This window comes from Anopheles merus, chromosome 2R (assembly GCF_017562075.2).
Source record: "Anopheles merus strain MAF chromosome 2R, AmerM5.1, whole genome shotgun sequence".
Taxonomy (NCBI): domain Eukaryota; kingdom Metazoa; phylum Arthropoda; class Insecta; order Diptera; family Culicidae; genus Anopheles; species Anopheles merus.
The window spans coordinates 59374084-59446172 of record NC_054082.1 but is presented as its reverse complement, the minus strand read 5'-3'; the positions used below and the strand labels follow the sequence as shown (position 1 = coordinate 59446172).

At 34.8% G+C, this 72089-nt stretch overlaps 1 protein-coding gene across 11 annotated transcripts; it reads left to right on the top strand.

The window, feature by feature from the left end:
• The first annotated feature begins 20128 nt into the window (after window positions 1-20128).
• On the top strand, window positions 20129-53047 carry LOC121588840 (homeobox protein abdominal-B-like). Of its 11 annotated transcripts, none has more exons than XM_041907255.1 (9): window positions 20129-20219; window positions 20966-21164; window positions 36365-36417; window positions 38421-38472; window positions 41729-42154; window positions 42604-42791; window positions 42897-43056; window positions 51712-51923; window positions 51991-53047. In XM_041907255.1, exons 2-9 carry the CDS (start codon window positions 21149-21151, stop codon window positions 52183-52185), a joined length of 1302 nt encoding a protein of 433 aa, XP_041763189.1. In that variant the 5' UTR covers window positions 20129-20219; window positions 20966-21148; the 3' UTR covers window positions 52186-53047. The 11 variants fall into 11 exon arrangements, with proteins under 11 accessions (XP_041763189.1, XP_041763191.1, XP_041763188.1 ...); XM_041907257.1 differs by having other exon boundaries at window positions 20134-20261; window positions 21057-21164; XM_041907254.1 differs by having other exon boundaries at window positions 20134-20261.
• The last annotated feature ends 19042 nt before the right edge of the window (window positions 53048-72089 follow it).

Below are 72089 nucleotides of genomic sequence, written 5' to 3'. Positions count from 1 at the left end.
ATCACGTTAGTGTGCGATGGAATAAAATTAGTTTTTGAAATAGATTGTGATGCGTGTGCGAGTGTGATCTCGCAAAAGACATATACGGATGTATTTAGCCAAGTAGAGGTGATGCCGACCACCATGTCTTTTATATCGGCGTCGGGTCAATCGTTAAAACCCATCGGTAAAATTGAAGTGAAGGTTAGGATGCCGAAGGCGGAAAAAGAAGAAAAGTTAGAGTTGGTGATTATACCTACGGAAAGGGAAGTAAGCCCTTTATTAGGACGAGATGGGTTGGATTTATTATTTCCAAACTGGAGAAAAGTGTTTGAGATAAAAGCTATAGAAACGGATCTAGTTATGGAAATAACAAAGAAATTTTCGAAAGTTATAAAATCAGGAGAAAACGAAACAATTAAAGGTTTTAAGGCGGATTTAGTATTAAAGGTAGGTTGTGGTCCTGTATTTCATAAAGCGTACCCAGTGCCATACTCAATGCAGACGAAAGTAGAAGAAGCTTTAGACAAGCTTGTAGCAGAAGGTGTTTTACGGCCAACACGATTTTCAAAATGGGCAAGTCCAATTCCAGTAATAGTGAAGAAGCAAGATGGAAGTATACGTTTGTGTTTGGACGGTAAAGTGGTATTGAATAGGCAATTATCAGTGGAACATTACCTGTTACGACGGCGAACGGATCTGTGGGCCACGCGAAGGATGCGGCCTTGTAAATCAAACCCGCACGGGTAACAGCGATCTTCTCAACCGTTCGACACCAATAATCAACCTTCCCGCTAGTTGCTCTCTCAAGTAATTTGAGGAGCCTATGCCGAAGAAGGGGGTGAAGAGGGATGAGAGATTTCTTTCTGATCCGAATATGCAAAATTAAAAAAGAGGTTTCTTAGAGTTGCAAAATCCGAATGGTTTGTTTATTAAAAGTTCGGTCCCTTTTATACCCCCGGAAGCCCATACATTTTTAGGGTGTTAGTGTATCCTTTCCGAGGATAATTAGCACATAAGTGTATGTACGCGTGAGTGCCGCATGTTAGTATATGTATGTGTCGCATATTTATTCCGCTTTTACACGCAGCGTACCCGGTTTCTAGATTAAGGTGATCGCGCACCACGCGAACTTAAAGTTTGACACGTCCGTTACGAATTTAATAATCGCGAACGTAACATTACCCGTTACCGAAAGTGGAAGATATTTTTGCTAAAATAGCAACATGGAAGGTATTTTGCAAGATAGATTTGTCGGGTGCGTACTTGCAAGTGTTATTATCGGAAACGTCTCGTGAAATATGTACGGTAAATACGCATAAGGGATTATTTCAATATACTCGTATGCCTTTTGGCATACATTCAGCACCGGCAATATTTCAATCGTTGATAGATCAAGTATTGCAAGATACAGAAGGAATCGCGTATATCGATGATATTTTGGTAGGAGGTACCGATATGCAGCAATGTAAAGAGCGTTTATACAAATTTTTGTGGAAATTGAATACGCATAATGTAAAAATCAATGTGGCCAAATCAGCCTTGTTCAAAAGCAGTATTGAGTATTTCTTCTTCTTCTTCTTTGGCTCAACAACCGATGCCGGTCAAGGCCTGCCAACCCACTTGTGGGGTTGGCTTTCAATGACTTATTGATTTCCCCCCATAGTAGGATAGTCAGTCCTACGTATGGCGGCACGGTCTATTTGGGGCTTGAACCCATGACGGGCATGTTGTTAAGTCGTACGAGTTGACGACTGTACCATGAGACCGGCTGTAGTATTGTAGTAGTATTGAGTATTTAAGATATATAATATCAGACAAGGGTATTCATCCTAACGAGTCTAAAGTGAGAGCGATTGTTAACGCACCCGTTCCAAAGAATGTAACGCAACTGCAAGCTTATTTAGGGTTGGTGAACTATTATCATCGCTTCATACCCAATTTAGTAAATTTATTACATCCTTTGTATAACCTTTTGAGGAAACAAACTAAGTTCGAATGGACGGAGCAGTGTCAAATAGCGTTCGATAAGTCGAAAAATCAGTTAGTAGATCATCAAGTGTTAATACCTTATGATGAGAGCAAACCGTTGGTATTGCAAGTGTATGCCAGCCCTTATGGTGTAGGAGCAATTTTATCCCATATAATCGATGGTGAGGAAAAACCAATAGGGTTTGCATTATCCACGTCCACTGCAGCGCAAATGAATTATGCACAAGTCCCAAATAGCCAGCTCGTACTTTATAGCTGATTTAGGGCTGTTTAACGAAAAATCGTTCCGATGTCGTACTTTGTGGCTGATTAAGAGATAGACGGTACTTTGCGGAACTATGGAGCTTTTTAACAGGCACATGGTACTCTTTGGAACTTTGCGGCTGATTAGCACTATGTGTAGGGTTCATGATAGAACTTTAAGGCTTGTTAAGAGTGTGTATCGAACTTGGTGGAACTTTATAGCTTTTTAATGCATGGCATCGGTACAAGGTGGATCTTGTCAAAGTGTCAAAGAGAGACGCCGTCAATCATCTCATTGCTGCTGTACAAGTTAGATAAGTTAATTAAAGAAGGAATATTGAGTGAAGTGATTGTGAATTATCAGTAAATTGTGTAAAATTTTGTGTAATTCATCAATACAAAAGTTTTAAAAATATACATATGTGTTTAAACGAAACAAATCTTGTTGTTTATTTCATCGATGACGCTTGCTTGAAAATAAAACACACAGAAAAATAATCCCTGGAATCGTGGCATAAGGAAGCTGCTTAGGCGCTGTTTTAAAGACCCACATAGAACTTTGATGCTGTTTATCTACTGCAAAAGGCGAATTAGAGCAGCGATCTTTAGCGTGCCAAAATGAGCTGCTTAAGCAATTCTGGCTATTTGGGGTGCATAGGGAGGTATTAGCGGTAATATTCGGCATAAAAAAATTTCACAAATATGTGTATGGAAGGGCATTTAAACTAATTACGGATAACAGTGGCGTCAAGGAAATATTCAATCCGTCGAAAGGAACTTCTGCAATTACAGCAGCATGGTTGCAACGTTGGTCTTTATTTTTAGCGAATTATAATTATTCGATTGAACATAAGGCAGGGAGGTTAATGTCAAATGTAGATGCCATGTCCAGATTACCGTTGCCTGAAGAAAATGAACTAGAAAATGTGAATTTGGGAGTAAATGTGCTAAAAGAAAATTCACAAATTGAAATCGAGGTGATAAAAAAACACCAATTACAAGATGGTGAAATCAGGAATGTTTATAATTTGGTGAAATATGGATGGAAAAATAATTTAGAGCCAGGGTTGAAAATTTATAAAAATGTGAAAAATCGTTTAGGAATAGAAAACGGAATATTATTTTTCGATGATAGAATAGTGATTCCAAAAATGTTAAGAAATGATATACTCAACAAATTTCACGCAAATCACGATGGTATCGTAAAGATGAAAATTAGTGCGAGGAAGTTTGTTTGGTGGTTAAGAATGGATAAGCATATTTCGGATTTTGTAACAGAATGTTCGATTTGTTAAGCTTGTTAACCAGTTAGCAAAGAGATAGTAGAAAGAAAATTTCCTTCATGTGGAATTTCGTTTGAAAGGATTCATATAGATTTATTTTATTTTGAATCTAGAACATTATTAATAATAGTAGATGCGTATTCGAAGTTTATAGATGTGCGTTTGTTAAATATGGCCAAAGCTAACGACATCATAGAGCAGATAGAATCATTTTTTGGTTATTTTGGGATTGCTCAGGAAGTGGTTACTGATAACGGTCCGCCGTTCAATTCTGAATCATTTGTAAATTTTTTGAGAGAGTATGGTGTAAAAGTAACTAAATCACCACCGTATCACCCTCAATCAAATGGGTTAGCAGAAAGAGGAGTGAGGACAGTAAAAGAAGTATTAAAAAAGTTTTTGTTAGATTCTAAATATAAATTTTTGCCTTTGAGCCGCAAAATAAGCAAATTTCTGTAGCACTATAGGAATACGCCCACTACGGTTACTAAAGAAACGCCGTCACAGAGAATTTTCGCTTACATTCCACTAACTGTTTTAAATAAATTAAATGCAAAGCAAGTAGAAAACAATAAGGATAATGAAGATAATTGTAAAGCGGTCCGTATTCATAACATAAGAAGGGAAAATAAGTATATCGATTTTAAAAGCGGAGAAAAGGTAGTGTATAAAAACCATTTTAAGGAATTAGTGCGATGGATTTCAGCCACTATTATAAAGAAAGTTAGTTATACTACTTACACTGCTAATATAAATGGAAATATCAGATTAGTACACAAAAACCAATTAAGGAAGCTGAAACGCAAGTTGAATTATAGTTATATTACTGAAAAGAATTGGTCCCAAAATGATACATTGTTGAATACAGAGAATAATTATAAACGCAAACGTAGCGAATCACAATCTCCACCCATTAGGAGATCAGATAGATTGAAAGGTCAACCGCGATTGAAATATTGTAAATAGTTAATCGTAAGTTTGCGTTTAGTGGGGAGACTGTAGTATATATACATATGCGAAATTATAGCATGTAACTAGGTGTTAGTGAGATCGGTGTTATGGTTCAGGTTAGTGTAAGATTATATGGTCAGTTCAATAAAAGCACTCATGGTTGAACCACGTAATAAAATTTATTTAAAAAAAATGCAATTAATGCTGCATTGGATAGTTCTTGAAGTAAATTATATTGATTTGACGTTTGATCAGTCAAATTTAGAAAACCGCGTATCTCCGAATCCGCGTAAGTCGAGAACCGCGTAACTCGGGAACAGACTGTACCGCGACAAATTTTCTGCGAGCTCTTTGTTCTAAAACAACTTTTCAGTTTTAGAACAAAATCAGAGGCAACCGTGATTGTCGCGGGTTTGTGAATTTTTCATAGAAACGCAACGCTCGCGTTTCGCGACATTACGATCAAAGTAAGCCATATATTCGTGCCAAAACAAGGATGGTTTGACAGATAGAAAGTGTTGCCAAAAATTGTCGCGGAAGATTTTTTGGGTCGTCTAGAAGCAGTGTTAGGTTCACGAATGGAAGTAATTATTAGACAGCAAATTTCAAAACCACCAGCAGAAAAAAGTAGGGTTCTAAACGCCATCACATTTGAAGAACTTTTTTCGTGTTTATTCCAGATCATTGTTGTGTGTGTAGTAGCCGCGTTTCGAAGTCAGTCCAGTGATGATGAAAACTCGTACAGCTGCAGTGAGGGATAAAGATAATTATTCACATTGGAACGATAAAAACAGATAAAATGCTTCAGGTTTATGATTGTGATAATTGTGATACAAATGTTTATACATACAATTTTTTTGTGACGTGAAGGCTCATTGAATATGCCATTTACAATCAGAACTGCTATTGTTTTCTTAAACAATATTCATGTGTTGATGTGTGTTTAGCACAGTCTTTGAATACTTGGCTTAATATTAAGCTTCTTTCTTAAATGTTACCCTTCATCATATTAGACAATTTCATCCATGTAGATGGACAATCTGTCTGACAAAATTGCTTAAAGACTGAATTTAGACACTTGTTGGGATATATCATCTAATAACAACTATTCCAACGTCACTTGCCAGGTGAGGTAGGATGGAAAACTCTCAGGACCTTTTGCTACCACCAAAGGTCTGCTCCAGGGGGACGGGCTTGCTTGTCTCCTATTCAACCTGGCGCTAGAGAGGGCCATCCGTGACTCGAGCGTATAGACTACGGGAACCATCTTCTATAAGTCAACCCAGATCGTGGCATACGCTGATGATATAGACATCATTGGTCTGCGGCTCTCCTATGTAGCAGAAGCCTACCAAGGGATCGAGCAGACGGCAGGAAACCTCGGTTTGCAGATAAACGAGGCAAAGACCAAACTGATGGTGGCAACATCAGCGAGCCTACCAATAAATAATCAGAATCTACGTAGGCGTGACGTGCAGATAGGTGAACACACTTTTGAAGTTGTCCCACAATTCACCTATCTTGGGTCAAAGGTCAGCAACGACAATAGCATGGAAGCTGAGTTGCGCGCAAGGATGCTGGCTGCCAACCGGTCATTCTAAAGCCTGAAAAATCAGTTCACCTCAAAGAAACTGTCACGACGGACGAAGCTGGGACTATATAGTACCTATATACAGGGCGTTCGAGATAAATTTGACAGTTTCTGAGGGAATAGGAAAGAAATTTTTATCAAATTTATGTTAAATATTAAAAAAAAAATTTTTTCTACAAAGTTTAGCTTACCATGTTTGCCGCATTTTTTATTCGAAGTACCCCTCCTCCGCGTCGATGGCCGCCTGCACCCGCTTCCGGAACCGCGCGCAAGCCCGAACAACCATGTCTATGGGGATGGCCGCAAACACGGCCTTTATTCTGGCCACCAGCTCCGCTTTGGTATTGCAGGACGCCCTGTGGGTGTCCCGCTCAACTGTGCCCCACACAAAATAATCCATAGGATTAAGGTCAGGGGAGCTGGGTGGCCTAACGTCGGTGCTGGTGTACCGGTCGAAATTGGAATTGAGCCATCGGCGTGTTTTTACGGCCGTATGGCATGGTGCAGAATTCTGCTGCCAAACGTACGGCCGCCCATTGGCCACCGTATTGTTTTTACGGTGTTCAGCGAACACATCGCCGCCTTCCGAATTTCGGCATTCGTATGGCCGGCACGAACCATCATAACACACGTTACGCGCTTGTACAGTTCGGACGGGTTCCACATATTTACGGAGCTAGACATTTTTTTCACTTGTTCGCACAACTTTTAGCAATCGAATGGCATATCAATCATTTCGATACGTCAACTCAACCCTGAGATATAAACCCAAAGGCCAGGTGTCAAATTTATCTCAAACACCCTGTAGTTCCGGTACTCACATACACCACTGAGACATGGACACTGTCCAAATCTGACGAAACCCTCTTAGCCACGTTCGAGAGGAAGATGCTCAGAAGGATACTTGGTCCCGTTTGTGTGGAAGGACAATGGAGGAGCCGTTATAATGACGAGCTATACGAGCTGTACGGCGACCTCACTGTCGTGCAGCGTATCTAGCTCGCCAGGCTCCGGTGGGCTGGCCATGTTGTACGCATGGAAACGGACGACCCAGCCCGTAAAGTATTTTTAGGCCGTCCACAAGGACAGAGGAATCGTGGTAGGCCCAAACTGAAGTGGCAAGATGGCGTGGAGGCGTCCGCCATTAAGGCCGGGATAACGGACTGGCAGACGAAGGCGCGAGACCGTGAGCGGTTTCGGACACTCCTGAGGCAGGCCAAGACCGCAAAGCGGTTGTAGCGCCGATAAGTAAGAAAGTAAGTAACAACTATTAGACAATTATGAGACAGGTTTACGACAGTAAGTCTAATAAGGCGTATTAGACACACTTTAGACGATTATCAGACAATAGGTCTAATAAATCTTATTAGACACCAAAAAGACAACAATTCGACGAGTCGTTTAATTACACATGAGCTGTCAATTAATAGACAGTTATTGGGATCCGTTGTCTTTTTATTTCGATTTTGGCTGGTAGGGTGGTCGTCTAGAAGCAGTGTCCCAAGCTCCCGACCACGCTGGTTTTCGCTGGTCTTTTCGGGGATAATTCGTTAACGAATTATCCCCGAAAAGACCAACGAAATACAGATCATTTTCGGGGATAGTGAACACACGTGAAAGATGAACCCATGCAAAAAAGAGCTAAAAATAGAAATGAACATTCGGATTCACTCCCTCCACTCATGATCATGCTTCATCCTTGATGCTACCAACCACATCGCTAGTACTACTTCGAATCACTTTGCCAGTTGCGCCACCATATTATTATTCATTATCGTGCTATTTACTGGTTTGTTTGTATGAAGGGGTACTGATACTAAAAGAATTACAAGAAATAAATAAAACAATAAAAATAACAGATTAACTATTAAACACGCATTTCTAACAATGAGTAAATGGGTTTGAAGTTATTGGAGCTGGATGTTTTAAAAATTAAATAAAACTTTAAATCATAAAAAAAAACAAAAAAATGGAATTGAACGCAGGTCGACCATGGTACAAACATTACACCATTAACATTTGACCATAACTAGTTCATGAACATGAATTGTTATCTATCACTTTTAAACCCTTCAAATATAGTACAATGAACAAAGAGATGTGTAAAAGTTCATCGATGCGTGTGAGAGAGTAGGGCTGATGAATAGAAAGAGATGGCATGAGTTTGTGTTCATTATCCCCGAAAAATTTCGCTTGGGGTTACGCGGAAATTCGAGATACGCGTTATTTTGCAGCCGTTGTTGGTTCCCATTGGAGCCGGTCTCGTAGTACAGTCGTCAACTCGTACGACTTAGCAACATGCCCGTCATGGGTTCAATCCCCAAATAGACCGCGCCGCCATACGTAGGACTGACTATCCTGCTATGGGGGGGGATCAATTAGTCATTGAAAGCCAACCCCACAAGTGGGTACAGGCAGGCCTTGACCTACATCGGTTGTTGAGCCAAAGAAGAAGAAGAGAAGTTGATTCCCATTAACCGTGTTTCTCGGGGACCTCCTGTATACTGCCGAAAACTGGTACAGTTACTCTATATATTCTGTCCAATTCAAGATACGGTTAGCGCGTGATTCGCAGTAAGAAAAAGAACCAGATTGCTCGAATCGATTTAGAATGATTTAGTTTAGTTAAATAACCAGTTTTAGATCAATTTAAACAAAACCAGCCCAACAACAAAGAAACCAACTTTAAACAGTAAACAACAGAAAATCAACATAAAAAATAAAAAACAAAAAAAAGAAGGCGAGCACAAACAGGTTCACAACTACAAAGAGATAAAGGAGGAAAAACCAAAAATTAGGAAATATGGCCTAAGTTGCCGGTCCTATACTAATTGGTTCGAAGATCACATTCCATACGCGGAGTTGTATGGTGAAGGCCCAGGAAGCTGGATTCCCATACCGAACCGTGTAACAACCACCCACAACATTGAAGAAGAAGAAGTAAATAATCATTTTGCCTATGTCTAGACTGTGCCACTAGACCGCCTGGGCCGCATTGCTCCGTAAAAAAGTCGATGGTCATTTTGATGTTACTTTTAGCTAATGGGTGATCGTTTAAATCTATTTTTGATAAGAAATTCCTAAAATTTCATCAAAATACTAAAGGCTGGGGTACATTGTCCCTACTCGCTTGTGTAATTTTTGTTAAAGCGTACGCCATCTCGCGGTGACGGGTGGAAGCTAAATGCTGGTAAAATTTGTCTGTCAAAATACATTTTGGATCGAGGAGGCTATACTTTTACCCCATGATGGATAGAGGTTGCAAGATGGGGATAAATATTGCCCAGCGCTTTGTATAAATGACGTTTTGTGCAACAACACTCGACGCCCTGATGTGTAGCATTTTATGGACGTTGATCAACATTGCAACGGGAAATAGATAGCCTGGTAAAATTTTGACACATAAATATACCGACCTCTAGCTTGCGCTGGTCGCCGTCAGATACGCTAGTGAAATTAAAAATTACACTTGCGATTACGAACAATGTCCCCCGGCCTTACAGGATTTTTCTAGTCACTTTCGAATATGCACATTATTATTCACCGTGTTTTCACCGTGTGTTCACATCATTATTCCAAGAGGTTTTTCAAACCTTATAAAGTTATCTATTATTCATGCTTGTTTTACGCCTCTAAGGCCGGGGTACATTGTCCGTACTCGTTAGTGTAATTTATATTTATACTTTATCATTATTATACTTTATCATTATCAAGAAATTCAATACGCTCTATTGAAGGATAGATTCCAAAATCAAATGACAATGTTTTCCTCCGTCTAATAAGGCCTTAAGGTTCCAACGATTGTCACCCTTCAAATAGATATAGAGCGACAACGTCTCGCGCGCAAAAAGTAGCTATTTTTTTGGTTTTCGATGGAAAGTTCCACTCCTCAAAGTAGCTCATTTTACCCAGTCAGGCCCGTAGCAGCGCTCATCCGATGCGATTTTATCGGATGAGATTTATATGGGATTGGACAGATAACGTCGGACGTGCGATTTCGTCGTAAAAAAAATTTGATTCCGTCGGATCGTCGCATCCGATTTTATCTGTCAATGTAATCATGCAGTTTATGTAGGAACAATATGAAATTATTTTTTTTATAATGGCTAAACCATTCAAATCATTAAAATTTTCGCAATATGAGCCGAAATAGCGTTTGACAAAAGCGTCCGATAAAATCGCATCGGATGAGCGTTGCCACCGCCCTCAACCAACTTGTCATTTTATTTTAAAAATTCAAAAAAATAAGTTAAACTTTGTTAATAATTATGTTTTGCGTTTGGCATTAGTCTGGCTCGTAAACAAACGTCAAAATGTGAGCTTTTGTCACTTTTTTAAGCTTTTGTCAAGATTTTGTAACCTGGAGCAGCCGGGAAAAAAAGTTGACAGAAGTTGACAACAAGTGACAAAATTTGACGTTCGCGAAAAAGCGTAAACAAACAGCTATTTGGCGCAGTTGTGACTCACTGCTACGATAATAGTGCTAAATTGCATGTTTCTAATTGAGTTATTAACCTATTTAGTACTTCTTAAACAACATATCGATAATATTCAGATGTGGGAGCTTTTTGTCGTTCTTGTGTATATTTTTGGTGCGGCCACGAGAAAAGCTCTTTTTTTGCAGTTGACAAGCAATTTTGACAAAGTTGAAAAAAATTTCAACATTTTTTCACCTCCGTGGCCACGCGCTATTACGCGAGACAAGTAGCTCTGTTTGTAAAATTGAGCTACTTTTTGTCGCACGAGACGTTGTCGCTCTATGTCTATTTGAACGGTCAGATGAGGCGATGTTTTTGTGGGGACAAAAACAGAATAAAAGGGCAAATGCGCCAGGAATGGCCATTATTTTGGCACAAATACATACGTGATTTGTCCAACAACAACATCTAACGGCCTGATTTGTAGCAATTTATGGACGTTGATCAACATTTCAAATGGTATATAGATGCCTGGTCGAAACACCATACCGAATACCGATCTCTAGCTTGAGCTGGTCGCCACCAGATGCGCTAGTGAAATTAAAAATTACACTAGCGAGTGCGGAAATGTCCCCTGGCCTTTCAACATTGTTTTGAAATGAAATATCAGAATGAAGTGGAATAACATTTTGTACGCGGCGAAGAACAATTTTTAAATTTGAAAGTGACTTGGGAGACCCTGTAAGAATAGAATAATCATTTTAATGATCAGAATCTTTTTCTTTGAAACAAATGCTCGTTAGTTAGTGTTTTGTCTGGACATTTATTTAGACGATATGGAACAAAATGTCTTCCATCAACTTACGTAAGAGTAGCCAAAACGAGGAAGGGGAAGTAAAGGGATGTGTGTGTGTGTGTGTGTGTGTGTGTGTGTGTGTGTGTGTGTGTGTGTGTGTGTGTATGTATGTGTGTGTGTGTGTTCATCCCCATCCCATTAGCGGTTGATGTTACTGCTACAGAAAGAATGTGGAAAGTATTCCAAAATGCAGGAAAGAAAAAAGAAGAATGGAAAAAAGTCCACAAGATCGGTGGGAATTCGTTTAACGTAGGTAGATAGGAAAATTAATGGCTTTGCTTTGGGTTCGTATTTTCAGTATTTGTAAGATTCAAGTTTGAAGGAAGAATTTGCATCCACCGTATAGCGTGAAACGGAACGAAGAATCAGAATTTGATATTGTTTTTTTGGATGAAAGAGATCCGCCGTCTAAGCCTCGATTGTACAATGTTCATCCTATCTTGAAAGCCATCGCCATCACGGGACTGCTAGCAATGTGGGTTTATTTTTTCTTCACACATATCATGGGTTCTACTGGACAAGGGCTTCACCTGGGGCCCAAGGAGGTGGTTTGCTGGGTAAGAACCCACGTCAACACCATACGATGTCTAAGAAGATTCCCCCTCTATGTAAAAAAAACGTACACATATACAGACCAAATGGTTTTCTACTTATGCCTCAAGGATCAACGCATCCGTAATCAACGACATCGGTAAATCAAATAAATCAAAGAGTAAAGAAACGTTATAGCTATCTCTATGTCACTATTTTACGATCATGGTGGTTAAAGCCCTTCCCAAAATATTGAAAACAAAATTTTTCTGTTCTATGTGGGTTTAGTTTGGCTTTTATTTTATTTATATTTTTGTCTCTGTATTAATCGTATTTTTGTTCTTGAAAATATAATATACGATACGAAGATATGTTTTGTCGTAGAATTGTTGTGGAGTATTTAATCGGGTTGTTTTCATTCTTACAAGTACGCCAACAATTATAGGTTGACTTTAAGACCGCACATGCGAGGTACGCAGAATGAATGCCTTGCACGTTAATGAGATATTTTGCAAGTAGCCAAATTATTAGCATTTTTTTATTATATTGTAGTAATAGAAAGCTAATTTTTGTCAACAAGGAGTGTGAATGCTGATGATGTAAATCAGCTGTGACAAACTCATTTCATCATAGGGCCGCATATACAGATTTTCAGTAATTCGCGGGCAGCAAAGTTGAGAATAAAAAATATACCTAAATATTTATATAAAAAACTGTTTAAAAACATTATTGTTAAACAAATTGACTTTTTGGACTCTTCGCTTCAAATCTGGAATCGTTTCTTATTTACAAATTTTGCTATGTTAATTTTCATTGCACTCTTTTTCATTAAAAAAAATTTAATATACTTTCAAAGTCACATTCTTAACTTATTTTATTCTTATTATTAAAATAGGATATTTTTCATTAGTTGCGTTCTCACACGGCAGTTTTGCTAGAAAATATCTGTCAACCCCACTGTTTCACTGAGGTAGGGGGAATCTAGCAGCCTATTGCGAATCTTTTTCAAGCAATTTGAGCTATCCATTGCTGGATGAATAACAAAAATATTTGCCCGCAATTTTTTGACAGATCAAGAGAAAAATTGTAATAAAACGTGTTTCAACATTATTTGGCTAGTGCACTTACTTTACACAACATTATTTAAACTTCACTTTAAAGCACACAAATTCCTTCAGAGTATATTTGAAGTATAAAAGTAACAGATTCTTATACGCATTTGTTCTTATAAAGTTCAAAGACAAAATTTTTCATAGTATATTTTCCACACATTTTCCTACAGATATTGCTAAGAATGATACAAAACTGGACTTGAGACGGAATCAAACTGGTCAAAATTTAAATATTTTACATTCTTTTCATTTATTGAACGAGGTAATACATTGATTAGCCGGTCTCATGGTACAGTCGTCAACTCGTACGACTTAACAACATGCCCGTCATGGGTTCAAGCCCCAAATAGACCGTGCCGCCATACGTAGGACTGACTATCCTGCTATGGGGGGAAATCAATAAGTCACTGAAAGCCAACCCCACAAGTGTGTTGGCAGGCCTTGACCGGCATCGGTTGTTGAGCCAAAGAAGAAGAAGAAGAATACATTGATAGCACTGCTATCGCTACTATTTCATGAAAATTATCACCACAACTCAATAAAAACATGAAAACAGCCAGTTTAAGCAAAAAAAAATCCCGTTTCTATGAAGGATTTAATTGATCCAACAAGCGATCGCTTCACAATAGGTGATTGATTATCAGGGACGGATTAAGTAGTTCGCGAACTAAGCAGTTGCATGAGGCCCCTAGAAAAGGAACCCCTGCTCACAAGTATATTTGCTTCGTAATTATTCTCTGGTTTAGAATTCCACATACAAATTTTCTCTTAACACTTATGAAAGGTCTACATTCGTGTGACCGTTTAGTCGTTTATTCTTCAGCGGTTGCTTACTTTTAGCGGAAAATAAGCGGTCGTTTAGAATTATTGCTAACATGAGATATATAGGATCGTCAATTTGACGACGATCCTGATGGGAATCGATCGATAGATGTGATTTTGTTAGGGATGCAGCTTTGAATAATACTACTTATGGATGTGGTCATTGGTTAAGTGATTTTGTTTATGTATTATAAAAAAAACAGTTTCCAAATTCAGCTGTAGCTTCTTTCAGTATAATTTGTTCACTACGAATAGGTGTGTATATTCAATCATGGTACAGCTTATGGTATAGTTGTCAACTCGCAAGACTTAACAACAAGCCCGTTATAGGTTCAAGCCCAGGATGGATCGTCTTCTCGTAGAAAGGACTGACTATCTGGTTGTGTGGTACTGCGTCTCGAAAGCCTGTACAGTCCGGCATGACCGCGTATGTTTTACCAACTTATCAGTCTTACTTTGTTTTACTATGTAAACGGAATATCAATGGTCAGTACGAGAACAGTAATCCAGGGCTTAATTTAGAAGTAACTGACTAAAGAGTTAAATTGGCGAGCTTATCATGATTCTATGTACGGCCTGCGATACTTTATCAACACAACTGCTTTGTCGTCATAAAAGAAGTTTGACTATAGCTTCAATGACTACAATAGTATTTTTTAATTAGATTAACTTTTACATTCGAATTTACATCCAATTTTTTTATTGAAAAAATCACTACGGATTTTAGCTGTAAATGTAATGTGGTTTCAACTGTTTCAGATAATTATAATTCGCAACAAAAATTGGTGCATATACGTTTTCTTAAATTTTTTTAATCATTTTCAAAACCTGAAGTAGACCATTGATTAGTAAAGAAAATGGGTTGATACCAAAACACATTTTGACACGTTGTCAAGTAAGTAACACCATCACTGGTCACGCCCTGTTTAACCAATTATGCAGGCTATTTTATACTTCAAATTATTGTTTATTTAGACCTCAAAAACAATTTTCTTCAAATGCTGACATTGCTTGCGAATATGTTTAGAAAAGTCTTGTTTTTTATTCAGGAGGTTTTGTTGTTCTTTGTAAATATTTAAAATTACAATTTGTCGATGTGCATATTTTTGATAAATCTTACCGTCGACTAGTGAGTAATTAAAAAAATCAATTTCGTTTAAAAAAGGACCTGGTGTGCATGTTTAACGGTCTTAGAGTAAACATGGTCCTAGTTATTAAATGTTTTATAAGAAAGTTGCAGACCCTCATGAAGTTTTCGTGAAAAATATTTATTATTTATAATCAAGTTTAGCATATTCTAGCAGACAATAGTTATACATTTTAGAACAGTAGTAGAAGTAATGTAGTTGAATGAATCACTACATTACATACTTATATGGTTTAATGACTGAATAAATCATTACGAAAAAAAACAGGGGAACCTCGCATAACCAGTTTAATCTAGTGGCGGGAGACTCTTTTCTACAATAATTGTATAAAGCATTAAATAATTGGTTCAATTACCGCTAATGTGCTAATATAAATGCATATATGCATATGAAGAACTAAAAAATATATTGATTAATCTAATATTTGGAAAGATGTAGTATAAAGTATGCTAGTTTTTTTGTCATGGTGATTGAGCCATTATACATTGTTTTTGTATTTAATATTTTTAATATTTTCCGAAATTGATAAAATTAATGCGTGAATTGCGTGTAGAGCAACAGTATCAGGATGATACAATACTAATGAAAATGTGATATATATATATATATATATATATATATATATATATATATATATATATATATATATATATATATATATATATATATATATATATATATATATATACATATCTATATTTTTTTTTATTTTTATTTTTTTTTATTTATGATACAAATGATCATAATCATCACAATGATCATTTCATCATCAAATGATGGCCGAAAGAAACGTAATGCTTTGTTAGACAGGATAAGAGAGAGGTTCGGAATGATATTATAAGTAATTAACGTAAAATTCCGGTCTAACGCCGGATTAAGGTAAGGCCGGTCTGGTGGTACACTCGTCAACTCGTGCGACGTAACAACATGCCCGTCATGGGTTCAAGTCCTGAATAGACCGTGCCCTCATACGTAGGACTGACTATCCTGCTATGGTAACAATAAGTCACTGAAAGCCAAGTCCACTCACTAGTGGGTACAAGCAGGCCTTGACCGACAGCGGTTGTTGTGCCAAAGAAGAAGAAGAGGAAGGTAAAATTCAAGAAGATGTTTTTTTCTTGGTGAATCACTTTAGACCAGCGATCGGTAAAGTCCGGCCAGCGGGCCAAATGCGGCGCAACTTTCAATCCGGCCCGCGGAAGGTTTTGACTGATTTTGTAAGCTGGAAAGAAACTATTCGTATACAAATTACTGAATATCTTTTAGAATAACATTTAATACCATCGTACTCTTTCAAATTTAATTAAAGTACTATGTAATTAATGATGGATTGTTTGGTATGTTCGAACTCGTGATCAATATCCCCGTAACGTTTACTTGGAAACAATTGACTTTTTTCGGCGGGCTGTAGAATAAACTACGGGAAAGATAATTTCTTTACATGTACATCATTTGAAAGGTAATTATTTAAGCTTGGACAAAAAAATCTAAAACTTTGGGAGTTGCGTTTCATCAGTTATTTAGAATTTTCGCCACGATGGACGAAGGCTTGCCTATAGACACGTAAGTTTTCGCAACAGAATTGTTAGAGTAGAGCTTTTGGATCATGTTGGTCCAGAAAAAATCGATGGAACACATGTGACAGATGTTGTACCAGTTTGCGGACTAGGGTGTCATGTCGAAATTTTGCCGAAACTCATCTAATATGAACCCATTGAGTTTTGGCGTCACTGTTTGCCATTGCGAAACCAGTGGACGCGATTTCTGCTTCCTGATATGTGTGTTTATGTTTCCCAAGTACTATTTCACTGTTTGGCGGGCTGCATCGATTTCCCAGCCCAGGTAACCGAGTAATGTAGCCACTTGTACCTCTGTCTTCATATTTAGCTTTTTTGGAACCTCAAAAATGAACATGGGCTCTCTTGCGATGCTTTGATGGTTGCCTAATAGTGTCAAGATGTTGGTGACCAAAACTAATAAACGTTCTCATGCGATTACAAACTTCTGTACGCAGTCCATTTAAGGCGCTACGGGGTGTCATTCGTTGATCGCGCACGCTTCTAAGTTGGTTGGTTTACTTTTTTGGTCATCGTGGTTAGTGTTTGACTGATAGAGGTGGCAAGGTGAATTGACTGATAGAGGTTGCCTGTTGTCTCATGGGATACTACTATTCAAAGTGCAATTAACGATTTGTTAGAAATGGTGAAGATGATCCCATGATAAACCCATGATATTGTCAATTTTGTAAATGCAACCGTTATGTAATTTTAACATAGTTTCAACACGACAATAAGACTTTCGGAATGAAGGAAATCGCTCATGAAATTTTATATTTATGAGATGCACTAAAGACTGATTGTAATAAATTTATTTAAAGTTTTGCATGCGACTTTGCGATGCGAGAGCATTTGACTTTCGCCAACGCAAAACATGCAATACAAAGTTTTAAATATAGTGAAGCAACTCGATACATTTTCACGAATTTTTTTTGTTCAATTGGTTCACAAGTCAGTTGGTTTCCCTTTAAATTTATTTAGGGATATTTTCAATCATATTTGAAAGTAAAAAACAAATATTAAAAAAAAACTCTTGTTGTTTTAACGAGAACGACGATTCCACACATTTGTTGTTTACGATTGTCAAAGTGCTTTTTCATAAGGAATCAGTTATCAATTTATCTGACAAGGCATGACTTGTCCATAAAGCATTTTTATAATTACTGGATCTATGTTTGCTTGGATAATTTTTCAGCCTTTCCGACTTTTGTAACATCCCCGGAATATCTTCAATATTTTTTACAGCGTGGGATGATGGGGTCTTCAAGAAGCTATATTGATCCCTTTTTGTAGTTTTTTGACTGATCAAATTTTTGGCCATCAATTGCTGATTCACAAATGATTAAAGATTACAATTAGTTTTTACAGAAGGTATCTTTAATTTTGAACTATGCTTGGATGATGTAATTACAGAAAAACAATAATAATACCTAAAATGATTCTAAGAGATTAAAATGAAATAATTTAAGCGCAATAATAAAAAACCGCATTCTCTTGGCCTCCGGCACTCGATCATTTACTAAAGTTGGCCCATTGCCTCAAAAGTTTGCCGACCACTGGTTTAGACCAATTTTAATGTTTTTAGCATTGGAAAGCTCAAGGAGCAAATTGTATCGATATGACATATGAACAGTTTGGATGAAATTTGTAATCACGCGTTTCACCGAATTCACGAAAGTTAACCGCGCAACTCACAAACAGGCTATATAGATGGTTTCCTAATTGTATTGTTTAAAAGCATTTCAGAGAGTGCGAAAAATCTGTAATGATTCATTATAGGCGAACAGATGATCATTTTCGGTGCATGAATATACTAATCGGTTATGCAATTATTATAAATATAGAAGAGATCTTTCAAAACGCCTACACACAAAAAGTGAAAAATGTCTTTTCACGGGCCGTGAAGGCGTACAACTTGACAACAAGCCACTCATAGATGTAAATTTTTAATGAAACAATCCGCCTAAAGGTAGGAGTGGTATTCTGTTTTTGAGTAAACAAATGAGATAGCTGGTTTTCAAATTTTGGTAAATAAACTAATAGGGTTTATGCTATTTATGTTTGACAGGAGCTATGTGTGATTCAATGAATTTAAGAACACAAAAACACATTATCAAATAAAGTGTGTCTTAATTGAGTACAGTTCTTCGACCAAATAAAAAGCATTAAAGGTGCGATTAGATTGAAACATTTTCTCTGGGTAGCGTAATTTATGAATAGCTCCTAATAAGTGATATCAAAGTGGTTGTAGCGCTAGAAAAGAAAGTAACCTAATATATAACATGTCATAGTGTAAAATTAGACCTGAAAGATTAAAGTAAAACCCGGGCGTAATTCGTTTCCGATCAGGACCGTCTCCTTTTTGCAAGTATTTAATACTATTCTGTAACGTGATTTAATCAAGTCTCATAAACTTATATAAGGCACGTATGTTTGGATACGAATGTAAATGTTAGGATAAAAAGCAAAAAAAGATGTAATGAAACTTTTGGTAAATGTCATATTTTAAACCATAAAGTGCTGTGTGTATATATTTGGTTAAACAAAATAGAGTTAAAGTAAAAATTAAGCACTAAAAAAATTAAAATCTGAATTGAATTGACGACTCAAAGTGAGTTCACATTTTCATTAATTTCTTATAGTAACAGCAACAAACAAAACACTAGAATCAAAGAGTTGAATGGTTAAATATGAATAGAATGTAAAGATAAAATTTACTTCTGATAGAGTAACATTTGGTGAAATTAAAACTGAGAGTTATTAACAATTCTTGATCCAATTTATGATAAATGGGATGCTCTATTACGTTCAATAAGTATTTCACATAAGTTAACAATTTAGTGAAACCTTTCGTCATCGGAAAGGCTCACTTTGCATGTTTTACTTTATGGGGTGTGCTTTTAGAGTGACAGGCATGTGGGTGAACATGCGCATGTTCAAAAAGGCTGAAATGCAATGCTGTGGCTGTAGTGGTTTGAAAGTATGTTTGTGAGTGCGTAAATGCTTAGTGAAAGCGTACATAAGGAATAATAACATCATTTTAATAAAAATCCTTTTTTCAACTAGAATACGCTGAAAGAAACAAAAAAAAAATTATAACAAAAAAAAAGGGGAAAAACATCGTAGGCGTGCTATATTTTTAAAATGCTTAACTGAAGTCAGTAGCGTGATCATGTGTACGCGAATTAGTTGGAGATGGTTCTTCTCATGATGCTCTTCATGCTAGGTTGTCACATGTTCTAAAACGTTTATATGGTTTTACGTTTGTGTGTGTTCGTTTGCCGCATGGAGTTATAATGGTCATGTAAAGCTTGGAGCAAAGAAATGTTTGCGCCGAGTAAGAATAAATAAGTGTTTGTCAGAAAATACTCATTCCCAGTACACCAACGAGAGAAAGAGAGCACCAGCCACACATAGGATGCCACAAAGAACGACGTCCTACCGATCAGTACAACGATGGGATGCGGAATGGTAAGAAAAAAAACATAATACCTACTGTGATGATGATGATGGTCCTTCGTGGAGACGGTCGGGCGTATGGTACACGTGTCGTTGGGGAGCTGACGGGTGTTTAATTCGTTGAGCTGTCGGAACAGCTAGACAGAGACTCCAGGTTGAAGAGTTTGACAGTGAGTCCTTTTGCTTGGACATGTTACTTCGGTCATGCGGCTAAAACTGCTCGCTGTTGGCTTCAGTTGAACGAGTGCAGTCATTGAGGCAGTCTGCTCTAATACGGGGTGTGCTGGTAGTCGTACTGATTTTTACGGGTTTTCCCGACGGTGATGATGATGTTCCATAAAACTTTTATTTACATCACCAATCCCATAATCATTTAATAATGGTGAACAAGTATGAACCAATACACAGCTAGTGTGACGGAATCATAGAAATATATCAAAACAACCAAACGGAATAAGTGCTGTTTATAAAGCCAGGTTAATTGTGAAAGTGGTGTTAAAGAATAAATAAAACGATTCAAAAGTTGTTTTTAAATGAGTGCAGTATAGTATATGAATAATTGTGAAAGAATCAAGCATCATTTAGATCAAAATAACAAACAAATGAAAATCATAACCATGTTCCATTTTTTTTCGGAGACATGCTATTAGAAATTTACAAAAAAAAAAACTTAAATTGATCTATTAGCATTATTCTAAAAGATCTTTCAATATGATTTTGAAAGCTATGAAAGCTAACATCAATGTGAAAACCCTCACCTGAATTTGTGAATGCAATATTACAAGTTTATCATCTTCTTGATGGCAACGCTTTGTGATATGTGTAAAAAACAATGGTAGCAAATGTCTCATCATAAACATTAACAAACATAATAAACTAATAAAACTCATTGCTCACGCTATATTCACGTGTGGTATAGCGTGTTATATGTTATTTATGTGGTATACACATACCATATGTGTATATACATAAGGTATATACACATATTGTATGATTGGTAAAGTGTTAAACCTAAATATGGCAGTGAATGATTGTGAAAAGTGTAAAAGTTTTACCAAAGAAGATTTGAGCCTTTTTCAACTTATTTGGGCTAAATGTTTTGATGTAATGCATAGTTTAAGAAGAACTAAAAAATAAAATTGTGATTATATTTGGTGATACGCGAAAGAGGTTGTGTCATAAAATAAGTACACACCATTGTAAAAAAATGATTATTAAAAAGGGTAAGTACCATTACAGCTCATACAATTAATGAACGGGATGAAGACTGAATAAAAGCAAGTAAATCAACTAATTTTATTTTAAAAGCATAGTTTGAAATATAAACGATATGCACAAGTTCACTTCAGTTAAAACTCTTGCTGAAAATTTTAGGTTTGTGTTGCAATTATTGCAATTAAATTAAATATTTTTTAACAGTCTTTAGGTATATTTATTTTTCAATGTAGCTTCAGTTCATGAATTATTTTATGTAAATAATACATAAAAATTACGCGATACTTTAAATTGCTCAAATACATCTAAATTCGAACCCTACAAACTTCTCTTAATGGTTGCTTGTCTATTTTACGATGTTAAGTGCTGCAACAACAAAATAGATACATAGAATGATTGTTGAAAACATAATGTAACAACATTATTTGAAATATAAACATAAAGCAAAACATATTTTTGAGAGCAATAAAAAGAACAAATATTGTCGAGAGAATGTACTTTTGTCCTGTTTGAAATATATAAAATAATTTAACTCGAACAAATTTAGTACATAGGTCTACAAAAGGGGAATAAATTTGTTATAGAAATAATTGAAGTTTATGCTCGAGCCTGAGTTTACAGGACAAGGAACGTGAGTAAAGAAGAACTGTACATGAATAACTAACGCTAAAATAAAAGGTTTGCTAAACCATCTAAGTTTATTTAACTGTAACAAAGGTTATTCGTATAAACGTACATGCAGTATTATAAATGCAACAAAAACTGAAAATTTGAACATCTTTGGTAAAGCGATGACCTTGCTATGACCATCGGTTACACCACTTTACAACTACCTGACCTGAAAGGATTACTAAAGTAGAGTAAAAAAAGTGTAGTGGTAAAAAAATCGTGGAACCTAATTAAACAATCTTTTGAAAAATTCGGCGGCAGTACGATTTTGAACCCTTTTAAACCTTGGGAACAATAAACCATTAGACTGTTGAACTTTATTTGACCTCGTTGTAATGTTGCCCGTAAATGCCAGTTAGAGGTGAAAAAAGGAACGGAAACGCAACAAACAATTTTTTTTAACAAATATTTTTATTTAAATATTTACCATGTTTTGTGATGTTTCCTGCTTTTGGTCTACTTGATGGTTTAAAAATGCTGAACATTTTTGCCTGTCAGTGGAAATACATTTGTGATCCGGGTTAGATTTTCCATAACTCAATTGAGTATAAAGTGTTGCGTTCTACATTTATTAGGTTTCAAAATTCACGTATCGACAAATAGTTTTGTTTTCTATGGTTCAAACTTTAATGGTCTAAAAATAGTAAATGGGTCTGTATTCGGAATGTTATGAAGCAAATTAAGGGTTTCAGATAGTTAACTTACAACACAAAATGCATTTTAGGAATACCACTAAAACTAATAATTTGTTTTGAAAACATATGTTCTGTAATAACTTGTTCCATTTATAACTAGAATGTATTCAATAACTTTTTATAAGATTGTGACAGTAAACTTGAAATTAAAAATTGAACCATATTTCGAGTAAAAATGTTTCGATGACAAAAAAGAATTTCCACACCATGAATAAACAACACAACGGTTCGTATGAAGAGCAAATATTTATTGTTCTCATAAACAGTGTGTTGAGAATTCGTTCACAGTTCGTTACTCTTTGCACCACCAGACTGAGTTGGATAATCTTTTTAAGTGTGATTTATTGTTTTTTGTTGTTTTTCTAACTTTTATGTTGTCAGGGGCCAATCAAGCCAATGCTAAATATTTATTTGATTTGATTATGAGAGGCGCTTTCAATGTTTGTACAGAGTCTTTTAGGTTCTTTGTCTGTTAATGCATCTGGAAATCAAATGTTAATAAGATGCAACTAGTTTTATTCGATTTGTATCGTTTTTCTTTGATTGGGATGTAAGTTTCCGACAGCAGTACTTAGTTGTTTTCATGCATAGAAGGAATAAGAAGGAAAAAGAAAATTGCATTTAATATAAATTTAATGTATTTTATGTAGTTAATGTCATTGTCTTCTTGCTTAGACTTAAGAAAGGCCTACCTTCTTATGGCCGCTTAGGGCCTCCACTCGTGTTAATCCACCACTGTATATTTTGTATCTGTTAAAAATGAATGTCTCCCTAAGGATAATATTCTCAATGTGGCATATGCGATTTGGTTCTAAGATTGCTTTTTGGATGACAGATTACAAAAATATTTGTCAAAAGATGCCAGGTTTCTGCAGCGGTTTGTGGGATACTTCATAGCAGCACTTTCATTATTTTTCCGTAATATTGCTCAAAGCTAACGGTCCCTTGAAGATCCGCGTTAAGGGGATATAACTGTAGGTTAATAATAACTTCAACCAATAATCGCCGCGGAGCCCACTTTGATTAAAATTGATATTAAGATTCAGTATGCTCGATAATCAATCTAAAAATAACGTGTGTGCTAACTTTTTAACAAGTTTCTATATTTATTTACTTTTTAAGTTTAATAGTAAAATGCTTCTTTTAATAGTTTTTAGACGTGCTATGGAAGAAAGTGTTTAAGTAACCTCTTCATTCACATTATACTTGCCTTGTAATTCGGTGTAACATTAAATTCGGTTTAAAAATACTATACCAGAATGTTTTATAAAAATATATTAAGTCTATAACAAATTTTACTGCTGTTATACAGTCAAATCTCTTTAAGGTGCAGTTTCTTCAAGACGAATTGTTAATTTAAGATGAATATTTCGGCAGTGTCGTCATATTGCATACATTTTAGTCGCTTCTAGATGAATGTCTGCCTAAGGTAAATTTCGCTAAACTGAATATGCAATTTGAAATTGGCTTGGTGTTTGTTTTCTTGTATATTTAGCTACAAAATTGCGTTTCATCCATGAAGAGAACAGTCCAGGGTGCCGCAAAGTTAGATAATAGGTGAAAATATGAGGTGTCCAATTTTAGGTGACCGCCACTGTACATGAAAATCGTCTACAAATGTGTAAACGAAAGCAATGAATATAAAACGGATTATGAACTTATTTAACAAATTTTAAAGTAGCCATTTTGTGACTTTAGGTGAATTGAAGAGTAATTATGAAGATTGTGCGTTAAACGTGATGAAAGCCTGAAGAGGGGTTGATCAATATACTTGGTTGATCAATATAATTCCAAACTTCTTATGGACTGCATGATTTTCCGGTTTAGTATAAATTTGCAAAATAGTTATAATGCGGTGAAAGTATGATATGAAGTACGAATGTTAGAGTGGTAGCCATTTGCATTCGTATGGATCGTGCGCAATATGGCGGCCCCCACGTTTTCGTTGAATTTGTTGGTGAGATAAAAGCATACATACGACCGCCCCTAAAATGGCAGCGCAATGAAAACAGGGCGTGGCTATAAAATGGAACAGAAAGAGATGCACAAAAATTTGAGTATATGAAATGTTTGATTTAAAGCTATATTAGTTAATAAAATTCTTTTCGACATGGTTTTGTACTATTTTATCTTAAGAAGTTTATAGTAAAGTAGCATACACATTTTTTTATTGCCACCAGCTAAAATAAAAAAAAAATATCTGAACTACTGGGCATTTTAATGTTTCGTAGGATACATGTTTGATAATTAAAAAACGACATTATTTTTTAACTGTAATGATTGAAATGGTAAAATATTTCGAAATATGGTAAAGTTCCCATGTGCTTGAACAAATTGCACACTTCGAATGTAAGAAATGCCTGTACTCTGATGTTTATCAATTAAACTGTGATATATTATTTATCTATTATTTATTTATTTATATATTTACCAATAATGGCTCGGCCAATATTTTGGTTTACACGTTTAAAATAAACATAAATTTAATTTTCCTCTGTGATGCATGACACAGTAACAAGGACATACATAAACGCACTGTTTTACATTAACATCTTACTCTACAAAGCGTAACCGATCTCTGTACACGTAGATGGGCTCATGGAAGTCAAAGTACTGGTAAAGCTCATTGAATGTGCGTAACATAGCTGTGGTCGGTTCATTTGCTCCATATTGTATGTGTCTAAGCTTTGGAGTGAAGAAACGCCTATGTTGTGTTGACGGTCTCGGAATATTGACATTGAATTGTTCCAATATAACTGGTGCATCAATATTGCCGTGGCACTACAAACAGCGCTTGAGCATTTCTTCGTCTTCTAGTTAGCGTTTCTAATCCCAGAAGCAGGCAGCGTGAACGATAGGACGGTAACGTATTGAGATCGGTAGCCGTCGAACCTTATCTTATATACTTGGTCAAATAAATACGAATTTAGACACGAGTTTAGAAATCCATTCCATATGATCGATATCAGTCAAAATATTTTCATTTGTATTTAAAAAATTAAAAAATACTTTAAAAAAAAAATTATGAAATATGTGAGAAAAATTATCCAAATTTAGGGAAAAAAGCTAGGTTTCATGAATGTTTTATAAATATTTGGATGAACTTCTATTAATACGCAGTGTGCAATAATTGGGTGGTGTGCAACAAAAGGCAAATAACCCTATTATTATTTCCAAAACTTTGGCGATTGAACACAATATCCCTCGATAACTCATACCTAGCTAAGGATCACCTTTTTTAGCAGTGGAGTCATCCATGAGGTTTTCCCGATATGCGGTACTATCCCAGAGGAGTATGATTCCTCTAAGATCCTGGCTAAGTTTGGCGCGCGCGATTTGGCACACTTCTTTAGAATTGCTGATTGAATTCCATCTGACCCAAGATTGAAACTCATCTTTAGTTTAAGCAATGCAGATTCCACAATTGCTGAGTTAAAGTGTATCACAGGTACGTCAATAACATCGTATCGCAAATCGCTTCATTTAACATGGCTTGGTCACACACACGAGGTTGGAACGTATTACAAAAGCGTGTGAAAAAAAAGATGTTAGGCTCAGTGGTAGCTGTTATTCCTTTATATGTAATTTCAGTGATTTTTTTTTTATTGCGTTTGGAGTCAACATAGGACCAAAACGATGTAGGACAGCGTCGTAGATTTTGTTGAATTCGCAATTAATAATATTGGTGCAATATTCTGTTGTAGGATCGATAACGTCTTGATGGAGCATGGTAAACATTTTAGTTCTCATTATTATTGTGTTGCTGATATCGCTACTGTGCTGTTTTTTACATCTTTTCATTCCGATTAACAAACGATTGGACCAAGGTGGATTCCGCATCTTCGATCTGCAGGGTACTATGCTGTTGATAATTTCATTTAGGTTTTGACTAAATGACCGTATGTACCGTCCTTCCATATAGCATGCATATAAAGAGTGCTCCAGTTGGTATTGCGTATTGAACATTCGAGTGAGACATATAGGCGTATTCTATTCATATAAGCAAGATGTCTGGACGTCGAGTTAATGAATTTTCAGGAGAAAAGTTCATTTTGGTGTTCATTTTCTCTACTCGAGACAGGAGGTCGAGGTTGCAATAGACATTTTTCCAACAGTCGAGATTTTGCAAAGCAAACGTCTACTTTTGCATGGGTTTTGTTTTCGACATCAAAATCCTAGCGGAAAGTTGATCGAGATGGATATTTTATGTTTTTCTAATGACATAATTTTTTGTGTGTATACCTTAATGCATATTTGTTTTTTATTCAGGAGTAACGGTCCAAAAAGGCCGTATTGCTAATGCATATTTTATGTTTCCTGCAAAAAAAACTTTTTTGCTGTTTTTGTTTCGTTTTTTTTCAAATCATATTTAACGTGGTATTTTATTAGTAATATGAGAAGACGACTTAAAGGGATGAATGAGACCAATTAGCTCAAAGTCTCTATAAAAATAAAGCAAAAAATGAGTAGACCACAAAAGCTTGTGTTCAAATATTTTTTTGCACCAAATGCCATTAATTAATCTTTGGAGCTGCACGATAAACTTATATATTGGTATATATTTGAAATATATTTCGTCATACAGGATTACAGGCCTATTATATTGCGTTCTGCATTCGAGAAGATGCACTCGCACGTTCATTATGTTCATTTTCGTATCGTTTTGCTAGCGCCGTTTCGCTTCGAGTAACTCATCGGCAGATTCGAGTCAACGAAGTAAAAATCGATATCGTATTGCTCGAACAGGAAGGTGCATTTGAGAGATTTTCTGCCGCGCAAATTTAACCTCACAAAAAATTTAAGCCACTGTCTACGTGTGTAATTAAGTTTAACATAAGTTTATCAACACTCTCATCACTCATATTTACCCCATTTCCTACGAAATTATGAAAAAAATGATTTTTAAGAAGTGCTGAATCCGTTTGTTTACGCTCTCTCTGACCGCCGGTTGCTTCGACCAACTGTCAAATACACAGATGCTAGAACAAAAATGTCGACGAAACCTTCATCGATTCGAATGGCGAAAACGATACCAATTTTTCTCCCGCTCGACTCGAGTGCTTCCGCCGGAATCGAATGTCATTAGAGTAAAATAATAGGCCTGTTAAGGCCTTATTAGACGGAGGAAAATACTGTCATTTCTCGATCGTCATTTATCTGTCAAACTTAGGCTTTGACACCAAAATGCCTCTTGCCAAAATAAGGCAAGATAATTGTGCTGTCACCTTTCACATTTAATATTCAATTTATTGATATTCTTGGCTTTATTCGAAAGAATCCTTCGTTGTTTCCCATTTTTGTTGTTTTTGTTCAACATCATCGGGAATTAAAATCGCTATACCGACGTTGACCGAAAAAAATATACTTGGGAGCAAATCGGAAATGAGCAGGCCGAATTCCGATTTTCCGACTGACATCTATCTATCAAACATTGTTTGAAGGATAGATTCCAAAATCGAATGACAGTATTTTCCTCCGTCTAATAAGGCCTTTATTCTATTCTGATCTTAATTCGATTCGAGTCGAGAAAATGAACTCCAAAGCGAACTTTTCCAAACAAATATTCTCAAGACGTCGAGACGACTCGATTATAAGAATAGATTACGCCTGATAGAATCAATGTTTAATACAGGGGTTTTCAGGTCAATTGGCAATGTTTACTGCATATTTTGTTGCTTACAACAAAATGTAACTCATATTTTGTCAAACTTATTTTAACACCTACGACGTCTTTGGACTAAGGTAATGTTAACATTCCCAAACCGTCTTTTTTTGAAGGGGTAAATTAGCCGGTAGATTTTACATTGTTGTATAAATTGTTACACATTTCATGCACAAATACGGAAAGGAGAAGATTTAAACTCCAAATGACTACAGTGGTGTGTCATTTGACTCGTAAATTATTTTTGTTTTCACTAAATAATTAGCATCTAAAAATTCACTTCAAAATTGTTTTTATTCCGTTTATCATAATTTATATCGCGATCTGTCAAATCCAAATCAAACGAAACGTTAACAAACAATTTAAGAGTGAATCGCTTATCATCTAATCTGATAGTAAGTTGGGCTGGTCTGATAATACAGTCGTCAACTCGTACAACTTAACAACGCAACCATCATAGGTTCAAGCCCCGAAAGGACCGTGCCTCGATACGTAGGACTGCTTATCCTGCCATCTGTAATCAATAGGTCATTCAGAGCGAAGCCCATTTGTGGTACAGGCAGGCCTTGATCGGCAACGGATGGGGTGTCAAAGAAAAAGAAGAATTATTTAGTAATTAGAAACAGTAAATGGCCGCTGTGCATTTATATAACATTTTAATTTAGAAATTATGTAAGCATTACATTACATTTGCTTCCGAGAGGATTTTCAATTCTTAAAAACTTGTGATAAAGCGGAAGGCAACAATAAATTAGGTAAAAAAATAAGGTTAAATTGTCAGAAAAATTCTCATGTTTTTTTATATATACGGCAGGATTTTCTGTGTCAAACCCGAAGTTTCACAGAAAAATACCAAACGTACTTTTCATCGTCTAATAAGCTTGTTATTCGCGGATTTGGAGACACACGGCTTTGTAAATGTGACGGTTATTTAAGCAAATTGTCAAAAGCAAAATAATCGATATACGCTGAACGCAATTTCGCTTAACAACATTTTTCAAATTTGACTTTTTTAAACAAAATTGTACTTATTTGATTCACCGAATGTCAAGTGCAAAATTTTTTATTTTTGGTCGATTTTAAAAACAAGCGTAGCGAAAGCGTACAAAATTGTAATCCCAATGCAATGGCCTAATTTGATGGCGAAAACCTACCATTTCATGCAAAATTAATCGAATATTTGCTACAATGTAACTGAAAACCTTGAAATTGGACTTGGTTATATTCGAAATACGCGATTGCCTCCGGTCTACATTACAGGGTTTTACAAGTCACTTTCGAATGTAAACATAATTATTCATTGCCTCCAATATGTTTTTAAATAGCTGTAAATTGTGTAAAAAACCAAACCTTTACAATCGAAACTGACTTGAAACCCTATAATAGAGTAAATTGGGAAATATTAAGGGAAAGCGGGGAAAAATGGGCATGTTAAGCAGTTTATGGAATATTCCTTTGAATATGCCACAAAACACAATTATTCTTTCATTATTGTATTCCTCCACCATTTATCTATGGATTAAAATGGGCACTTAGAGAGGGAAAATAGAAATTAGAGTGAAAATAACTCAAAAACATTAAAAAAAAGTGAAATACAAGGTGATGTTTTATTTATTAATTTATAAAAAAATAAGGCAAAATGGGCATAACCCTAGGGCAAAATGAGCTATGTAAAAAAAAACAGTGAAACGTCGAAACACTGGGGCAATATGGGCCATAACAATTGCGCTTAGGTAACGGTGTATGCTTTTGCGCACTTTCGTAAAATTCGTATACTTTCGTATTCTCGTACTTTTGTTTTGCTGTTCAGGATAGCCCTTAAAATTCCTACAAAAATATGATATAAAAATTAAAACAGTTTTTAATCTTTTGAAACTGTACCTGTGGCATTATTGTGGGGATAAATACAACACCATAGCCTCACCAAGCGCAATATGTCAAAAGCATCTGCCCATTTTGCCCCAAGTGTAACTGCACATTTTGCCACACGTGAAGCATTTTGGTATTTTTGTTATATTATTAAAAATACGCATTCAATCGCCTTCAAGTTAGTAAGATTAACGAAAATATTTGAAGGTATTTACAGCGGCACCCACAGTCTGATGACTGCTCCACAGTACGATTGCAACATTCCCCTAATCGATTGCAAAACTCCTATTGCTGCTATGTAATGTAATGCTTAAATTGAAGGTGCTCATTTTACCACAGATGTCCATTTTGCCCCGCGTTTCTTGACATATAAAAACAATTCATACAAAGAAAGCTAGCGACATCTATGAGTCAGAGTTTATATGGTTGATATATTGGATAAATATAAAAACATATCTTCGTACACAAGAGGACGTTATCGTCGTATAAGGCGGCGCTTGTGGCATCAATCGAACAATACATCAGACTCGAAAAAACGTTAAACAAACAAGCTATATGGAGGTGCATTTTTAGACACTCTCGATCAAACAAGGCAAATATCGTTTCGAACCTGCCAGTTTGTTTCTGTCTGTGATGTTCGATACTTGTCTGTGATGTGCTGTGTGTCACCTTCAAATGTTTGCTTATAGTTGAAAAAATGTTCAATAGCAGCTTAACATTGTTTATTTGGGTCTTAAAACAGTGTAATGATTATTCCTTATGAATGGAATGCATCATAAATAATTACAATGTAAAATATGGGGCGGTCCCGTGGTACAGTCGTCAACTCGAATGACTCAATAACATGCCCGTCAAAGGTTCAACCCTAGAATGGATCGTCTCCCGCAGCAAGGATTGACTATCCGGCTGCGGGGTAATGAATTAAGTCTCGAATGTCCGCGTAGGACGTTACGGCAAATACAAGAAGTAAAATATACAGGTAGGTGAAAGTGGAAAAATGGGCATGCTAAGAAGTTCAATAAAAATTCATGTGAATCTGCCACGAAAAACAATTATTCTTGAATTGTTCTATGTTGTTTTAGAATTTTACTATTTATATACGGATTAATATTAACGCCTATCCCCAAAAATTAGAAATTTTGTTAAATGAGAGATGAACGATTATGTTTCACGTGTTATTGTTATTTTATGGACCAAAACAACATCGCTTAATTAATGGTCAAAGCTTTTGCGCACAAGTCGTGAAAATTTACACATTAAATTGTAATACCTTGGATGGATCAAAATACCGTACCTTAAAAAAAAACAAGTAAACAATACCATTATTTTAGAATTGGTAAAAATACAACATTTGACTGCAATATCATAAGTCGTATTTGTCTTGGTTGTTATTTAATAACGGGGTACAACACATACGTAGCAGTTGAAAATAAAGGTGTTTTGAAGTGCACTATTATTATTATTATCGTCGTTTTTATTGTCGCTACTATTGTCGTTTTTTTGTTTTTATTCTGGTGGAATAATCTATAATTATAGAAAATAACTTAAATTCATCTTTATGTTTAAGTGTATTTCAATCAACCTGTAAACTATAAAATTTGATAGTTCACATCAATTTATTGCCATCCTTAGTCACAGAATCTACGTTGATTATAGACTGAGATACGACTGCATTTTGGACAAACAAAATGTCTCGAAACAAGGCGTAAGTCGAAAAAGTCTTATGTCGAATATCTGTTATCAAAATATTAATATCCATATGAAGTTTATTAACAAAGTTTAAGAGTCGAAATCGATGATCGCATTTATTTTATTTAAAAGAATGTTTGATAATGTATTAATTTTACTTTCTTCTTCTTCTTTTTGGCTCAACAACCGTTGTTGGTCAAGGCCTGCCAGTACCACTACTTGTGGGCTTGGCTTTTAGTGACTTATTGATCTCCCCATAGCAGGATAGTCAGTCCTACGTATGGCGGCACGGTCCATTTGCGGCTTGAACCCATGGCGGGCATGTTGTTAAGTTGTATAAGTTGACGACTGTGCTATGAGACTGGCTTAATTAATGTTACTTTAATCTTTGTAAATATATTTGTGACAATTATAAGTAAAAAAATAATTTATTTCTTATATGTATCGTCATATCTGCGAATCTCAAAATTTTTAATTAGAGGGTTGCTTGTAAACTGAGGCATACGTCAAATGTATTGTTTAGTTTATTTTAATCCAGTAGCGCATCTAGGGTGTTAAAGTTCCTAAGCGGAAACAATAACGGACCCTTGTCATTAAAATATTGGTAAATTGTTTGTAATCTTTGGACCCCTTAAACCGACGGGACCGCACCGCTGTTTAGTACGCGAAGCGTTAAAACCGCCACTGTATTTATTATAAGATTTATTTTCATTACTTGGGATTTTCATTGTGACTACGTTTTGCTATACTTTGAAATAATATACACGCTTTTCTTTTAGTACATTTGTTTATCCTATCATTCAAAGGTAGATACAATTCATAACTACAATAAAAAGTATTTTTTTACACAATTCAACATCGCAGCATCCAGCCTGAAGTAAAATTTATCTATTTACTTATCAGTAGAAAAAAAACGGAACAAAACAATTTTTCAAACACATGTGGGTCTAATTTAACTGTTACAAATACAACAGCTTATTGTTAATATTTTCGGCAGGACTACCAGATGAATAAGTTGAATGCGAGCAATGGGCAAAGACGGTTTTGATCTATGTTACTTCTATGCTATCAGTTGAAGATGAAAGATTGTCATCAATATCAATAATTAATATCAATAATAAAGGCAGCTTTGAGTCTTAGAGCAACTGAATAAAGTATTGCAATCTGTGAGAGATAGAATACTGGTAAAAACATCAGTAATATATTATTTTATCACACGCACGACGCTGATGAGGCACGTCACGAAACTTAATATCTTTCCACGACTTGGACTACTAGGACTTGACTTGGACTACTAGGACTTGACTTGGAATACTAAGAAGAGGAACAGTAAACACCTTCCAAAAGAGATTCTATAAAAAAACGTTCAAAGATCTAAAAGTTGAACTTTGGCTTGTTAGAAAAATGGCCTGACAGACCTATTAACAGGTTCATCAGTCTTTCTGATGTCGCGTAATTGAGTAGTAAGCCCATTGCTTACAATCTCTAAATCAACTGCAGAATAAATGGTCAATATTTACGTATGTCGCTGGAAAAAGAAAGCTTTATGTAATATTGAAGTAGAGCAATTCTCTTAAATTCCTGTTGGTGTCTTTAAATGCCCGTCTTACTCTTCAAATTGTTCATCTTTTCATTTTCATGATGCTGTATATATATATCTTTAGATTTTTTTAAATAATTTTCAGGACATTTTTTTAACACGTCCCGTTACAAATGTATTCGACATTAGGGAGTTATTTCAAAAAATTAAAATTAATTATAATGTCAAAGTAATTTTAATTGAAGAGTAATGAGAGTCTTCAATGACGAAATCACATAATAAGTATCCATAAATATTAAATTAAACAACCATAATTTACATTTTCACAAATATCATTAGACGAAAACAGTAAGCCTTGGTTGCTACAGAAAAGTACAAATTTGGTTGCTATTGTTAGTTTTTACAAACCTTCTTAGTTCTATTATTGTTGAGTTGGTAGGTTACTTCAGTGAACAACAATTAAATTCTTAACACTTCAATTCTTCTTAACAACAATGCAGATATTTAGAGAAAATTTACCTAGCCTTTTTCTGGTCTAGCTATTTATATTCCTTATACCGACCCTTCGTACATGTATACGTCTTCTTTCATAATATAAATCAACTCAGGTCGAATTGTTCGTAAATAACGGTAAAAGGGAAAGAAAATCAATTAATAAAAACCATGAAATCTTAGGAAGTAGGAAAAATTTGTATCGCAAAGAAGTATTCTTTGTTAAAGATTTATAAGAAGAATTTAGAAAAAGGGGAAAATATGAATAGATAGAAATGAACCTTATCTAATATATTTGTTAACTCTAATCTAAAAAAATTCTTGAAAATTCACTCCATTTGAATATTTATCATCAATCATTCTGTTTAAGCAGGGTTTTGTCGCTCTAATCTAGAGAACATCTGCAATTCACAATCCTATGAATTAAACCAGCTTGGTGGATTTTGCAAAATATTTCAATATTTGTAATCACTATATATGAGATGAAAACGTATATTTGAATCTGGAAATCTTCTTTTCTAAAAGTTTCTAAGAGTTTGCAAAACTGTGAAGTATAAAATATTCTCAATAAGACAGTCCCGTCTAAATGCAACAAAAAATATGACCAACTATGTCTATAAAAATATATATTATAACAAATTTACAAAGGCATGTTATGCCAATGAAATAGTTAATAACGTGTTTTGAATATTGTAAGTTCTAGAGGTAAATGATGGATCAATAAAATAACCGTTAGTATGAAAGAATACAGGTAGTCTCGTTCCATATAACTGACCAATAATTTTGAAAATAAAAAATCCCTTTTTAAAGGCAATGCTATGTTGAAACAACATAGATACAAAACTATAGAACGAAACTACCTAGGTTGTCTTATACTAACGATTGTTTTGTAGATCTGTCCTCGGACTATCGAAATGACAATAATGTTAAGGTTATCTTAAGTTTTATTTTATTTTTAATATTGCAAAGGCCCCTGTGCGCGCCACGCAATTATTTTTAATAAATAAGTAAATCAATACACATTATTAAAAATCTTGTTTTGAGAATGGTATTTTACAGTAACGGTTCACGCTGTTTAGGTGTGCGGTGTAAAGAATGTTCATCTCATTGAAAACTGTGAAAACATATTGATCGAAATTTGTAAAAATAATATTTTGTAATAACTTAGGTACAAAATGATAATAATTGTAAATTTGTAAAGAACATAAACTGTTTGAAAAGACTTTCAATTCAAATCATGATTAGCTAAAAAAATAAAAAAAATCCTTATCACTAGTTACCACATAATTTAAAACAAATAACACATAGTTTCTGGACATTTCTTATAATAGGGCACACAGATTTTTTTTGTTCTATTTTTCGCTTAAATTGATCCCCGTCCTCGCTAAAAGTCTTCGCGCCTTCCCCCTATATTTGTCTAGCAATGTTACTTATCACGTAATCGAACCCTCATTTTGCTCATTACTCACAACATATACAAAAAAGCATTTACCGATGTATTCTAATTGCATAAAATAAATCAGCAATTGGTTTATTACATATAATGAAAGGTTTAGGTTATGAGGAAACCATTCTACACATAACCTTATAAAAGCAAAGTTTTAAACTCCTAAACTTGTATTCAAACATATTGCTTTTCTGTTGGCCTGCCTTGCTGGTCTTCGGTTGCACAATTCAACTAGACCTTGTGTTGATGTTGTGTTTGGCCATGATAATTATGAACGCTACTCTTTGTAGTGATAAAACAGCAAATACAATGATACTTTAAGCATAAAGATACTTCAAAGTTAACAAACATTGTCGTTAACTGTATGTTAACCCAAACTGATTTTAATGTTATTTCAAAATATAGTTCTTACATACGCTATGGGGAAAAATTAATGTTAATGATTAGCAATGTAACGAAAGCGTAGGTTTAAATCTGTTGTAAAAAAGTGATAACTACAGGACCATAGCTAAGAGCATCTAAACAAATTAATAATATCTCTCTATTTTTTATAAGATACAGTGAATAAATTTTAGCTTATCAAATGTTGGTTTCCTAGGACATTTTTTAAATATTTTGCCATATTGTACGCATGACTGAGCAGGATACTCATGAAATAAATTAAAGCAACCGTTGTATCTAGGCAACGGCAACTATCATTCCTCTGCGATCGAGTTTTGGGAAATTGGCTGATAATTTGTAAATACAATTAAAAAATAGAAGCAACTCGTGAAACAATTCACATACCGTTTCAAGGAAATACCGTTAGAAATAGGGCTTCAAGATAATCAATTGGTATTTTCAATCCGCCATTGAGACGCTATTTAGCTCATCAAACATTTTATCAAGCAAATCAGGTCAGCGAGGTTAAGCGACTTCATTTGAAAACGCTGAACCGCCCAGAATTAACGTTATCAGATTGGTTTAGTTAACGCAGTGCTGTTAAAGCGAGGCTTTTATACTGATTTATGTTTGATGAAGCTATAAACGTCTTAAAAACATTTTTTTGGGACTCAGGACAAATGAAAATATACTGTTGTTAGTATTAAGTTAGTCTCAGGAAAAATATTATTAAGTATAATTTCATATTGTTTCGTTTGTTTCAGAAAGCAATGAAACCCATTACCCTTCGCTTCGCGTGAGTGATCTCTTAAGAAAGGTGAGTAAAATGTGAATTTACTTGTAGAGAAGTATACAAAATAATTTTAATAAATTTGATACAATACAACAGTACGCAATACTCAAGATACGCTTTTCGCTACAGAATATACAACAATTATGCGCATGCTCCTCAAGTCGATGTAAATAGTAAGCAGGTGTTTCTCTGTTAGATGTTTGAATGTTCCTATAGTTGAAGCTATAAAAGAAGTGAAATGAAACAATGACAGTGAGATCAAAATTCTTGCCTACATGAGACAAGAAAAGGGACAAATTCAAAATAAAAGAAGAAAAAAATCTGAAAAAAAATCTTGTTATATACACATAGTCCGTCGGAGGCACTTTATCGTCAAATGTTTAAACCACGGAACAATATTCTCCGAACAGATAGGAGAAAATGGACAGACCGTTTTTCGATCTTTTTTGTTTTTGCTGTCTTTTTGATACATTTATGTGATAACAGGAGAACGGGTGTGTCTAGAGAACTTCTTTAAACGGCAAAGTATCTAATTGAAGCACGGAGGTGATTGAAAGAAATATGATGAAAAATAAAGAAGAGCATAGATAGTAAGCAAGCTAGCATGAAAGAATAGTAATATATATGTATAGAAGGCTGTGACATCAACAAAACAAGCAGAGAAGACATTTTAATGAATCAATTAACATTTTATGGATTTCTTCTTTGCTTTCTAAACTATTACTAAAGTAATTTTTGTAAGAGAAGATTGGTCGGTTGTTCAATATGCTGTATTTTTCTTTCAGAGAGTTCATTTGAAATGATGCAAGTATTATATTAAATCATGTATCAGCCAGGTACGATGAACGTATTGAAACGAAATTGTTAAATCTGTTTTTTTTGTAGTATTTTTTGAACAAGATTAGTTAATATTTTCAACTTACACCAATATTCATATCGAATGACACATTGTTCAACAAAACTTTTGTTTCCTTTCAGCGTTTAAAATTTGTTTTATTGATAAATTTATTTATAAATTTATTCGATTAGGGCACCTAGTGCTGTAAATAGTTTGTAGATGGTTTCGGCTGTTTATATATATTGCAGTGCATTGAAAAAGTAATAAGGAAATATAGGTTATCAAACACATTTGATAGTAATCACTGTCACTTAGAGTGTAATAATTGCAGTCAGACATCTGTGCAATCAGCACACTGTAAGCAAATAAGTTTTGTAAATAGCTGGCTACCAGCGTTTATATATCACAAAAGTCAGGCATCGTATTAGTTTTCAAGCATTCAAAAGCAACGATATGGAGAGGGCAACTACGGACATGCATTGAATCTTAAAATATTCAAATAAATTACACCAACCATGTCATTTTGAAAAACATCGTCGAACCGAGAACGCGAACGTGGCATGGTAAGAAATAAGCCATCGCATAACAACCAGCTTTGGTAAGTATTTATGCGTCTTGGCAGCCATATTCCAACGCAGGACGATCATGTTACAAGAGATAAAGCTAACTGGAAAAAGATAACTAATACATCGGTGAAGTAAGAAACGTTGTGGAGAAGAGAAAAATTGGTCTGCTGCATCATTTTGAGCATTCGACAATAACCAAGTGTTCCGAGAGGCAATCTGTCTATATGGGGTAGATACTTTTTTGTTTGAGTAAGAGATTTGTGTCACGAACTTCTGTTGCATGCGGTTCAGATATAGATTGTTGGAATTACTGAGACCCGGTTTACCAAAGAAACAAGCCTCATTCTATAAGACACCTGGCAACTGTTACGTTATTTCTCGACTGCCATCAGACGCCATTTTGTATAGTTCCTTTTGCTATACGAGAGCGTTTTAAATACACAAGCAACCCCTATGAAGAGTACGTTTAAACCGACGAACGCAGCGGATGAGGAAAGTAAATAAAATTAAATTTGCTGATATACAATCCCTCTTATAATATGGTAACTTTAACTGTTTTAACGGTTTATTGTTTCTATTTGACAACTTTAACAGTTTCAAAAACATATCATTTTTCATTTTAGAATATTCCTAATCTTATTGGACGAAATAGCATTTTGGCGAGTGCTGCGTACGGTATGTATGTTAAAAATAATGTAGAATAAGGTTAAATTATAAGCCACACACTCACAAACCAATTTGAATATGATGCTATTTCGGGAAATTGAGTATTTTTTGTTATTTCCGAAAGGTCGATTAAAGGCAATATATTACAGTTTATTTTACACATATAAATGGCCAGCTTTTATTAGTTGCTTATGAAAAGTTGAACATGTTTAGTTCAAGCACCAATATGAGCTTGCACTTTAAAATTATAGTGATACTTATTATATTATATTTTAAAAATGAATAAGAAAGAATCAAAACGAAAACAAACGTATGATTTTTAGTATGTTGCCCCATGGTAAGATCTTCACATAAATCTTCACAAAGAACAACACATAGAACACAAAATGGCAAAAACCAAAAGGGCCAGAACTTGTACATCGTACAACGATAACATAACGATAAAATGAATTAGTTTGTTTTAAATAATTAAAACCATTTGATCTTGGATTGCACTATTTACAGCATTAATGTGAATTAGTCAATCAAAATGCTCATTTAATGGGGAGCTCAATTTACCTGCTCTATACCATTAGATATTTTTGACCGTTTTTTGATTTTTGAGGTTGTAAGTGTTTGTAACGAGTTCGTTGATTTGTTGAACTGATTGAACTTATTATGTTTGTAAGTCGTTGGATTTAGGTTAGAGAAAAATCTTGTAGTTGTAAGAATAATTGATGATATGAATTGAATGATAGCCATGACCTTTTTTTTTTACACTAGACTGCAATTAAATTGATTCGTCATCCTTTTTATTCGTCTGTGTTTTGCCAAATAAACAATCGTTATAAAAGTTTGTGTTTAATGATCGTGTAGGTCCTATAACATAAAAAAAACACTCTCTCACTCACCCACAAACAAAGCTAAGATTCAGCTAAAAATGTAGCACAACTACTAGCTATAGCGTTTGGATGTCGGGAATATGTTGAGCCATCGGTACTTGCTAACATGCCACTTCCTGTACTAAATACGTAGTCTTATATTTTTGTCATTGATTAATTTGTTTTAGGATTCAATTAAAGGATTAATTTTACCAATATGTCAGAAAAGGAAGGCCTCAAACATTCAATAATACCTCTTATTGGTAAAAGTTGCGGCCTCGAATGCTAGTCGGTGTTTGTAAAACAGCTTGGGACGTACGTGTCTACACCTATTCACAATACCTGTATATGTGTAGGTTGTGATACTTAAGATGGAGTGGATGATGAGCAAAGATGTTTTCAAAGTAGCGATTCCGTTTTATTATGATTATTTTATGATTATTGCATTAATTATGGACCTATGGAATAATTACTTAAACGTTTTGTGGAATGTTGTTATAAGTGTATCTTAATGGCTTGAAATATCAGGGACTATAAATTTATATTGCACTCTTTTGTTTTAACAGTTGGTTTTATTGCATTGAATGTCATACGCGTGATTATATTTGTCTAAGCGTCACAGGTGATAGCGCAGAACGGAAGCATGCGTTGTGGTGATATAGCAGCATAAGTACACAGCTTTTATTAAATCAAATAATTTCACCTGTGAGATCAGCAGCAGTCGATTTTCGACCATAAAATAGCCGAGACTCGCATGAATAGTACAGTGTTCCAACAAAAGATGTCGCGAGTTGTGCGCTGCTTTCGTTGTGTTGGTGTTAAAATACGATACACTGACTTGCGTAAAAGTGCTGCCCCTTCTTTTTGAATGCTCACCAATACTAGCAACAACTGTATCAGTACATTGCGTATACGTACACGCCATAAGCAATCGAGAGTAAACATACGCGAGAGCAATCGGAAAAGGTTTTTTCTTGTGTTTAACAATAGCATATGGGGTGCCCTACAGGAGAGAATGCGAGATATAAGGTCACTCTCTTTCATGTAAACGGTACTTCCACTCACTCTACCGTTCATGTTCAGGTGTTCTTTCCTTGTCGAGCTAACAAGAAATCTTTGGATTGCGCAAGAGCGCCTTTATTTATCTCACACAGCAAAAGAAGCGCGTTTGCGGTGTGTTGTGCAAACACGCAAGTTCTATGATTTTGTTTTCAGTGTAAGGCTGAACTTCTTCAAGTAAAGACGAAATTCGGGAAGTCGTAGCGCTATACATACTACGCATACATTAGCGTTCAACGAAGTGGGAGTGTAGGAAACGGAACGTGGCCAAGCAACGTGAACAAAAGCGTGAGGTGGTAGCGAGGGTGGAATCAAACTATGTGCATCTGTTAACGCAGACGAGAAAGGTTGAAGCAAGATCGGTTCTTTTTAGTTTTTTTGTGTGTGAGCATGGCTGTGCAGTTTAAGATCAGAACGATGGACACGTTTTGAGTTTGAATAATCCGTTGACTTAATGCTTACTTCATTAGCATAGTAACCTACTCGAGCAATGAATGTACCAAAACTAACAAGTCTGCTTCATTTCGCTTTAATGTGTTTGACATGCGAGTTATGAAGTAGCAAAACCCAATCTTTTAGTAGGTTGGATACTTTGTAAGACGAAAAAAAAACGTGATTGATCAAGTGCTGCTATTGATTGCTGAAAGCTAGCAGTATTATTTTCCTTGGTGCATTAAAATGACTGATATGTTCGAGTTGATTGAATCAAGACATCGGTGAGACAGATTAAAATAATCAATTGAATAAATTATTTGTACATTGTTTTTTGTGATTCAAGTGAATTTGTCATTGTCATTGAAATCTTACAATGTCATTAATTGTTAGCAGTTACTACATGCTAAAATCAGCACTAGTGGTGGATAGAGAAGCTTGAAGCAGAGTGTTGAATTATAAGTTTTGATTGGGAAGCTTCCTTTGTTTGTTAAACATGAAATTGTGTAGTGTTATCTGTGTGTTGCTCAATATTGTTGGTGAGGATTTTTACTGATGGTGTCCAATGTATTTTTTGGTTAAGTGATAAATAAATTAAATTACATATGCTGTGATACTTGCTATTGTCGAATTTTCTGAAATTTCATCAAATATTGATTGGGAAATCGTGTAACTGAAAAAATAACATTGATGCATTAATTTGAGCGATTGAGAAGAATTTTATAGTGCTGCATTGTTTGAAGTGCTTCAAAGTGTGTTTGTGTCGGCTGTTGGTTTTTATATTTTTTTTATTGGTTGTACTGTTTTGTGAAAAAATACAAAAATTACTATCACACTGCTGAATCACCACTATCCTCATCACTCCTCTGACCTGGCGTGCGCAATATACCACGATCCCCACGATGTCACGGCAGGGTCGCACGCTGCTGCCGGGGCCTGGTGGGGGCAGCATTCCCATCCAATGCATGCGGTCGGAGCGGCTATGTATGGTGAGGATACGACAGGGCAAACTGGTATCGATAGTCGCAGTCCTCCCGCCTCTATGCACAACTCTTCAAACCACAATAGTGCTGCCAGTCTTATCGTACAACAACAGCAGCAACAACAGCAACAACAACAGCAGCAAGTTGCAGCAGCTGCAGCCGCAGCAGCAGCAGCAGCGGTCCAACAACAGCAGGTGCAGGCTCAGTCTGCAGCACCTTCGCAAACACAGAATACTTCTTCTTCGAACGCATCCCAGCAGCAAAGTAGCGGAGGAGCAATGGTATCCCCAGCGACTCAAATCGTTCCTCCATCCGCTGCTAGTGAATCACCGGGAAGCGTGAGTTCACAGCCATCAGGTACTTAGAGATGTTTAGTACAATAAATGTTTTTGAGGAAACTCAATTTATTTCCATGAATATTATATGATTTTCTAATGAAAGCATTTTGTGAGAGTTATTAACACACACACACACATACACACACACACACACACAGAGAGAGAGAGAGAGAGAGAGAGAGAGAGAGAGAGAGAGAGAGAGAGAGAGAGAGAGAGAGAGAGAGAGAGAGAGAGAGAGAGACACACACACACACACACACACACACACACACACACACACACACACACACACACACACACACACACACCCACACACAAACGCGCACACACATGAATTCAATTGTATGCACTGTATTTGGTTTTGTTTGTTGATCTAATTTTAAGTATGTTGTTTTGCTGTTTTGTTTTTTTGTACTTTTTACTCTTTAATTCATGGACGTCACAAAAACATGTGATAATTAATAATAGGTCCTATCCATATACCAGCAAAACGTCCCGCGTTTGATACAGATACTCGGTTGAGGCATTCATATCCCTGGGGCAACGACTCAGCCGCTGATTACGCTTACCATGCACAGTATCCACCATATGCGTTGGCGACTGATATCAAACCAATGTACTACCCTAGCTACCCAACTGAAGCCAATTTTCAACCTGTAAGTGATTCCTTTTTAGTTATTTTCTCTGAATTACTTTTAACTTGTTTTAATAATTTGAGATTAATTTGTATATATTGTTGTTCTGCTTCAATTTTCTTACAGCACCCATATTATCCTAAATATGAGCCAGATGCTTATATTACAGCATCGACTGAACGATCACGTGGAGTCACAGGTGATCAACCTTCTTTGCAGTCTAGCTACGAATCATACAACTCGTCTGGGTTGAGATCGTATTCAAGCGACACATATCCTAATCCTGGTACGTATTGCATATCGTTCTCAACACATTACAGTCGCTGCCGCAAAAAATTAGCTATATCCAGTTTTGACGGTGCGCACCATTTTTTTTACTCAAACGCACGTATTTGTGTCTGTAAGTCAACCATATTTGAATCTCGTAGGAATCTTGATAAATTTACAAGATATTTTAGCAGATTTATGATAACTGTAGTTTGATATTATAACAACACTACAAAAACCATGCAATTTGATTAAGTTTTTTTTTAAAAACTAAGCACAATTGTCAATACTTGAAAAGACATGCAAAATTTTGTCACTACATTAAAACTTAAAAAATTGACAAAACAATTTTTGTATTTTAACTATTATTAATCGAAATATTATAGACATCTTGTAAAAAAACTTGACTTACAGTTAAAAATTGATGCATTAGAGACAAAAATTGATGCGCAAAGTAAAAAAATCTGACATGCTGTACAAAATTGGTTTCTTGGAGACAAAAAAATGTTAGTTAGAGCCTAAGTTTAGCGACAACGACTGTAACTAAATAGCAACCAAGACTAGAGAGAGAATTAAAAAGTGAAGGTCAATTTCACTTGCGTTCCATTGGAAAATAAAATAACGAGTAGTAATGATTGAAATTTTGAATTCCTGTTAAATCCAATGAGCTCTATTCAATTGTCATGAGAGTATTGATGGGTGAGAATACTATTTTAAATTCATTGAATACTATCTTTTTTAGAATGGAGGCTTGAAAAAGGTCATGAATGAAGATTCGTATTAAAAATGCTTTTTCATCAATCAGTAATGTCCTTTTTGACTGCCTCGCATTTTGTCACCTCTAATCGAACATTACCTTTCACTATCAAAAATTTCGTTGTACTTGTCTTTTTGATGACCAACTTATCACTTTTTAGTATTTGTGAGTTAAGTAGCTTATCGTATGCAGTATAATAAATTTCAAGAACGTCTGATGGCATGATTTGATATCTATCATTAAGAAAATCATCATGCTTCGGCAAAAGACTTGTGCATTCGCTATGCGTTTTTACATGTTTTTTTTTTTGCACTTTTCCCCATACACATATAGTTATAATCAAGTAAGGACACATTCCAACACAGCTATGCTATTTTCATATTTCTAATTATTGAGGAAAGCACTATAACGAACCCAATGTAAAGAAAGAATCTTAATCTTTTATTACAACAATATATTATATCCACAATAAAATCCACTATTACTACTACTCGCTATGCGTGTACGCTTGCATTTTAGCGTCCTCATAGAAAACGAAATTACACTCTGAATACGTTTAAAGAAGAGAATAGGGTTTGAAAATCGATATCATGTACAAAATTATAAAGGATATTTTTGTAGTTTTGAAACACAATCAGCTTAAAAAACGGCACCATAAGGAAAGGAAAAGAGAGATTTTTTATTCAATAATTAACGAGAAAGAGAGACAAACATTTCCAACAGCAAGAATAAAGAGAAAGAGAGGATGGCGAAGACTGACTGAAGTTTTAATGAGTGCGTAAGAATGTTTTTGTAGACATTCATGCTTCTTCAAATGCGATACTGTTCAAAAGCTACATGGTATCCAAGCGGTACAGGAAGCTCAAATAATAACGTTTTAATAAACTCCGCAATCACCTTCCAAACAATGTCTTATGTACACAGATAGATTATGCGAGTGTGGGCGATGTTTTTGTTTACAGTTGGGCTTGTAAACCATTTCACAAAAACCAAAAGAGAAGATGCATGTACCTTTTGTATATATTGTGCAAAAAGGTACGTTAACGTGTACTGTAAATCATAGTTAAGACAAACTTCCTTTTCATTACATTGCTATAACATCACGAGATGATACGTATGAATCAGTCTGACCGTGTTTATTTACCTTTTGAGCTGCATATGCTTCCGCATTGTTTCGGAACAATTGACTGTATATCCTCATTTGTACTAGGTACTATATTAGTACTAGGTTGTTATGTCCTATTTATTACTTTTGTTTTAATGATTACAGTCCTAGTGTTTTTTGAACACATTATTTTGTAACTAGGCGTTAAATGTAAACACACAATATTACCATAATATAAACATGTAGCATCGCTTAAAATAAAATAGGAGTATAATAGATAATCATACATAATTTATTTTTTCTTATGTTGAATGAATACAAGGTTGCCTACCATTTATTTTTTGGCACCCATAGTTTTTTAGCTTCCCATATTTTGTTGGTGTATTCCTACGATTGTTTAGGCGTTTTCCAGAATATGTTGGTTCAATTGTGATGTTCAATCGGACGATACCAATAAATTGTGGGAACGAATCAAAAATCTATGGGATATGATGAATTCATCGTGAGAAGAGCCCACTTAATTATGTAAGCCATCCAATAAATTGCGGGAACTCTGTAAAACTTGTTGTTTGTCTATTCAGGTTATTCTATACAGGGTAAATATACCAGTATTGGGTAGGTAAGTGCAGCAGTTTCACAAAATCTGCTCGTACACTTACAATTTTTATTATTTTGCATGAAAGTGACGTTATTTTGAACGATAAACTATCGTATTATGTTGCGCTCCTTTTTATTTGCCGATTTGAATGTGTTTTTGGAGATATTCGTGAAAATGCAAACACTGTTTTTGTTCCTATTTTTGTGCAGCTTGATCCTATTTCCGGTAGGCTATGCTCCTATTTTCGGCAACGCGAATACGAGTCAGAAAATGTTTTAATCTATGCAAATAGGTAGACAAAAATGTTTAAAATAGAAAATCACTCTCCCATAAGCAATACGGCCTTTTTGGACCGTTACTCCTGAAAAAAAATCACTCTCCCTTTCCTAGAATTGGTGATGAACAGCACTGAAATTATCTAATTTATGTGGCTCTTTTTGGTCATTCTGCTAGCAGTTTTGATGTTGGCAGTACGGCTACAGAGTACGGCTCCGACGTAGTGTTCTGGTTGAGTTTTAAATGATTATTCATTCATTCAAAATCGAAAATGTGTTATTGTTTCAGTTTCGGAAAGAGCCTACAGCATGTTGTCAAAAATCAACATTTACCGTGTACCTATTTTCGACAGCCTTTAAAGTGAATAATTACCTATTTTTAAATAAATTCTACAACCATAAAATCTTTCATAAATATCATACTTTCATTGTGTTAGTGCTATGGTTCTCCTAATAATGAAACCTGCCAACCTATAGGCTGACAGCAAATCTACCGAAAAATTGTGAACTCTGCACATTTTATTTGATATTTAAAAAAAGCAAAGAAATGATGTGAAACTTCGTATATGAATAACAAATGAGCATATCTCTACTTAAAAATATGTGTTGCGACAGTTTCCAACGCGTTTTTGCGTAATTACACGTTTTAGTTACCCTGCTGAAAACAGGTACACTTCCGAATACTGGTACCATATTAGTTTTTTCGGAATTTGATACATGCTAGTGGGTTAAATAAGATAATTTTTACGACTATCCATATTATTCGGCATTGAACGACTATCCATATTATTCGGCATTGAACAGTTTATTATTAGTTACGTGATGTAATTGTGAGCAGAAACGGTGCCTAATAACATGCCCTAGATGAAATTGCTATATAAATAAATAATCTAACAAGTTTTGATAGATTGACATGTCTTCTTCTTCTTTTTTGGCTCAACAACCGTTGTCGGTCAAGACCTACCTATACCACTAGTGGGCTTGGCTGTGACTTATTGATTGTTTTATGCACTCATTGCAGGATAGATATGTTCTCGGCCCGTCAAGGCCGGTCTCGTGCTATTGTCGTCAACTCGTAAGACTTAACAACATGTCCGTCATAGGTTCAAGCCTAGAATGGATCGTACCAATTGACTATCCGGCTGCGTGGTAATGAATTAAGTCTTGAAAGCCTGTAAAGGCCTGCATGCCCGTGTAGGACGTTACGCCTAATAGAAGAAGAAGAATTTTGATAGCTTGTTTTATGCGATGTACTATTTATCCAACTATGTTAGGATGCTTATGCACAGGTTGTTTGTACGTCACATTTCGAGTTACGATGCAATTATGAACCAATAAAACTGTTAAACGTACCCTGTTTACGATCGCTTTAGCGTCTATGTGATGCCAATTACTCAATATTCAGGCATTTTCTTTTTCCAAAACACGAGCGGAAATTTCAGGCTGTCAGTGGAACAGTATTCATCATCCGGGTTGTATCCATGTGACAGTTACGGTTTGCCATATATATTTGCTATCGGTTTGCTATCAAAAATTAAATGGTTTTTTTTTTGTTAGTATATACTACCCGATAATGATGGCGATAGTGGTGATGGTTATTAGAGCATTTCTTTTATAAATGTCATAAAGCTCGAATAGTGCTAATTATTCAATTCAGGTGAAAGAATATAATACAAAAAATGATTGAAGAATTGTTCTGCATTTTGTTTTGTTGTGAAATAATAACAGCGAATATATTTTGATCCAACCCATAATTATGTTTAAGTCGAAATCTTATAATGACATTCAAACAACTTTGCGTCTTAAATGTGTTTATAAATTTTGTGCGCTAATGATTTGGTATGCACTTCATGGGTTAAAAGATATTGAAATTAAGAAGTCCATAGCCTCGATAAAACAACTGCAGTGAACACAGTTATATTTAAATAACAAACAAACATGTTTTAGCAGTATTTTATTCACGTGCATAACACGAAACAATTAATTGTGTTTATTAAATGATTGATTATTTTATTTATCATTTTCATGGTATGCATAATGATACACACAGGGTTTACCGATTCACTTCCCAATTTTGGGGCTTTTCACGGTACTAGACAGCCTTTTATATGTAGTTTCACAGTAGGCGGCTGAAATCATGGCAACACTCCGTACAAAACCACACACAAAACTAGCGTGCGATTTTCAGCCTAGATTTTTTAGCCTCAAAGAGTTAGATTCGAGTACCTGCTCAAAACAAAAAAGTCAAAACAAAGTCGGGTTTTCATTTATCGCAACGTGCATTAATGAGATCAGGTGGTGGAATCTAGGATCAAAGTGTATGTAGACAGGTGGTCTTTTAGCCTGTTTTTTATAACCAAATTTGAACGTCACTTTTTGACAGGACGGGTAAAAGCTTTTGCTCAAACAGGCTTTCAACTAACTTGACTTGAGTAACTTGAGTGAAAATTTTTCCAGATGATTTTCAACATATTACAAAACAAAAATTCCAAACACAGTCCAGCTTGCGCGTGTTCAAAATTATGTGGAAAACTGAAAAAAACGTCTCGCGGTGTGAGGGATGATGAAGTGCACTTTTGAAAGTGTACCAATTCACCTTATTCGCTATAAAATACTCAAGAATAGATGATTCAAATATAAATAATACATGTTTTGAAAGTGTACCAATTCACCTTATTCGCTATAAAATACTCAAGAATAGATGATTCATATATAAATAATACATATAAATACATGTTTTCTTTACAGTAAGAAATAAAATAATGTACATTTGTACTCAATGGAATATAAATCATAGAATTATGTTTTTCGGAGCTTCTCATAAAATTAATATTTTCTTGAGGTCAAGAGTTGATTTTCAACTTGATCAACTTAAATGACAAATATTTTAATAGCTTTTATAAATTTATTATTTACTATATTTGACAACATTGTATCGTTTGTATAAAAATTTACTATTTCGGGCTCAAAAGGAAAATTACTAAAAAAGATAATTGATTTTCATAAATATTATTCGAAAGGATATTACTTGCAAAAATAATACCACGACCTTGCGGGCTGCTTTCCGTCAGGTTTTCCAGAATTGTAACCATGGCGTACTAAGGCATGCATATAGGCAAGTTATTAAGTTCTACCTTCGATGGTTATCAATTCCTCCTCAGTTTTCGCTAAATTGTTTGAGAAGAACTTTGACACCATGTTGGTTCAGAAATTCTGGATGGGATGCAGCGTGGGGTTGTAGAACCGATTCGCTGACTAGAGTGTCACATTGAAATTCCGATGAAATTCGTCTAAAATGATCGGTTTGAGTTGTGACGTTATTGAATGCTTCTGCGTAATCAGTGGACGTGAGTTCCCCTTGCGGAAATATATGTCCATGTTTTCCAGGTACTTTTTCACTGATTGGTCGATTGCATGACTTCCAGGCCAAGCAAACGCAGCAATGTACCCACTTTTCTCTCGGTCTTCTTCTTATTCTTCATTTTGATCTTCTAGTCGCTCAGGGTTGGCTGCCACTTCTTATTCGACCTTCACAAGCTGCGGCACGATGTCCGTTTTCTTCATGGCGGGGTGCCTTTCTTTGATTGCTCCACTTTTCACTTTCGGCCATCACGGCTAGAGTTCAACTGATAGAGCTTTCAAATATTGGCTGCTGCCTCAAAGGCTACTGCTATTTGAAGTGCAATTATCATCTAACTTTTTTATACTTTTTAAATGCGAGCGTGATCCAAAATATTAACAATTCTACACTGAATTGTAATTTGTGTTAGGATTCGAGTAATGCGTAAACATAAAAAATCAATGAAAAATTGAAAAAGTGGAAAAACCATATGATATTTATTATTTTGGACATGATTATTTCAATTACAAAGCTTCATTAACAAATCATAAAGATAATGTTTATATTTTAAATGCTTTTTAGTTGTTAAAAATATTGCGCGATGAAGTCATTGTAACAAATAACTAACACAACAAAAGATTTACAATAGTCGCATGTTATAACTGGACTATGTAGAATGTATTATACCTTACAAAAATAAAAAAAATAGTGCTGTGGCGGATCGAGGCGGTAGCTTTAAGCAGTAACAAGCAAACAGGCCGAAAGTTTTGCTCGGGTGGTTGTATGAGAGAGTCTAAACCTAGGAAGGATTGGGTAATTTTGGTCGTGCTTTAATTTGCATTGTGCCTTATCCACCTCAGATGAATGGCAATATTCATTTACAAATGTTTGTGTTGTGGATAAAGTAATCAATTGTGATAATGTTTTACAGTAGTGTTCTCTTTGCCAAATTGACAGTTATAATTCGCCTATTTGAATTTTAGATATTGTGAACAAACAAACCTCCATCGAAAAATCAATTTATTTTTTTTCTTCATTTAACTATTTCCTAATTAGTGATAACACTTGTATATCATTAAAAAAATTAATTAATTAACATTTATTCTTCTTCTTCAGTGGCTCAACCACTGTTGTCGATCAAGGCCTGCCTGTACCACTACTTGTGGGCTTGGCTTTCAGTGACTTATTGATCCCCCCATAGCAGGATCATCAGTCCTATGTATGGCGGCACGATCCATTTGGAGCTTGAACCCATGACGGGCATGTTGTTAAGTTATACGAGTTGACGACTATACTATGAGACCGGCTATCTTTATTTTTAATTTTTCTTAAAAATTAATTGTGTTTCGTTGAAAAAAAAAGTCAATCGCAAACGAGTTACTCTTTTTGAACACCCATCGATTTTCAGGGATTTGTTTCAGTTTTGTTGAGAAATTCCTTGGCCACTTATGAGACTCTGGACGGTCACTTACAATTAAACCAGCCACTGATTACGAACAATAAAGCATATATAACTTACCTTTGTTTGTTTGTTTGTTTTTTTTTTATTACGGCCTGGCCGTATTAACCCCTTTTGAGCAAGATAACTTACCTTTGTTAAATTTAATATATAATTCACATCGAGTGATGTGATACGACTTATTGTATGCATGCAAAATAATAGATTTATTGCATTTTTGCAGCCCATATTCTGCTATCAAATATTTGTAAAACACACTTTTTCGCTGAGATAGGGGAAGTCTAGCAGCTTTTGGCGAATCTTTATCGAGCAATCCATGTATTGTCTGATGCCTGCTTCAAAACAACGTAATTAATATTATATTTGATTAATTTTGATACTTAACCCTCAAATTCACAACTTCATTTTTAGACGCGGCTAAGAAAATCGGAACAAAATATCAACATAATTTAAGCTGGAGTGCTGATTTGTGATACAATTAGGTCGTTTTACAAAGATCATGGGTTATTAATTGAGTTATTAGCAGGTTTGACTGAACAGGTTCCACTACTAATAGCTCAATGAATAATCCATTTTTGCTGCTACAGCGGAGCAAATATAAACTTCTATTCTTTATTAAAACATAATTGTATCACAAATTAGCCCAAAAATTTAATTTTGAAAAAAAAAACATCGCGAACGGCTCCAGCTAACATCCCCTGTGAAAAGACTTCATATAAAGGATGAAAATAAATGCGGTGGAATAGAAAACTATTTCAGATCAAATGAAGTAGCACGTCAGAATAGAAAAACGTCTCAAGTGAGATGAATTGTGCAGCTCACATCGCATAGTGACTTGGTAAACCCTGTATAGGAGACATCCAAAAGATCCTGCTTTGGTTTGGGTTATAAGTATAGTTTGGGATGGACTACAAGGGAAGGAAAACTGAGAATCAATCGGGTTGGAACAGTTATTTAAGTTTAATTTAAAAGTCAATGATATGATCGCTTGTTTGGCCAAACACTCTATGAACAATAAAAAAAAGTTAATAGTTAATAGTTTTGTCGTTTAAAATATTGTAAATACTTAATTTGGTTAACTAGTCATAGTGATAATTTCTATAATAATGCTTTTTTGTATACATTTTTTTATATGGACAGGCTCCAGCTTATCTGTTGGTGTCAGTGGTGTTGGTTCATGCACACCTTCCAATCCGCTTGAGTGGACAGGTAATGTAACAGTGAGGAAGAAACGGAAGCCATACTCTAAATTCCAAACGTTGGAATTGGAAAAAGAATTCCTTTTCAATGCATACGTTTCAAAGCAGAAGCGATGGGAACTTGCACGCAATCTCAACCTTACTGAACGACAGGTACGCATTGAGAAAATTCTTTTTAACCTATATTTAACGGTTATTTATTTCTATTTTCTTCGAGCAGGTAAAGATATGGTTCCAAAATCGACGAATGAAAAATAAAAAAAATAGTCAGCGTCAATCTGCGCAAGCAAATAGTGGTAGCAGTAACAACAGTTCCAGTCATAGCCATTCCCAGGCGCAGCCTCATCACAATCCTCATCATATAGGCCTAGGACTGGGAATGTCAACACTACATGGCTCTAAAATGCATCAGTGACCTTTCGAGCAACAACCATACCAATCGAAAATACACACACAGCATAATCAGCAAGATTCTCAACAAACCTTTCAGCAACTTCAGTTGCAGCACCAGCATCATTCAAATTTGACAACAATTCATGACCAAGCACAGCAACAGACACATTCACATTCTCTGCATTCTCATTTAGTTCATCAACCATCTCATCAATCCAACGAAAACCAGATGAAACAGGAGCTTTGTGACACAATTACCGCGTCGATGAGTAATAATTTTCCTTATGCACAACCCGTAAACTATCGACAGCAACAATGATTTAAAATTTTAAACCAATTCACCACATATGATAATTTGGTAGTAGAAGATGATGTGCCGCTATGGCAAAGTTAATACGTAAATGAATCGAGTTTGAAAGAAGTGAGAATAGAAGGACACAGGTATATTGAAAAGCCGATCGCCAACAATATCTAGATATTGCATAAAAAGCAAGGAAACTCTGCGAACTATGTAAAGGAATCCACCGAATATAGCGCGACAGCGTAAGTTGCGTTTGCGAGGAGTATTCTGGAAAATCTGAAGTGTTGTTGGGACAGGTGTAAATAAATCTTAGGTATGTAAGCTATCCAGCCAGTGAGAAATGTCCAAAATTAAGACCGAGAGTGGGTTATTTAAGCTAAGGGTTAAGGGAAAACGAAACTTTCAACGAATCATAAATAACAGCACGAGGCAATATGAAGGGACAAGCGGAGCAACAGTCCAAATAGGAAACTGTTTCGAGCAATCCTAATGTAGCCCTGTTGCTCGTATCGGCGTATAAAGTAAATGAAGAGAATAGTTGCAACAGGTAGTTCATAAAGTAATATAAATATTTAAAATCAAACTTTTTCTGTAAGTTACTTAAGATGCATGAAAGAAATGGAAAATTAGGTAAGGGAATAGGAGGAGTAAAGAGTACATGAAATAAGTTCAGCGTAAATAAACTTAACTTAAATCTTATGTATATGTTGACATCTCCCCCCCTCTCCCCACACACACACACACACACACACACACACACACACACACACACACACACACACACACATTTATATATATATATATATATATATATATATATATATATATATATATATATATATATATATATATATATATATATATATATATATATATATATATATATATATATATATATATATATATATATATATATATATATATATATATATATATATATATATATATATATATATATATATATATATATATATATATATATATATATATATATATATATATAATATATATATATATATATATATATATATATATATATAAGAAGTGCAATGGAAGAAGTGCAGAAGAACTTATATAATATAAAATTATCAACATTAGGAATATTTTGACAGTATTTCAAATTTTAACTCCATCGAAATAAAACAAAAATTTCACTCATTATCAAACCATGTTATTTTCGTTGTACAAAAGAACCGAAAATAATATCTATAACAATCAATATCTATTTGTGCGTTTTGGGTACATGATACATTTTGAATATGTTATATGCAGGACCGTTCTACAGGAAAGATGCGCCCAAACTAATGAGACAAAAAAATGTACATACAGCAATAAAAAAGAGACAAGAGTATGTAATGAGGGAAACGTGACTGAATTGCATGTGATTTTTTTTTATATTACTTGTAAATATGATTACTTAAGAGATATTTCGTTTGTTTGGAAGTTTAGCCGAATGTATCTCAGTTCAGATAATTTGTTTCCCTTAAACTCAATTGATTTAAAACAATATTATAATAGTTTATATTCAATGCTAGCATTTGTTCAACAAAAACTAAAGGATTTATTTCTGTTTACATATATATGATAATTGGGGCTCGTATGATTGTATCTAATCGAGAATATTGATGGTTACTACTTTTAGCTATAAGTATATACTTTCATTCGAGTGAATTTTTTTAAGTCAAGAGTTCTGTAGCTAGTTATGGTACAATCGTTAATAAAATAGATTATTTTTTGTATTTACAAGTTTAAGTTTTGCTTTATTCTTTGCATATCTCATAAATGCAATAATGCTAACATGGGAATTGCATTTCAGATATGTTAATCAATAACTCTTGGAAAACTAGACTTCATATTAGATTAGAATTAATCTTTAAAATGATTAAATATTTGAGTTATTGTAGATAAACTACGGAAATCGATTAAATTAAAAAATTCTCTTAGCATTTTGGTTTTTAAAAAATATTTGTTTTTTGTAATATGATAATAATTATTTAATTTAAATAACATAAATCATTATTTAACAGCTGATAAACTATACATGATTTTTTTGCTATTAGTTTAGAATTTTGCTTATGCACGTACTCATCGTTACAGTTATGAAATTACTAACGATAATGTGCAGTACTGACAGACAAAAACAGAAGCCAAATATACCCAACAATACAAGGAACAAATAAAATAATCAATGGTGTTTTAGCAAGCAGCTTTAAAGCAAAATAATTATTCACATAGTAACCAGGAACTATTATATATTTACGGATTGGCTAGAGAGTTATAGAGCGTAAACGCTTGTTTATGCTAGTATGTGAACTATTCTTGTTCTAAAATTAATGATAGGAACATAAGAAAATACAATGAAACAAGAATTGAAACAATGAAACAAGAAAACCCAGTTTGATACTTTTAACATACTCAAGGTACGATTTAGTTTCAAAATTGAACGTTACACATAATAATAATAATAATAATAATAATAATAATCATAATAATCATAATAATAATAATAATAATATAACCAATAATTATAATAATAAAAATGATAATAATAATAAGAATAATAATAGTAATAATAATAATAAAACCTCTCGAACGAATTTATTTAACACATTCATATAATGCTTACAGGTTGATATTGAATTACATGTATTGCATGTTTTATGAATTTTTGGGTTTTGTTTGAGTTTTACTCTACAACTCTATTCGTTCCATGGTTGATAAGATATCATCCAACTGGAATAACCATGGAATTTAATAACAGATAACTAAATCTCCGAATGTCTCAATCTCAAACAGGATCGTAAAAAGAAAAAAATCGGGAGTGAATGATAAATTGCGGAATAAAGCTGAGGGAATTCAATATTTATTAAATGCTATCTTGAAAAGAAATAAAGCTACGTGAGGTAAAAATATGTCAATAATATTTCTGATAGCAGTTTCTGGATTTCTATCTGCAGTTTCTGCAGATGAGTGTGAACTGTTGATTCCAGTATGACGAGGTCTAGACTGATCTATATGATCTTTCTACACTTGTCTTAACTATAGTGATTAGGATTAGAATTAGTAAAACATTTAATAAACATAACGAAGTGAAAAAGTGAAATTCCCTGCATGGGTTTGCCTAACAGCTTATTCTAGATGATTAGATTTGTATGTTATTTTTTTCATTTCAATCCTTCGGATTGAACGGAAGGATCCATGGTAGACATGTCATCGAAAAGTTTTGGCAGTTGTTTGAATTGCCAAAATGAAGCAGAAATTATTTGACATATTCATATTCATATTTGTCTACCTTCCGGTTACACAACTACTTCAATAATACTTATTTCCAATGTTCCTCGCCTAACAAAAAAAGTAAGCCAGCACTGGATTATCGAGGGTTCTGAGGCGGGATCGGTAAGATGATAAGGGAAGGTTGAAATCAAACATAGAGTATACACAATTGAATTGACGAATTTCACAAAGGAGGATGTCATTGCGGCCCACAGCAGTTCGGCTAGACGGGATCAGTAGGGGAGGACACTTACGTAGAACACGGTTAGGGACGTAGAAAGGGATAGCAGAAAGGACGGATGGAGAATCAATATTACCAAGGTGTAAGGCGGTAATAAAGGAGAATTGGGCATGGGAACGGTGGTTTTCTAGTAGCTTCAGGCCAAGAAACTGACATCTGTTCTCGTAAGGTGGTAGGGGAAGGACAATCCACCCAGGATTTTGCACTACACAAACTTGGTGAACGATCGCTGCACCCGCTCGATACGTTCGACATGGATCCGAGCTGTATGGGGACTAGACTACTGAGCAGTAATCAAAATCGATCTGACCGGTTAGCAGAACAGAGTCTTCAGCAAGACATCGAGGACTTTGACAACACAAACACGATTGACATGCACAGAATTTATAACGTACGAGGGAACGATTGGACACTGCGAATGACTAAACGAAATGACGTTACACTTATCAGGGCATAAAATAAGGGAATTATGAGCACACCAACACGATAAAACAGTCAAGACTGATTTGTATGGAAGTACAATCACTAGGAGATACCCGGAGAAAGATTTTGAGGTCGTCTGCGTAGCAGAGGAAACAAACAGGATGGAGGACATCTTTAATAAAAATTATAAACAGCAATAGACTTAGTACACTACCTTACGGTACGCCCAGTGGCGGATTAAGGGTATCGGGGGGGGGGGGGGTATAGGCGGCAAGACGAGTTGAGGCCCCCCCTCCCCCCCCCGGAAAGACTTGAAATGCCGTCGGAGGGCCCTTCGATCATCAGTCACAGGCTCTAAAATTTTTGCCGAGGGAGGGAGGGGGGGGGGTGCAAATGATTCGCCAGCTTTGGGGCCCCAACGGCCATCATTCCGGGGGTCCTTGTCGCTAGAACCCTGTCCATACGTAATACTATAGAATGGCGATCTACGGGGCCCCTAAATCGGCGGGGCCCCAGGCGACCGCCTAGTTCGCCTACCGTTAGATCCGCCACTGGGTACGCCTGCACTACATGAAAACGGATTCTTAAACAGGTCAATAAATTTAACACTATACGAACGATCACATAAAAAAGAATGTAACAAAGATACGAACAGATTTTTGACATCAAGCTGTGAAATTGCATTTAAGAGAAGGGAATGAGGAATACAATCAAATTCAGATTTAAAGTCAGTATCAATAGTATCAAATTGTTTAACTGACTCTAACTGAAATGAGACGAAAGATGTGAAGGACATAAGGCTAGTCGTTGTAGAACGGTTAGGGATAAAGCCAGGTTGTTGAGGGATAATAGTAGAAGAGGTGAATTTAAACACATAAGAATGGATAATGTGCTCAAAAACCTACCACATTATATTGATATGCCAAGGTAATTGGAAATGACCGACGGATTACCTTTTTGTGTATACGTACGAGCCATGTTCGCTTCCACAATAAAGGGAATAATGACGTGGACAAAGATAGGTGAAACAATTTTAGCAATAGAGGGACAAAAACAGATAAGTTGACTGCTTTTAAACCGAGGCTGGGATTCCATACGGTCCAGGAAAGCAGGATGGCTTAAATTTATTAAAAGACTCGGAGACTGTATTGCCATCGACAGTATCCTCAGCCCATGCGATGACATAATAATGAGATGTTCAATGAGCGGGATTTGTTTAACGTTACTGAGTAGCGATTTTTTTTACGTGAAGAGTTGAGTAGTCACCTTCGGCCCTGTTGTGTTTATTTACGCTATTAAATTCATGCCTCATTTCATGTATCAGAGATTTAGGAACGCCATTTCATTTTAAATTATTCTAAAATTCTCTTTTTTATCACATTTAGAGTTTACTAACCTATGTGACACAAAATAGTTGGTTAGTTAGTTTTCACCCGAATGAGAAATACTACCTTCTCCTACTCCTCGGCTCAACTACAGTCCGTAAGATTTCTTTTATATCTCTATCTCTTCTCTATCTCTTATGAAAATCTTCTTATATATATATATATATATATATATATATATATATATATATATATATATATATATATATATATGAAAATCTTGTGTAATGGTGTTTGTTGCCAGCTACCTCCAAAACGGCTGGATCATTTCCAACGAAACTTTGAATAACACACCTTATGGTGGTATGAGAATAGGTTTTAAGATTTACAACATGTTCATATGTTACACTAATATGTAACTTATTTTAATATTAATTTTGTTACTCCCATACAAAGAGCAAGAATGTTGTTGTGTTGTATACAGCATTTTGACACTTGGTGTAAGGTATCTGGTAGTTTACACTTGAAAATCGGATACTGTGCGATTAAAATTATCCCAAGTGACAAAGCAAAGAAGGAATATTTATTTTTTTTGGGAATAACTAAGTTTTACGGGCCAGCTAGTAATTTATAAAATCAAACGATTTTACATGAATTTGACATCATTTTACTCAAACTTAACCGGTATATATACTCGAATCAAGCATGGCTGTACAATCATATCGATAAAATAAATCAAATCAAAGTACTTCAGACAACACTTCAGATAGTTTCCAATAGCTACAGTAAAGGAATAGCTGCATACAAAATGTTCTCTTTCTAGTTTGTATGAACTTTTCATTCATTTTCAACCTCTATTATTTTAAAATATCTCTTTGTTTTGATAGTCCCATTGACTGTAGCTTAAAAAAATCATGAAAAGATGTTTCTGATAAAGGATGTATGAAGTAGTATACTTCGCTAGTATTTTGGTATTTTATGTTAAAAAAGACATTATTTATTTATTTGATTGTATTATTGGAGTACCTCCACAGGTCTACACAAATAAGTTTACAAATACTTTTAAACTATCCAAAACAGAAACGCTAACGAAGACAATCTTTAAACGCTGATCTAGATATTTTAACAGGTCTATGACAATATCACGACACAAAAGAGGCAAGTGAATGCTTTGTTCGTTAATGGTCCTCGTACACTCGTGCAGTCGTCCCGTGGTACAGTCGTCAACTTGAACGACTCAATAACATGCCCGTCATGGGTTCAAGCCTAGAATGGACCGTCCTCCCATAGCAACAGCTTTATGGAAGTGCAGGTTTTCCTATGTTTTCTACATCATTTGACACATTTTATGCACAAAAACGGAAAGAAGAAGATTTTTAATTAATTTTATCTGTTCATTTTAACTTGGACAAGATAAAATTAACATTGGACCAGTCCAAGTACGTACTACGAGTCAAAGTATTTTTTCTCGACAAAATATGGAGCACACATTGCAAAATGACTTGTAAAACCCTGAATTGGGGCTATAGATGCATCTTTCCTTCTTACCTTAAACCTGTATAGATCCCACCCGCTCCATTCGCCCTCGTCATTCTCTGGTACTTCTTATCCGTCGCACGCGATATGGTAGTGGATATCAATTTGTAACTTGCATGCGTTATTGTAACTGTTCTTGTGACTATACTTTCTTCAGCTTTCTATTTGTATGTTTTTCTGTCGTCTCGAAAACTATATTATTCCTTTCTCTTTTCATCTGTAGCTAGCGTTTTAACATAAGTTTAACACATTTTTTATGTTCACGTTCATCGTTATAATTATTCTTTGATGAAAAATGTAAATTGATCTGTTCAAAGCTAGTGTTGATTTTGTATTGACCTGAAGTAATGTTTGTTTTTTTTCTGTACTCTAAAATGTATAGGTAACTAACACAAACGATAGGATAATACAATTAAATATGATAGACCATTTAGTTATACATTGCTCTCTTTTATTTGTTGATATATTTTATTGACATTGATAATTTTTCGAGGCCGATAGGTTGGCAGGTGCGAGGACGTCAACTCCCTCGTCAGATTGTACGTCATACAAGAAGCTCTTATGCCTCTGAAATCCTTCTTATATTATCTTATAACCGAGTGTTGGCACGATATTGATCAGAATATAGCTTATCGTACTTTCCTTGCATAGTTTCGACGGATAAATAGAGGCTATTTTTATTTCATCCAGTATATCCTCTAGCAATGGTTAACAGTACTCATGTACGTCTTCTGTAGAACGAAAATATACTGGGGATCGTCAAAATAGTTTAAAAATTAGAATCTCAGGTCGCTGATCCTCTTGTCAAGCCCATAGTAGTTTAAGAGCATAACATAGGGGAAGGAAATCTAAGGATGTATGAATACAACGACCATGAAAATATGTATAACATATCTTATCATTATCTTATCTTATCATCATTTTTGATTAGAAAATGTGATGAAACTTTTAAGTTTCTATTGATTTTTGTTTTTCACGAATGAAAAATATGTTTTTGTTCGTGGAGTTTTAAATTTTCGGGTTAGGCTGACATTTAATCTGAGAGCGATGGACACCATGAAAGGTAGAGAACGTTGGAAATTGAAGAGGTTTATAGTATTTTAACATATCTTATTAGGAAAAAAATGCAGGAGTATTTTGATGAAATATGTTTAACCATTCCCAATTACCAAATAATTAGTAAAATTAGTACGGGTTTATTATAGTTTTAGTAAATAGGCAGTAAAACGTGACTTTAAAAACGTAACTTTCGTGCGTAGTCTGGAGCCCAACTACTGATACTTCAATTGCTCGACTTGAGGCGATTCAACGTAAGCTCACGTGGTATGCCCTACGCCTGCTTCCCTAGGAGGATCGCAATAATCTTCCTCCGTATGCTGCGCGGTGCCGTCTTCTAGGCCTTGAACCTCTTTCGGTTAGAAAACGCAATGCACAGTGCTCTTTCATCGCTGGTTTGAAGCGGCCCGTTGAAGATTAAACAATAAATAATAATAATAATAATAATAATAATAATAATAATAATAATAATAATAATAATAATAATAATAATAATAATAGGAACAAAGATAAAATGATTGAGAAGAACAACTCAGTATAACACAAAGTAGTGCATCTCAATCACTCAAGTTGGCCATGACAGGAAAAGGGCTAAATTTACATAGTATTTGTTACAGTTTTTGTTAGATTGTTTTCAAGCTCCAGCGTATCAGCAAAATTTGGTACTAGCGTACTGAAGGATCAAACTAGACTTAAACACAGAAATATCAATCGCTTTATTTACAAAATTTAGCGTAATTTCTGATACCGTGTGTTCCGAAATTATTGTAATTAAGTTATGTCATGAATAATTTCATTGATATAATTTAAAATATAACAATCGTTATGCCTATTTTGGAAGTTTTAATGGAGTGAAAGAAAGGTATGTATTTTCAGGTGTAAACAACAGCTCTAGAATTTATAAAATTTCATTATTTTTTCTCTAAAAAATCAAAATACATGGTTTTTATATTGTTTATGTTATTTAAAATAACAATTGCCAATAATCTGCATAAAATACTTTGTAAAATTATCATGATTCCTACAAGAATAAGAAAAAGATGACTTTATTTATTTATTTATTTGAATCAAAGTTATCGGGCAATATGCCTAAATAACTTAATGCTTACAGAGTACAAGTTTAAAGTATGGCCCTAGAACTAACTTGAATATGCTGACGCAGCTGACTAACGGATTGATTGAAATCTGCTGATAACCCTAACCTATTATACACATCAATCATTTTGAGCAGTGGATCATTGGCACCAAAACCAGACGATCTAAAAGGGCTTCTTAGTAGCTCTCTACTTCTAAGACCTCTAGAGGGAGTAGAAAAGCAAATAAAATTTAAAATGTCAGGTGCATCAAAATCTCCAATTAATAATTTATGCATAAAAGTTATCTGAGCCGTAGTTCTCCTATGCTGTAAAGTCTCTAAGCCAAATAGTAAACATCGAACATTATACGAAGGACGTGGAATTTGGTTTGACCAGGGAAGACGATGAAACATAACACGTGTGATTTTTTTCTGATTTTTTTCAATTTTATCTATGTATGTGATTTGATGGGGACACCAAACTACACTGGCAAATTCCAGGATGGGACGGACTAAAGAACAGTATAATGTTTTTAAACAGAAAGGATCTTTAAAGTCGGCCGAGACACGTAAGACAAATCCTAACAGTTTAAGAGCTTTAGTGACGATAGTTTGATAATGGCTGGATAAACTAAGCTTACTGTCTAAAATAACTCCTAAGTCCCAAACCTGAGAAAAACGTGGAACGCTGTCTTCATTGATTTTGTAGTTATAAATAATAGGATTTTTTTCTTTGAGAATGTTATACAACTACATTTGCTAACATTAAGTAACATTTCATTATTAAAACACCATGCAGAAAAATAGTTTAATGAGTCTTGTAACATTTCACAGCCGTCAGAATATTTAACAGGTTGGAACATTTTTAGATCGTCAGCATATAATAACAATTTAACATGAGGAATAGTAAACACGACATCGTTAATAAATATAATAAATAGTAAAGGTCCTAATATACTCCCTTGAGGAACACCAGATAAATTATGGAATGTGGCAGATAAACTAGTTCCTATCTTAACGTTAATGCAACGATCAGTTAAATAACTTCTTAACCACTCAACAACATTTGTGTGAACACCATACTTTGATAATTTAGATAGCAATAGAAAGTGGTTGACCTTGTCAAAAGCAGCACAGAAGCCAGTATAAATGACGTCAACCTGTAAGCCCTTGTCAATATAGGAGTGGCAAAAGTTAAGTAAGTATATTAGATTGGTCTCAATCGATCGTTTCGGCATAAAGCCATGTTGAACATTAGAAATTAATGGTGAAAAGGCTTGGAGCATACGAGACATTATCTTTTCAAACAGTTTACTGCACGCACATAACAATGAAATTCCTCTATAATTGCACACATTAGTTTTGTCAACATTAGTTTTGACTTACAGACAAAAATAGATGCGTTAGAGTCAAAAATGTATGCGCACTGTAAAAAATTAGAGCCAAAATTAGGAGGCAACGATTGTATCTTGTTGTGAAGAATAATCGATTGATTAAGTAAAATGTTACCTATGTAATTCTCATCGGTGTTGTTAAATCTCGTACAGAATGCAGGAAATATCTGACAAATAACTATTTACCAACTGTGAAGTGATTCAATTTAAAGCCTGTACGAATGCAATCAATTCATGGATATGTGTATATGTGTGGACATTTGTTTTTCATACATGCATTGTATACATTTTCATACCACTTATTTCTTAAAGTTTTTTTTTCCAAAACCAATTATGAACGTAAATTTAAAAGTAATAAATAAAGGCGTTTTAAAGTTTATTATTTCCAAGGGATTCTAAGCGAAAAAGGCCACTGCAATGTATATTGTATCAAAGTATTCACAAAAAAGTGATAAAAGTGACTTTTTTCTGGCTGTGTAGATATTTCATTTCGTTTTTGCTGTATGTTTAGTACTATATTAGTCGCAGTACTTTTAAGAAGCTTAATCTTAAGGTTTAGATTACTACATGATGATAGATTATTAATAACGTTCAACAAACTAATAAGGGAAATTAGATTAGATTAGATAAGGGAAATTAGACACAGCGAGAAAGCTAGACACTTCTGAGAAATACACAGTAAAATGAATAATTAATTCAGTTATTTATTTTTAGTAAGGGCATCGGGTTTGTAATGATCACAGACAGCTAGAAATACACAGACAGAATATCAATTGATGGTACACACGGTCCCGTGATACATGGTGAATGGAGACCGAAAACGGCAGCGAAATACCACTATCTCGAATCTCCGCGTAAGTCGAATCTCGAATTTCTTGCCAAAATGTCACTAATTTTCGTAAAATTTTGCAATTAGGAGGTGTCAAAGCAGTACAATTTGCTCAAAAAACTGTCAAAATTTGAAAACCGTGAATAAGAGGTACCTTGTAACTCGGGGACTACCTGTACATATATGTAACAAGAAAAGGATCAGTGGCACAAAAAGAAGTGCGGCGCTTCCCTACGTTAAATAACGGTCGAACATAGAGCAATCTCGGAAGAACAAAAAAAAAATAAGATCAGTTCGGAGTGTAGCATTTATTTATTGTTGAAAAAAAAATATTAAAGAAGCGACTGGCATTTTATTTTAAAATTCATACAAATTCGTAAATGTAAAACTTTTTAAGCATATTGTTTTGAGAAAGTATTAGATTTAACTCATAAAGTTGCAGCATAAAATATTATATTTTTGCAAAACGTTTCTACTGATATCAGATGGAAGCTCAAACACGGGCTACTTTTGATAAGATGTTACATAGGATTTCAAGCTTTCCATGAAACAGCATTTGATAGGAAGATGATCAGAAAGATACTTGGCCCCGTATGTGTGGAAGGACAATCGAGGAGCCGTTATAATGACGAGCTATACGAGATGTACGGCAGCGACGTCACTGACGTGCAGCGTAAGCTCGCCAGATTCTGGTAGGCTGGCCATGTTGTACGCATGGAAACGGACGTCCCAGTCCGTAAAGTCTTTTTAGGCCGTCCACAAGGACAGAGAAGGCGTGGTAGGCTCAAATTGAGGTGGCAAGATGGCGTGAAGGCGTCCGCCATTAAGGCCGGGATAACGGACTGGCAGACGAAGACGCGAGACCGTGAGCGGTTTCGGACACTCCTGAGGCAGACCAAGACCGCAAAGCGGATGTAGCGCCGGATAAGAAGTCAGTAAGTTCTAAGAATAATAAATGCATAATATATTACGGTTAGAACACTTTGGACTTGGGAGCAATCACAAACTATTGTTAAACACGAAAAAACACGATATTTCTCTTGGCTTGTCAAAAGATTGCAAGCCAATGTTTTTGTTATCCATCCATATATTCTAGCAGAATTTGCCGTGTGAGAACGCGGCTGATGAATAAGGAGTTCTATGGAGAATGGCAGGAGTAATGGTTACTAATGTCTTGTATGACACCTTGCAATGGCCAGGACTATATAACCAAATTTAGAACACACATAAACTGGACAAAAATAACAGAAAAGAGGCTAATGTAGCTCAAATGCTCAAAGGTTCTATAAGTTAACTCAACAATAAACATTGTAATGCCCAACTGTTGAAAGAAGATATGTTAAAGTACACTGACCGAACCTACCTATATTAATTAATGGACCTTGGACAACATCAAAAATAAGAGCACATTGCTTCCAAACTTCTTCTTCTTCTTCTTTGTCACAACAACCGTTGCCGGTCAAGGCCTGCCTGTACCACTAGTAAACTTGGCTATCTGATTTTCCTTTCTCATTTACGCATAGCAGGATAGTCAGTCCTACAAATCATGCTAACGGACGTAACGGACACGGTCCGTTCGGGGACGACTATACCACGAGATCCACCTAATTAAAAAAATGGTTGTTTCCAGAATCTGCTAAAAAAGTTGATGATCAGAATAACATCAATATCAACAATTAATATATTATATTGCCACGGATAAACCAGTCATTGTCAGTTATTGTCAATATTTTTGTGGACTAAATCTTGTTAGTTGGTACAAAACTATCACAATTTTGAAAATAGCAGAGGCATAGGGCATTTTAAAAATAATCTGCCACGAACGTATTTTAGTATTTCGTTTCTTAGATTCAATAAAATACATTTAACATTACAGTTTTTGGTAAAGTTACTGTTATACTGCTATAAAATTAAAGGAACTATTTACGATCCGATATTTGTATCATACTAGTTAAATTGGCCCGATTTCAGGACTATGTAAAAGATCTTCGGGACTTACGCATTGTTCAGGATGTTCACAATTCAAACGTCTATTAATGAAAATGTACACAGCTGTGACAGATTGTGATTCATTTGAGGGCTTATAAACACTTTAGAAAGATTGATTTGTTTGAGAAGAATCATACCCGCATACCCGAAGTACAGTCCTAAACTTGTAAGACTTTAAATAATGTCCGTCAAAGGTTCAAGCCTAAGATGAACCGTTATCTCATGTCAAGGACTGAGTATTCGGCTTCGTGGTACTTATTAAGTCTCGAAAGCCTATGTATAGGCTGGATATTTTTACGTAGGTCGTTATGTTAAATATAAGAAGAAGATCCCATTTCGCCTTGCCTTCGTCCGGGGTTTTCCACTGTATGAAGAATCAATATTAAATCTCATTTTTTTCCATTTTCAAAATCTAAAATCTCGTCTCTGTTTTCATTTTAATGCATTAGATATATTACCTTATTTTATATCTCATAATAATATGTATTTGTGTAACTTTTAGTGTAACTTTTGATTCTACTTGTTTTTCTTATTCTGCAGACTGCCATTGTACAGGCTGATCTGAATCTGATTTTAAAGGAGCCCGCTGGCCTGTGTTTTTGAGTTTCTATCTTAGGATCATGCTTCCTAATACTTTTCTCTTTGGCCCGTTCAAAGCTTTTGGCAGTTGATCATACCCAGATTCTTGGATCAATTTTTAGATCCGTTTCCAAGCTTCATGATTCCGACTTAATAGAAAGCCTCCTTTTTATCCATTCTTATCAGACGTTAAATTAATTGCCATTTATCACCATTTAAACGAGAAGAGGTACCATGTGTTGAGACCGACCCTGACTGATTCATTATCGATAAGATAATATCGTTTCTCTCAATACTATAACGGGGTAAGAGTATACATATAGATAGGAATTAATGTCATAAATTGATTACTATGAATCATAGCCAGTTAAATTAAAATAGTTGAGTCTAATTAGGTTTAATTTAGGTGTACATATCAAATGTATTGAAAAGTGAAAATATATTTGCCCTTAAACCAAAAGTACAACAAATTAAGGAAAAATATGAATCCCGATCAAAAAATAAATAGCGCATTGCATAGTTCACAATAGCAACAAAGAAAAGGAGAAGGATGTCAACTTTGGGTAGTCTATAGAAACCAAGTGTAGTAAGGGCGTTTCTATGCAATTGCTAAATTTTCCCACCTTGGCGTGTTAGAATGTTTATATACCAGAAAATATCATGAAAACGTAGGTTGTTATTATTTGAAGCAGTATTTTGCCCCACACGGTCAAATGAGTTTGACATCGCTGCTCTACAACTTGCATTATTTATATTTCGTCAGGTTTCTTGTATGCATTAGTTGTAGTGATTAATAAGCATACTACAGACGAAAGAACAGTAATTAAATCTGTGTCAGTGCTCCATTGGATGCGACTTTATCACAAGATTATTGCGATTATTTGGATGATTTTCATAGATTAACGATTATTAAAAAAAAAAACATTGAAGGTTGTTACTACAAAACTCCACACATTTAGTTAAATTAAACCGGATACAGCGTTTGATTGTTTTGATGTTCCCATGATGTTGTTGATGTTAAATCCCATACAAAATTTGTACATGCCTTCCGATAAAATCGCATACGATAGAGCACATACATGTATTCTATAAGTCTAAGCCTCCTGACACTAAAGCGAGAAAAGATAGGTAAAGGTCGTAGGGAAAGATGGACATATAAGTTTCTTTTTTTATGTTATATATGCTGTAAATTGGAAAAAAAGAACTCCAGGTTAAGGGCTAAACTGCAACTGGAAAGCTTTATGAAATTTACCATGAACAGAACACCGGCGAAAAAAACAGTAATACGGTTTGTTTTTACTCGCATTCGTTGATGAGGCTGATACAAAACGGATTATTTTGTCACAGTTTGGAGCACTTTCTTCTGTGTTAAATCAATATCAAAATGAAAACTTGAGAGATTTGAAGAAGAGCGATTATTTTATTCAGGAAGAACGGTTTTTTTCAATGTCGTACGGAATACGAGGAACAGAGTTCCACGCACTTAACCGCACGACCGTCAATATGTAAATACAGTCAATGTGTAGCGATTTAGACTTGGTGATACAAATTACCTCAAGGATCTATACCAAGTTAATCAAACTTACTGATGTCGCGAAGTTGAGTAATTTCCTAAAGTAATATCCAAAAGTTTTGTTCTGTAAGCTTGTAGCAACCTGAACTGCTTAGCCCAGAGGTTTTGTTTTCAATTCAGGAGGAAAAGCCTGTATTGATATGCTAGAGCTGTGAGATGTAGTAATATTTGATTTTTACTATTTGTTTTAGGCAGAGCTCATAATCCCATGGTAAAGCGAACCATGGTCTCCAAATAACAAAAAAAAAATATTTAGTTAACATTTTAAAATAGTAAATATCGTTTATATCCAACGTTTTCCATAAGTGTGTATGTAACTTTTATAGTGTTTATTTTCTCACATGACTTCCATCTGTCTGAATGATGCAAAAACATGAACTTTTATGTAAACATAAAATATTCAATACATTTTCTATGAGAATAAATGATAAATTGGGCACCCTTGTGGTGGCATGACAACAGGATTTAATACTTACAACATTTGCAAGTAATATACAACAATTACCATATGGACAGTCGATTTTCGTGATTTGCGGAAAATACAGAGGAGATAGATAAAAACAGTGAATTTATGATTTATATATATTTAATTTTAAAACCATTACTTAAAGACTTATTACAAAATAAACTAATTTTGTCGCCGTACTATAACTATAAAGACACCTCGAAAAAGGGTTTTTTGTACTAACTTATGTATTTAAAAATCGTCATATAAATATATGTTATTTATTTTAAATTTTTTTTTTTGCTGAAATGATGACCCAAACATGTTTTGAAAATATGAAACAAAAATAGGAAAACAGATTTTCAAACATTAATTACAATTTGCCATGACAACCTTATCCATTTTGCGAAGAACGGTTCAAAACTGATCCTTTGTAGTGGTCTAAGAGAACATAGATGGTGAAGTGGGTGGTGGGAGGAAAAAAATATCAGGCTAGGATTACATTCTTGAACTATGTATGGAACAAAAAACTTAAAAAAATAGACAAAGTTGTGAAACTGTTTTCACTGTTTTTATCTATCTTCTCTGTTTTTTTATCTCCGCAATAACGAAAATCGACTTTCCATAAAGTTAAGGTAGGCGCTGTATATGCATATTTTTTATGGACATAGTATTAATTTTTATGGTTATGTGTTTTAGATATTGTATCATGATAATCTTGGATTGAAACGATTTTAAATAAAATCATGATTTTTTTTTATAAGAATATATTTATTTGCGTGTACAGAATAAATTCTATTTTCTAGTGTGAATATTTACAACAAAATAAAAAACTTTACATTTACAAAAGTAGTACACACCTAAGGACGACTAAATCTATCTCATCATCGTTGTTATCAACGATGTGGAAAATGTAGTTAGCAAACAATCTAAGGATACATATACGTATTCCCAGACTAACTCCTGCTAGTTCTGGAAATCGCAGACTATTGAACAGATAGGGGCCTCCTGGAGCTATTGCAACTATTTCTTGCTGCAGCAGTGTCCAAGCCGCCGCTACTCTACTACAGCAAGCAAATTTGTGTTCCAAGCTTTCCATTTGAGGACAAAACGAACATTGATTGTAAGCCCTTCTTCCCATCCGAAACAAGAGCTCTCCATGTGACACTTTACCATTTGCTAGCATGTATAGAGTAGCTCGTTGTTGTGCAGATAAATCAAAACTTTGCATATTAGCCCAGATTCTGGTCCAACAAAGTTGCTGATTTTCATGTGCTACTTTGGCATCTGGTAGCTTGTCCACAATTATACGACGCAGTTTACATGAAGAGGGGTTTGAGACATATTCAGCGGGTAAATACGCCAGCTGTCTCAAAAATAAAAAAAAAATACTAAAAAATTAATTAAATATAAAAACTTAAAAAAATAATAATAAATAATACAATAACAAATATCTTGAAATTAGTCATCTACTCGTACTCGTGGTTATGAAGTTTATTACTGAAAATAATCTTTTATAAAATTTAATTCGTTTGATTTGAAACGGATTTGAAACGTATTTCCATTACACAACATTGAAATTTGCAAATGTCTTCCTCCATGACTGTTGCAACGATAGGATGGTTAAAATATATATATATATATATGAATAATATATGAGAGCCTCATGTGAAATGTTTTTGTTATAATATAAATTTGACCTAATAATAAAATGTTTTTACAATATGAAATCACAGTTAGTCACACATAATAAATGTATTCAAAGATGTTGAATGTAGACCAAATGAGGTTTATAAGAAGTTTCCTTCACCTATATTTATAATTACGTTTGAATTGGTTGGTATGCTATCATTATGAATTTTGTGCATATATTTTCCATTAGATTCTGTTGTAGTCATCCATGATCATTCTCATTTTCTCAGCCCTATGTCTACGAAAGCAACATAAGGGCTAATACCCTTATTTATATTGGAGTTCTAATGGTTATCATCGTCACTCCTCTTTAGGAATGTTTCGATTGAGACAACAATGTAACATTGGTTGAAACTGGAAAAAAGTTTTTTAGCAGTTTCTTTGGAGTGTTTTTTAGCTATTATAAATATTATTACCAATATTTCATTTCATATCATGGTGTAATGCGCTGGTTGCATACAAACTCGAAAAACTGAAGTTATTTTTTTACTCGTGTATTTTTAAGTTTTCCTCATTGAGTGTATCCTTATAAGAATACTTATTTTATAATACCAATGAACATCAAAACACAAAAATTGTGAAAACAAAAAAACACAAGCAAATTGTGGTTGTAAAAAACACAAGCAAAAGCAATCGTCACTGTAGTACCTATGGTGTTTAGAAAATAATTATTTAACCAGTAGCAATAATTAAAAGTTGTTTATATTTATAAGTTAGTGAAAATGTAATACAATAATTTATTATACTTAAATTTATTTTTTTGCATTCGGAAATTTTGTTTGGGAATCAATATAAGAATGAAAAGTGACAAAATGGAATAATCTTCTTTGTTTTGATAAGTAGAGGAATATTGTTTAACCCAAGGCATTTATTTATTCAATGAATGTATCCTGTTTTTAGAATGTTCGATATTTAGAATCTAAATGCTACTTTAAGTAATTATTTTTAATTTACCAGCTGTACAAAACACAAAAAATAGTATAACGCATTACGTTCGATGGCGTTTGGCATGGTTTTAGAAGTTTTAAGCTTAGATATACACAAATAATTGATATAAAATTGTACAGACATTCCACCACACAAGAAAATGCACATTAGTTAGTATGATTCTCGTGTTTTACTTCCTCTAACAAACTGTAGAGTACTTCCTTTTTCTTTTTGAATCCGTCTAAAATGATCGATGGTGCGTGAGTGTGCTGATCCTTGACAACATTATAGCTCTTTTCGGATGAAGTTATATGTACCACAGGGGAAACAAGGCTAAATTTACAAGCTCGTACAACTTCAAAGGAAAGATAAGGAAGGGGTATCAATGCGAGTAAATGAGAAAAAACATACCCCCATAACAGGCATGCAACGACAACGCGTTTATATTTTTCGTCAGAAAACTAATAAAAAGTTATAATTTACGTTCGGATACCCAATCGGAGGATTTTGTTATCTTTCATGCCTCCGCACAGTTTCTAGTTTCTTCTTTTGCTTTGTTGTTCCTCATTGAATTCCTTTCAGTGCAGGGAAGCTTGTCTTTTTTATCGTACTGCTTTCTTTTTCACACACAAGGGTTTAGCAAATAGCTATTTCTTTTTATCACCCCTAAAAGCCGGAGCAAATTCCACGCTAGAAAAGCGCTGCCATACTTGCGCACTTCCTTCTTAACATTCTACTGTAACATGTGCGTCGGTGCACGATGACGACGAGTAGCAATCAACCATCTTTAGCCTGCACGATCTCTCTGCTTTTCCCCCGCTACTGTTAGCTGGGGTTGATGTAACACTCGAGGTGTGCAATGCAAACGCTTGTGTTTATGTGTAATATGGCATGATGGTGGTTGATGAAGCTCGCATGTATCTGTGACATTTCACCCAGTCTTTCATATGACAGTGTTGACTAGGGTGTTTGCTAGAGCCGAATTGCTGAGAGCAAGATTAGAATTCTTGGCATTTGTTTCATATTGTATATTTTCTATATCAGACGATATATGGTTATTTAAGTTTGACATAGAAAACATTAACAGTGGCTAAAAGCGCAGAAATGTTAGGAGCGTATTACATCTAGAAGATATCTGCTATTTTATTATTGTGTACATTGTAGTGATTAATAAAATAAAAAATATTAATGTTCAATCAACATGTTGGTCAGATTTAGATAGTTGTTATAAAATCGTGAATCTCTGTAATAGGTGAAGAAATGAGTGC

Coding starts and splice junctions, on each gene's coding strand:
- LOC121588840 (XM_041907255.1), top strand. Junction 42,155..42,603: donor CGTGAGTTCACAGCCATCAG/GTACTTAGAGAT, acceptor AATTAATAATAG/GTCCTATCCATATACCAGCA. Junction 51,924..51,990: donor TCAACCTTACTGAACGACAG/GTACGCATTGAG, acceptor TTCTTCGAGCAG/GTAAAGATATGGTTCCAAAA.